Source organism: Lithobates pipiens, unplaced genomic scaffold (assembly GCF_037356315.1).
Source record: "Lithobates pipiens isolate NorthernLeopardFrog02 unplaced genomic scaffold, aLitPip1_a1.2 Scaffold_18, whole genome shotgun sequence".
Taxonomy (NCBI): domain Eukaryota; kingdom Metazoa; phylum Chordata; class Amphibia; order Anura; family Ranidae; genus Lithobates; species Lithobates pipiens.
The window spans coordinates 19,529,638-19,601,726 of record NW_027507758.1 but is presented as its reverse complement, the minus strand read 5'-3'; the positions used below and the strand labels follow the sequence as shown (position 1 = coordinate 19,601,726).

Sequence of the window (72,089 nt, the reverse complement as noted above, 5' to 3'; positions counted from 1 at the left end):
GAATCAAGCACATGTGGGAGTGCAGACAGTAGCTGGCCAGCTTGGAGTGCAGCCTGTGTGTTATGCAATGGTGAGCTCCCTTTACATCTGTAAACAAGGATGGGGGCTGGGGGGGTTGTCAGTTGAGCGAGGTCAGTTCCGATGGATACACCAGGAACAACAGCAGCTCCGGGGTCACAGACCACTGCGGTTTTCATGGAGATGAAGGTCTTCCGCTTTGCCATCTGTTTAGTACATATCGGCACTTGTCAACAAGATGTGTTGCTGACAAGTCAAAGATGACTGAGAAACAGTGGTGACCTGTCCCTAGGGGGCACACGGGTGTCACCTCAGATCCCCCCCTGGCAGTCACACTAGATAAATAAAAACGTTTTTTTTTATTGGTCCTTTAAAAATATTGGTCCTTAAAAAAATAATAGAAAAAGGTCCTTTAGGTGCACTGTGTCGGGCGCCGGGCACAGTGCAGTATGGGAAGCGCGACATCTATGCAATCACGAGATTGCAGACAAGACGCTTAATTTGCAGGCTTTTAACCTGCCTTGTGGCGCAATCGATTGCACCGGAATACCTCCGCCCGGCGCCCGTAGTATCACTACAGCCGGGTTCTTTGATCGGGATTGGCACCGCCCTATGACATGGGCAGTGCTTTCCCTCCCAGTTACGACGTCACTTTCCCTGTGCCAGTGATAAAACTGAAGTGACGTCGGCAGCTCCGTGGAATGCAGCAAAGTAAGCCCCACTGAATGGAAACGTGGTTACATTACTCTGATTGTCACTAACAACCCCGAGCAGTACATGGGTGGTCCCATCATTTTCAAAGAGGACGCACAAACTGCGATAACAGATTATCATTCCCATGGCACCCTTGCTGGAGGCTCTGACATGAGGACGTCATAAACCGGGGGGGGGGTACAATTAAATATAACCACGTAATGAAGACTGTATACTAAGGTATTGGCAGATAATATAAACAAGGAAAAGTGGTGTTTAAGTTGATATATTATAGCAATATCTATACTGTGTATAATGACATGCAAAAAATGTATCACATATGCTGGTCAGTACAGAGTTTGCTTTTTTCACATAGAACTGAAAGAAATGCTGCTCTGAAATTGGATGAATCAACTGATCTTCCCAGCTGCAAATTACAAATCAGCTCCATATACCATGATCTGCGAGGCTGCGTCATATACAATGATCTGCAAGGCTGCGCCATATACCATGATCTGTGAGGCTGCGCCATATACCATGATCTGTGAGGTTGCGTCATATACCATGATCTGTGAGGTTGCGTCATATACCATGATCTGTGAGTCTGCGCCATATACCATGATCTGTGAGGCTGCGCCATATACCATGATCTGTGAGGTTGCGTCATATACCATGATCTGTGAGGTTGCGTCATATACCATGATCTGTGAGTCTGCGCCATATACCATGATCTGTGAGGTTGCGTCATATACCATGATCTGTGAGGTTGCGTCATATACCATGATCTGTGAGTCTGCGCCATATACCATGATCTGTGAGGCTGCGCCATATACCATGATCTGTGAGGTTGCGTCATATACCATGATCTGTGAGGTTTCGTCATATACCATGATCTGTGAGGTTGCGTCATATACCGTGATCTGTGAGGTTGCGTCATATACCATGATCTGTGAGGTTGCGTCATATACCATGATCTGTGAGTCTGCGCCATATACCATGATCTGTGAGGCTGCGCCATATACCATGATCTGTGACGTTGCGTCATATACCATGATCTGTGAGGTTGCGTCATATACCATGATCTGTGAGGTTGCGTCATATACCGTGATCTGTGAGGTTGCCTCATATACCATGATCTGAGATGCTGCACCATATACCGTGATCTGAGATGCTGCGTCATATACCATGATCTGTGAGGCTGCGCCATATACCGTGATCTGTGAGTCTGCGCCATATACCATGATCTGTGAGGCTGCGTCATATACAGTGATCTGTGAGGCTGCGCCATATACCGTGATCTGAGATGCTGCACCATATACCGTGATCTGAGATGCTGCGTCATATACCGTGATCTGTGAGGCTGCGCCATATACCGTGATCTGTGAGTCTGCGCCATATACCATGATCTGTGAGGCTGCGTCATATACAGTGATCTGTGAGGCTGCGCCATATACCATGATCTGAGATGCTGCGTCATATAGTGTGATCTGTGAGGCTGCGCCATATACCATGATCTGTGAGGTTGCGTCATATACCATGATCTGTGAGGCTGCGCCATATACCGTGATCTGTGAGTCTGCGCCATATACCATGATCTGTGAGGCTGCTCCATATACCGTGATCTGAGATGCTGCGTCATATATCATGATCTGTGAGGCTGCGCCATATACCGTGATCTGTGAGTCTGCGCCATATACCATGATCTGTGAGGCTGCGTCATATACCGTGATCTGTGAGGCTGCGCCATATACCATGATCTGTGAGGTTGCGTCATATACCATGATCTGTGAGGTTGCGTCATATACCATGATCTGTGAGTCTGCGCCATATACCATGATCTGTGAGGCTGCGCCATATACCATGATCTGTGAGGTTGCGTCATATACCATGATCTGTGAGGCTGCGCCATATACCATGATCTGAGATGCTGCGTCATATACCGTGATCTGTGAGGCTGCGCCATATACCATGATCTGAGATGCTGCGTCATATACCATAATCTGTGAGGCTGCGCCATATACCGTGATCTGAGATGCTGCGTCATATACCGTGATCTGTGAGGCTGTGCCATATACCATGATCTGTGAGGCTGCGCCATATACCATGATCTGAGATGCTGCACCATATACCGTGATCTGTGAGGCTGCGCCATATACCATGATCTGTGAGGCTGCACCATATACCGTGATCTGCGAGGCTGCACCATATACCATGATCTGAGATGCTGCACCATATACCGTGATCTGTGAGGCTGCGCCATATACCATGATCTGTGAGGTTGCGTCATATACCATGATCTGTGAGGTTGCGTCATATACCATGATCTGTGAGGTTGCGTCATATACCATGATCTGTGAGGTTGCGTCATATACCATGATCTGTGAGGTTGCGTCATATACCGTGATCTGTGAGGTTGCGTCATATACCATGATCTGAGATGCTGCACCATATACCGTGATCTGAGATGCTGCGTCATATACCATGATCTGTGAGGCTGCGCCATATACCGTGATCTGTGAGTCTGCGCCATATACCATGATCTGTGAGGCTGCTCCATATACCGTGATCTGAGATGCTGCACCATATACCGTGATCTGAGATGCTGCGTCATATACCATGATCTGTGAGTCTGCGCCATATACCATGATCTGTGAGGCTGCGCCATATACCATGATCTAAGATGCTGCGTCATATACCGTGAGCTGTGAGGCTGCGCCATATACCATGATCTGTGAGGTTGCGTCATATACCATGATCTGTGAGTCTGTGCCATATACCATGATCTGTGAGGCTGCGCCATATACCATGATCTGTGAGGTTGCGTCATATACCATGATCTGTGAGGCTGCGCCATATACCATGATCTGAGATGCTGCGTCATATACCGTGATCTGTGAGGCTGCTCCATATACCATGATCTGAGATGCTGCGTCATATACCGTGATCTGAGATGCTGCGTCATATACCATGATCTGTGAGGCTGCGCCATATACCGTGATCTGAGATGCTGCGTCATATACCGTGATCTGTGAGGCTGTGCCATATACCATGATCTGTGAGGCTGCGCCATATACCATGATCTGAGATGCTGCACCATATACCGTGATCTGCGAGGCTGCACCATATACCATGATCTGTGAGGCTGCACCATATACCGTGATCTGCGAGGCTGCACCATATACCATGATCTGAGATGCTGCACCATATACCGTGATCTGTGAGGCTGCACTATATACCGTGATCTGCGAGGCTGCACCATATACCATGATCTGTGAGGCTGCACCATATACCATGATCTGCGAGGCTGCGCCATATACCGTGATCTGCGAGGCTGCACCATATACCATGATCTGCGAGGCTGTGCCATATACCATGATCTGAGATGCTGTGCCATATACCGTGATCTGTGAGGCTGCACCATATACCGTGATCTGCGAGGCTGCACCATATACCATGATCTGCGAGGCTGCGCCATATGCCATGATCTGTGAGGCTGCGCCATATACCATGATCTGAGATGCTGTGCCATATACCGTGATCTGCGAGGCTGCACCATATACCATGATCTGCGAGGCTGCACCATATACCATGATCTGAGATGCTGTGCCATATACCATGATCTGTGAGGCTGCGCCATATACCATGATCTGCGAGGCTGCACCATATACCATGATCTGTGAGGTTGCGTCATATACCATGATCTGCGAGGCTGCGCCATATACCATGATCTGCGAGGCTGCACCATATACCATGATCTGTGAGGCTGCGCCATATACCATGATCTGCGAGGCTGCACCATATACCATGATCTGTGAGGTTGCGTCATATACCATGATCTGTGAGGCTGCGCCATATACCATGATCTGCGAGGCTGCACCATATACCATGATCTGCGAGGCTGCACCATATACCGTGATCTGCGAGGCTGCGCCATATACCGTGATCTGCGAGGCTGCGCCATATACCATGATCTGTGAAGCTGCACCATATACCGTGATCTGCGAGGCTGCACCATATACCGTGATCTGCGAGACTGCGCCACATACCATGATCTGCGAGGCTGCGTCATATACCATGATCTGCGAGGCTGTGCCATATACCATGATCTGCGAGGCTGTGCCATATACCATGATCTGCGAGGCCGCGCCATATACCGTGATCTGCAAGGCTGCGTCATATACTGTGATCTGCAAGGCTGCGTCATATACCATGATCTGTTAGGTTGCGCCATATACCATGATCTGCGAGGCTGCACCATATACCATGATCTGCGAGGCTGCGTCATATACCATGATCTGCGAGGTTGCTTCATATACCATGATTTGCGAGGCTGCGCCATATACCATGATCTGGGAGGTTGCGTCATATACCATGATCTGCGAGGCTGCGTCATATACCATGATCTGCGAGGCTGCGTCATATACCATGATCTGCGAGGCTGCGCCATATACCATGATCTGCGAGGCTGCGTCATATACCGTGATCTGTGAGGCTGCGCCATATACCGTGATCTGTGAGGCTGCGCCATATACCATGATCTGTGAGGTTGCGCCATATACCATGATCTGCGAGGCTGCGCCATATACCATGATCTGCGAGGCTGCGTCATATACCGTGATCTGTGAGGCTGCGCCATATACCGTGATCTGTGAGGCTGCGCCATATACCATGATCTGTGAGGTTGCGCCATATACCATGATCTGCGAGGCTGCGCCATATACCATGATCTGCGAGGCTGCGTCATATACCGTGATCTGTGAGGCTGCGTCATATACCATGATCTGTGAGGTTGCGCCATATACCATGATCTGTGAGGTTGCGCCATATACCATGATCTGAGATGCTGCGCCATATACCATGATCTGCGAGGCTGCGTCATATACCATGATCTGCGAGGCTGCGTCATATACCATGATCTGCGAGGCTGCGTCATATACCATGATCTGCGAGGCTGCGTCATATACCATGATCTGTGATGCTGAGCTATTTACTCTGGTTTGTGATGCTGGGGCTATATACTCTGTCCTGTGATGCTGAGCTGTATACTTCTGGCACTATAGGTGGAAGCAAGTGGAATACAGGGGAAGGAGTGGGTGAATTCTAAAAGGGGTGGGTCTTACGAAAAGTAGGAGGGACCAAAAACAAGGGTGGGGTCTGGCGCCCCCCCATCCTAAAAACTTCACCATTCGCCACTGATGAGCAACCCCGATCTACCCGTACACAGGCCAGACAAGACTTTTCTCTGTTTGGTAGAGCCTCTGTCAGGTTTTCATTGTTGTCTCTGTTACAGCTTTATTTCTTATTAGAACTCTAGAACTGATCATGTTATCATAGTAAAGGTGTATCCAAGCCGATTAATACAGTGTCTCGGAAAAAGTATTCATACCCCTTGAAATTTTCCACATGTTGTCATGTTACAACCAAAAACCTAAATGTATTTTATTGGGATTTTATGTGATAGACCAACACAAAGTGGCACATAATTGTGAAGTGGAAGGAAAATGATAAATGGTTTTTAATTTTTTTTACAAATAAATATGTGGAAAGTATGGGGGGCACTTGTATGGCGCCCCCCGGAGTCAATACTTTATAGAAGCCCCTTTCTCTGCAATTACAGCTGCAAGTCTTTTTGGGGATGTCTCTACCAGCTTCGCACATCTAGAGAGGGACATTTCTTCCCATTCTTCTTTACAAAATATCTATATATAGCTCTGTCAGATTGGATGGAGAGCGTCTGTGAACAGCAATTTTCAAGTCTTGCCACAGATTCTCAATGGGATTTAGGTCTGGACTGTGACTGGGCCATTCTAACACATGAATATGCTTTGATGTAAACCATTCCATTGTAGCTCTGGCTGGATGTTTCGGGTCGTTGTCCTGCTGGAAGGTGAACCTCCGCCCCGGTCTCAAGTCTTTTGCAGACTCTAACAGGTTTTCTTCTAAGATTGTCCTGTATTTGTCTCCATCCATCTTCCCATCAACTCTGACCAGCTTCCCTGTCCCTGCTGAAGAAAAGCATCCCCACCACATGACGCTGCCACCACCATGTTTCACGGTGGGGATGGTGTGTTCAGGGTGATGTGCAGTGATATGCCACGTACACATGACCGGACTTTCCGGACTCAGTCCATTGGACAATCTGATCGTGCGTGGGCTAATCCGATCGTTTAAAAAAAAATAAAAAATCCAACGGACCTAGAAATAGAACATGTTTCAAATCTGTCTGACGGACTCAACTCCTATTGGGAAAACCGTTCGTCTGTATGCAGGTCCGACGAACCGAACACGACGCAAGGGAAGCGATTGGCTACTGGCTATTGAACTTCCTTTTTTAGTCCCGTCGTATGTGTTGTACGTCACCACGTTCAAAACGAACGGACTTTCGAACTGATTTAGTCCGTTCGTGTGTGGCCAAGCCCGTTCGCTCGGAAAGTCCGTCTGTGACTTTTGAAGACAATTGGTTCCACTAGATTTTAGTTAGGGGTATCGGAGTAAAGGGGGGCTGAATACAAATGCCCCCCTCCCCCACACTTTTCACATATTTATTTGTAAAAAAAAATGTTGAAAACCATTTATCATTTTCCTTCCACTTCACAATTATGTGGCACTTTGTGTTGGTCTATCACATAAAATCCCAATAAAATACATTTACATTTTTGGTTGTAACGTGACAAAATGTGGAAAATTTCAAGGGGTATGAATACTTTTTCAAGGCTCTGTATCTACACTCACCGGACACTTTATTAGGTCCCCCTTGCTAGTCTCGGGTTGGACCCCCTTTTGCCTTCATTCTTGGTGGAATAGATACAACAAGGTGTTGGAAACGTTCCTCAGAGATTTTGCTCCATAGTGACATGATGGCATCACCCAGTTGCTGCAGATTTATCGATTGCACATCCATGGTGCCGACCTCCCGTTCCACCACATCCCAAAGGTGCTCTATTGGATGAGATGTGGTGAGTGTGGAGGCCATTGGAGGACAGGGACCTCATTGTCCAGTGGTGAGATGATTGGAGCTTTGTGACATGGTGCATTATCCTGCTGGAAGGAGCCATCAGAAGATGGGGGCACTGTAGTCATAAAGGGATGGACATGGTCAGCAACAATACTCAGGTAGGCCGTGGGGGTTAAACCATGCTCAATTGGTACTCTAGCTTTCTAGCTCTTTTTGATAAATTGAATTAACAAAAATTTGAAAAAATAAAATAAAATAAGGTTTGTACTTAATCAAAAAAAAAAAAAAGAAGGAAGAGCATCAGTGTACAAACTTAATTGCATTTTTTTTTCCAATGTTTTTTTATTAAATTTATCAAAAAGAGTATCAAAGTGAAGAAACTTTATTTTATTTTATTTTTTTCCAATATTTTTTATTAAATTTGATGCTCTTTTTGATACATTGAATAAAAAATCTAATTCAATAAAAAATATTGGGAAAAAAATTAAATAAAGTTTGCACTTATATTTATATCCAATATTGGAAAAAAAAAAAATGCAAAGGTCATCGGTGTACAAACTTAAATTTAATTTAAAAAGATTGGGAAAAAAAAAATGCAATTAAATTTGTACACCGTTGACCTTATATTTATATCTAATATTGGAAAAAAAATGCAATTATCAAAAAGAGCATCAAAGTACAAACTTTTTTTGATAATTGCATTTTTTTCCAATATTAGATATAAATATAAGGTCAACGGTGTACAAACTTAAAGCGGTAGTCCGCCGGGAGTCCGCAGTTTTTTTTTTTTTTTTTTAAAAGCCAGCAGCTACAAATACTGCAGCCGCTGACTTTTAAAATAGTGACACTTACCCGCCCAGCGCGCCCGCGATGTCGGCACCCGAAGCAGATCTCTCGATCGTCTCTCGGGTGCTGCCGCCGCCATCTTGGGTATGGGAATCAGGAAGTGGAGCCTTTCGGCTTCATTTCCCGGTTCCCTACTGCGCATGTGCAAGTCGCGCTGCGCAATAAGGATGGTCCCCGCTGTCTCTGGGATCCATGTGTTTCCCAGCAGACAGCGGGGGACCTTCGGAAAGGGGCGTAGATTCTGCGGAAAGGGGCGTACCTTCTGCAGAATCCACGCCGGAAGTGGGTGCAGATACCTGTACTGTACAGGTACCTGCACCCCCCTCCCCCCTGAAAGGTGCCAATTGTGGCGCCGGAGGGGGGGGAGGATTCCAATGAGCGGAAGGTCCATTTTAGGGTGGACCTCCGCTTTAATTGCATTTTTTTCCAATGTTTTTTATTAAATTTATCAAAAAGAGTATCAAAGTGCAAACTTTATTTTATTTTATTTATTTTTTTCCCAATATTTTTTATTAAATTAGATTTTTTATTCAATTTATCAAAGAGCATCAAATAAAAAAAAAAAAAATATTGGAAAGAAATAATAAAATAGAGCATCAAAGTACAAACTTTATTTTATTTTTTCGAACATTTTTTTTTTATGCTCTTTTTGATAAATTGAATAAAAAAAAAAAAAAAATCTAATTTAATAAAAAATATTGGGAAAAAAAATAAAATAAAGTTTGCACTTTGATGCTCTTTTTGACTATATCTAATATTGGAAAAATATGCAATTATCAAAAAGAGCATCAAAGTGCAAACTTTATTTTATTTTTTTTCCCCAATATTATTTTATTAAAATTAGATTTTTTATTCAATCTATCAAAAAGAGCATCAAATTTAATTTAAAAAAATATTGGAAAAAAATAATAAAATAAAGTTTGTACTTTGCGCTTTGATAAATTTAATAAAAAAAATTGGAAAAAAATTCAATTAAGTTTGTACACCAATGACCTTATATTTATATCCAATATTGGAAAAAAAATGCAATTATCAAAAAAGGAGCATCAAAGTGCAAACTTTATTTTATTTTTTTCCCCCAATATTTTTTATTCAATTTATCAAAAAGAGCATCAAATTTAATAGAAAAAAAAATAATAAAATAAAGTTTGGACTTTGCTCTTTGATACATTTAATAAAAAATGTATCGCAAAAAAAAAAAAATAAAGTTTGCACTTTGATACTCTTTTTGATACATTTAATAAAAAAAAAAAAATATTGGGAAAAAAATAAAAGTACCGTATATACTCGAGTATAAGCCGAGATTTTCAGCCTCTTTTTTGAGGCTGAAAGTGCCCCCCTCGGCTTATACTCGAGTCATCGCTGTCTGCCTGCTCGATCAGCGTGTCGAGCAGACAGACAGCGGCCATTCTAGGATTCAAAGGCCGCGCCTCCGGCTCCGCCTTCGCCTGTGATAGGCGGAACACTGAATTTCCCAGCAGCCTGTGTTCCGCCTATCACGGACATCGTCTCATCCTCGTACTACGGACGAGGATGAGACGATGTCCGTGATAGGCGGAACACAGGCTGCTGGGAAATTGTGTTCCGCCTATCACAGACAGGGAGGCGCGGCATTTGAACAGGGGAATGGGCGCCGACGAAGAGCGGTGATCCTGGGACGGGACGGGACGGAGTCTCGGGACGGGACGGGACGGGACGGAGTCTCGGGACGGGACGGGACCGGACGGAGGCTCGGGACGGGACGGGACCGGACGGAGGCTCGGGACGGGACGGGACCGGACGGAGGCTCGGGACCGGACGGAGGCTCGGGACACAGGTAGGCTGGACACACAAGGCCACACACACACACAGGGATGGATGGATGGATGGACACACACACACACACAGGGATGGATGGATGGATGGACACACACACAGGGATGGATGGATGGATGGACACACACACACACAGGGATGGATGGACACACACACACAGGGATGGATGGATGGATGGACACACACACAGGGATGGACAGGCATATCTCACCCTCGGCTTATACACGAGTCAATAGGTTTCCCAGTTTTTTGGGGGTAAATTGGGGGCCTCGGCTTATACTCGGGTCAGCCTATACTCGAGTATATACGGTAGTTTGGTGCTATAATATCAGTTGAAGGGGCAAAAATGTAGCGCTGGTGATTAAAAACAGTGTACACTTTTTTAATCACCAGTGCTACATTTTTGTCCCTTTACATTGATGAATTTTGTCACATTCTTATGTAGCTGATTTTTCGTGCTATTTTTGCAGATTAGCGCAATAATTCCCTGCACTTTTACACATATAATATCAGTTGATGTAAAGGGTGGATGCCATTGTCCGTCTTCCGGTATGGATTATATAGAACGCTTTTCTTTCCCTATTAATACAATTTATTTATTTTGTTTAAAAAGGTTCTCGTTCAGATTTCCTTTTAATAAAAACAAGGCAAACAGGTCTTTTTGAATAATGGGTTTATGCTTTCTTTGAAAAATAAATATGTCTACATAATATTTAAATCTGGGAAGAAAGGAGGTGTTAATGACTGCTTTTCACAACAATAAACAAAAAAAAAAAAAAAAGGATAGCACCAATAAATAAAAATAAACACATAATAATTACAATAAAAAAAAAAAAAAAATTGTTAGGCAGAATTAGGTCTTTTTTGACTGTTTTTCTTTTTTGTCTTTATTTACAAAAAGGCTAAAACCTGTAGTGTTTTCTGCGTAATTCACAAATATACATATACTAAAAACTTGGCCGCCAGAGGCATTGTGGTATAGATATTGCAGTCGCTATGTGTTTAAGGGCATTGATTAGCTACAGACGCAGTGCTAAAAAAAATAAAAAAAAATAAAATAAATAAAAATGGTCGTCATGCAGCTTTAAACGCACGATCTCATCAGCAGAAGCACGCAATGAGAGGTCTGTGAACAAAGGATGGACTTTTAAAAAGGACAGAGGCCTTCTCCTTGCGTTGGAGACAGCGGCGCATCACCTTCTCAGGCCGTCAAATGACTTTTACGTCCATTATTGAAATGCAAAAAAAAAAAATGTAAAAAAATAAAATACTGCAATAAAATCAAATACTAGGAGGGGGGGGGGGTGAAGGTTTTTGGATGGTGAAGCTGACCAGAGGCTATTAGATCAGGCTGTAAAAGCTGAAGGATTCAGGAGCAAGTCAGGTCCATCTACATGCCAGGAGATGCTTCTAAAAAGAGCCAACGTGGCAAACGTGGTTTAAATAAGGACTAGATGGCAATAGAATGCCAACCCGCTCTCTGGACTTGTTTTTTTCATGCTAGCGCCTGCAATGCTTAATGCTGCACAAGACCATTTTTTTTTTTTTTTGCCTTTTAAATCAACCACCAGAAAAAAAGTACAGTGTCCTGTACTTCTGAAGTTCAAAGCTTTGGGTTCGGCTGGGAGAACACAGAAGAGGGCTATACACCAAAACGCGCCATTTATAAGCACTGTTAACTGTCACACTCCAGTGGAAAGACTAAGACGTCATCGTTACCTGGCTATAAAAAAAAAAAAAAAGAAAAAAAAAAAAGTATTTTTATTTTGGTTAAAAGCCTAACCCTTTCACTGCCAGCGAGGATGGCAACGTATTGTTCCACAGTGCGCCGCACAGCCTTTTTTTTTTTTTTTATCAGCCGCACTTCCTTTCCTCTACAGACTTTGATGTTGCACAAAAGGCCCGGGATTACCTTTGAAGATAACACCACCTACGTCCTCCAGGAGGTTTTTTCAGGTGCCCCCGGAGATTGTTCATGGCATCCCCCCCGAACCTCCCACCTACCATTGTGTGCTCAGTTACAAGTCTGCCGAGACAAGCTCACACGGGAAACAAGACAAAGCGATCAGGCATTCCACACTGTATCCAGCACTTTTGGGATCATTAAACAAGGGGGTGGGGTGGTGGTGGTGGGGTGGGGGGGGGATGTAGGCGGTTCCAGAACCGCAAAGCAAAGATTTACTTTTTACACAGGTGAGTCAACACAAATGACGGATTTGATGGATTTGCACGTGTGTTGGGAAGAGGTCTTCTTGGTACCTGCCTGCCACTGCCCCAACATTCAATAAATAGCTGATCCTTATCTTGGACACCACCCATCATGTGCATACAAATGGATCTTAAAAGAGGATTTATCCCGATCATAAATGTTTGGTGCACCCAATCCCATCCATCATCAAACATGGGCATACGGCCTGGGGACTAGATCTTCAAGAGGATTTCTCCTGATCATAAATGTTTGGTGCACCCAATGCCATCCATCATCAAAACATGGGCATATGGCCTGGGGACTAGATCTTCAAGAGGATTTCTCCTGATCATAAATGTTTGGTGCACCCAATGCCATCCATCATCAAACATGGGCATACGGCCTGGGGACTAGATCTTCAAGAGGATTTCTCCTGATCATAAATGTTTGGTGCACCCAATGCCATCCATCATTAAAACATGGGCATACGGCCTGGGGACTAGATCTTCAAGAGGATTTCTCCTGATCATAAATGTTTGGTGCACCCAATGCCATCCATCATTAAAACATGGGCATACGGCCTGGGGACTAGATCTTCAAGAGGATTTCTCCTGATCATAAATGTTTGGTGCACCCAATGCCATCCATCATCAAAACATGGGCATACGGCCTGGGGACTAGATCTTCAAGAGCATTTCTCCTGATCATAAATGTTTGGTGCACCCACCCATCATCACATATGTGCATACGGCCTGGGGAACACATCTCAAAAAGTGGATTACTCCTGACCATAAATCTGTGGTGCACTCAATCATACCCATCATCACACATGTGCATCCGGCTTATGGAATAAACCTCAAAGAGGATTACTCCTGATCATAAATTTTATGGGGCACCCAATCCCAACCATCAACGCACATGTTCACACAGCCTATGGAATGAATCTCAAAGAGGATTTCCCCTGACCATAAATCTGTGGGGCGCCCAATCCCAACCATCAACACACATGTGCATACGATTTAAGGCAATACATCTCAAAAGGGGGATTTCTCCTGACCATAAATCCAAGTTGCGTTAATAAATAGCCGATAATTAACCTGGACAATCCTAACCATCACCACACATGTGCACACAGCTTAGAGAATACATCTCAAAAAGGAGATTTCTCCTGATCATAAAATGCGTGGTGCACCAAATCCCAACCTTCATCACACATGTATGTAGAGTTTAGTAAATCCATCTCAGTTTTTCTTATTTTTTTTAGCAGAAAGGTAAATAATACATCTCATAGTTGATGTCTCCTGACCATAAATCTGTGATGTACCCAATCCCAAACTTCATCACACATGTGCACAGAGCTTAGGCAATACATCTCGGGGGATGCCTCCTGCCCATAAATATGTGGTGCACTCAATCCCACCCATGAACACACATGTGCTTAGGGAATACATGTCTTCTGGCTATAAATCCAGGTGCACCCAATCCCACATTGGCATGCAGTTTAGGGAATACATTTTTAAGGGATTTCTCCTGACCATAAACCTGGGTGAACCCAATCCCATCCATCATCACATTTGTACATAACTGAGAATACATCTCAAAGTGTGGGGGGGGGGGATTCCCCTGATCCTAAATCCAAGGTGTGCTCAATCCCAACCCATCATCGCACATGTGAACACAGCTTCAGGAAAACATGTCAAAGGAGTGTTTACCTTGACCATCAAGCAGGGGTGCACCCAATCCCCCCCAATCATCGTATGTGCACACAGTTGGGAACAACATCTCAAAAAGGGGATATCCCTTGACCATAATTCCGGGGCGCACCCAATCCCAACCCATCATTGCACATTTGACCATGCACAGAGTTTTAGGAATACATCTCAAAAGGGGATATCTCCTGGTCATAGTTCCAGGTACACCCATAAATCCAAGGTGCACCCAATCCCAACCCACCATTGCACATTTGACCATAGCTTCAAGGATACATGTCAAAGGAGGGTTTTCCTTGACACTAAAGCTGGGTTGCACCCATTCCCATCCATCATCATAGGTGCGCACAGCTACAGGAGAACATAAAAAGGGAATTTCTCCTGACCATGAGTCTGGGGGGGCACCCAATCCTACCACATGTACACAGTTTGAGGAACACATCTCAAAGGGGATTTCTCCTGACCATAAAATAAGGGTGCACCACACACATCCACGTGAGCGCCAACGTATTTCCCTTGACACTAAAGCTGGGTTGCACCCAATCCCATCCATCATCATAGGTGCGCACAGCTACAGGAGTACATAAAAAAGGGAATTTCTCCTGACCATGAGTCCGGGGGGGCACCCAATCCTACCAATCATCCCACATGTACACAGCTTGAGGAACACATCTCAAAAGGGGATTTCTCCTGACCATAAATTAAGGGTGCACCACACACATCCACGTGAGCGCCAACGTAAATCTACTTCTGTTTTGCAGTCTTAAAAGCCATTCTATCTTCTTGCATAACAGTATGATATTTATTACTGCCAGTCACAAAAAAGGTTTTATTTTTAATTTTTTGAGTTTTGCAGTCAAAATGGACTTTGGGGGGTGAAGTAGACCATACACAAGGCATCCACAGCAATAAAGCAACTTGTACTACCGGTATTAGATTATAAAAGCCCCTGTTAGCTGTAAGACAAAAAGGGAGACCTAAGGGGCCATAAAGCTTTATGGATACGTAAGGTGAAAGTGGCCTTTTTATTTATTTTTTTGGAGCGACACGTACCAAAAGTTGTCCCGCATCCCCCCCCCCCCCCCACCCCACCTCCACATCCGACAACAAAAACACGGGTACATTGAACCCGCTTCAAGTAGCGAGCAGGGTGACAAAAGAAATTAAAAAGACCACTACAGAAACCAGGTAAAAACATTGGACAATTCATGTATTTTTTTTCATAAATTATTTTAAATATATAACAAAAGAAATACTGTACCCTCACAAAAAAAAAAAAAAAAAAAAACTTTAATTAATTTACCAACAAAATGATATTAAATAAAAAGATATGGTGTAGTGAACTGCGTCTGCACCCATGTATACACATACACACACACTACAGGTTCGGGAGAGAGATGGAAAAAGGTGGCTCCTTATGATCTACAGTGTGAGGCGGAGCTACAGGGGTTGCGGTGGAGGCGGTGGGACCTGACCCTCGGACCGCGTATTGGGGGGGGGGGGGGGGGGGGTCGGTGGGGACATCAGTAGCTCTATAATGTGCTGTACATTCCAGAAAGGCACTTGTTGCACATGATTATTAATACGCTAACTTGGGAGTCTGTATTTGGCACTAGAGAGTGAGTGTGTGTGTGTGTGGGGGGGGTAAAGGAAGAAGCGGGTGCCGTTATATGACGGGTAATATTAGACTCTCTATAGAATCAAGTTTCTTGCTGGGGGGGGGGTTTCACATGTAATGAATGGCTTTGCAAGCAACAAGCCTGCAACATGATCACCTGGAAAGCTTTCCTGCCTTGAAACCTTGAAAGGGGTTAACACTGATCACCGCACGTAACCATCCACACAGTACTAGTAAATCTACCCCCCCCCCCCCCCCTCCACCAGCTTTATAGTTGAATGAGGATTTAGCGATCTAACACAGGTCTAGCAGCAAAAGGAGCCAAGTCGTCATTACCCCCCCCCCCCCCAACATGGGAGTTCACCCCTTTATTCATATTGGGTCATTGGCACTAAAGTCCTTTCAGCAGAACCTACGTCAGGGCCTCTCGGTGCAGGAGCCGGTTGTGTGGCTGCAAGGCACATGGAACCTTATAACGAGGTGGGGGGGTATGTGTGTGTGTGTCTGTATACATGAGTAACATAGACAAGGTTACAGTGAATACATTTTTTATAGACTCCAGTGACGCCACAAGATAATGCATCTCCAGGGGGGTGGGGGGGAAGGTGGGTTGGGTTGGGTTGGGGGGGTTTGCACTGTCATAATGGGTGCCTGGACCAGCTTGCTTCACATTCTCAGACATGCTGAGCCAGTTCTGTGACTTGGCGGTGGTGGTGGTGATGGTGGTAGAAGAAAGGGGATGGGGGGGGGGGGGGGGGGGTGTCGGGGAAGGGGGTGGGAAACTTTCACCCACTGGAAGGCAGCCTCACTCAACAATAAACAAGTCTCATTCATTAAAATAGCAAGCTGCACTCATTGAGCGAGTCTTACTCTAATTATAGGCGATTCCACTCATTATGAGTGAGTCTTCCTCACGGGGGTGAGTTAAAAAAAAAAAAAAAACTAACAAAAAAAAAAAAAAAAAAAAAATGTACAAGAGTTCACTGTTATAGATATATATATATATATGCCGATTGCTCCCTGGGAGAATACCAGTCTATCTAGCGATCATCCGGAACCGTTCCTCTCTCGCTCTCTTTCGCGTGACCTCCTTTTTTGGTCCAGACTCCGTTCCTTTTCGCTTTCTTTGAGTCCTTGGACTTTTTAGTGTTATTTTTGTTTTTTTGTTTTTTTAAGACCACAGAGATTTTATCTGGAACTGGCTCAGCACAAGCCTGACAATAATAGAGCCAACAGGTCACTTTATTAAAAAAAAAAAAAAAAAAAAAAAGTTTCTCTTTTCTCTTTTTTGGCTGACAGATAAAAACGAAAGCGTCCATCGGAAAATAAAAGTCACAGGAGTTTTCGTCTTTTTTTTTTTCTTCCTCAAAGCCTTTCCATTGTCGAATGAAAGTAGTTCACATACCCAAAAAAAACATAAAACACACACACACAGATGATGTTTTTTTTTTTTTTTTTAGAAAGTTCCTCCAGGGCGGGTACTGTGCATGATGGGCGATGCTACACAATGAAACTAATCCCAGGCCGGTCTCTGGCGCCACTCAGACTCCACTTCCCATAGTCCTCCTTTTCTTTTTCTTTTTCCTCTCGGGAGAAGGGCCTACAGCAAGTTTTTTCGTGAAGGATCGAATTTTTTTTTTTTTGCAGTTGCATGATTCCAGAATGCGTCAGCAGGGTTTTTCTTTGACCTTTGATCTGAACTTGTTTTTTTTTTTTTTGTTTTTTTGTTTTTTTTTTTTGTCTTGCAAGTACGGTTTAGCAGAGATATAGCGACAAAAGATTACAGTCCGGAACAATTAATATTATTAGAGTTTAGTGTCAGCGGAGCAGCTGTACCTCGCTACATCAATGTAGTTGGCCACCACAGTCCAGTAAATTACTACTCTGTTAAGAAAAGTCCAATATATATATATATATTTATATATCTATATTTACTTATAATAATAATAATAATATATTTATAAGAATCCGGAAAAAAAAAAAAAAAAAGACCCCGCTGTTCTGGCTCTTAACGTGTAGCAGCATCAAATGTGTTAAGGAGAGTAGAAAATGGGATTTTTAACTGAATTACAACAGTTATTCTGCCCTCCGTGGGACTTGGAATGCATGAGAAAGTGCTGTGCTGATTTCGATCCTTCATTTTTCTTCCATTTTTTCGTCTCTTCCGTGGAGACTCTTTACAGATCTCACCGTCGTGGCTTTTCACATCTGAACATGGGGAGGGAAGAAAAAAACAAATTTTTTTTTTTTTTTTTAGGAAAGGACATATCTAGGAGTGCTAGAAAACTGATACACAAATAAAAGCATCAAAAAAAAAAAAAAAAAAAAAAAAAAAACTTTCAAGTTATCCCAGTGGTTTTTAGACAAAAAGCCAAAATTCTGTTAAAGAAGGAGTATCACCAGAAAAGTGAAAATCGTGGTTGGATCCTCCCAGGGGACCAGGTGCAGATAGTACTCAGTCCTGTTCAGATCCATTCTGAATTTGAGAAATAAAAAGCACTTTTTTTTTTTTTTACTGCATGTGCTAGGTGTAGCGCCTCCCCAGGCTGTAGCCCAATTTATAGACATTCTTATGAGCTTAAAGAGGAAGTAAACCCTGATGGGTTTACTTCCTCTTCCATTCCCTGCAAAGGCAAAGCATAATGGACTACTATGCATCGCATAGTAGCCCATTATGTGTCACTTACCTGACACAGGAGCCAACGATGTCACCGCTGTCCCCTGTAGTCCGGCGCATCCATCTTTTCGGTGGGGTCTCGCAGCTCCGTCGCTGTCATTCGGCGGAGCCGCGATGACGTCACTCCCACGCATGCGCACGGGAGCCGACACGCGCGGCAGCTCCATTGTTGGAAATGCCGCGCTCAGTGCGCCTGCGCGCCGCTGTCTACGGTGCATGCGCCGTAGACAGCGGTGCCCGTCTTCGGGCAAATATCTCCTAAACCGTATAGGTTTAGGAGATATTTCTTGGACCTACAGGTAAGCCTTAATCTAGGCTTACCTGTAGGTCAAAGTGGTTTGTAAGGGTTTACAACCACTTTAAGAGCTATAGCGTGACAACCGTAGCCACCTCTCCTCCTTTATTCTCATGCCCTTAGCCCACACAGCACCAGCCTGCACTTTTATGTGAGTGCCCCCTTTTTTTTTGTTGCAGTAGTTGGCCAGTCAGGTCAGTTTCTGCCAACTCCAGAAGAGCCCGCTTGCCGGTTGGTATCTCCTCCTCTGCCATCTTCCAACCCTATGCATCACTTCCTTTTACACTGGGAGGACAGACAACAAAGCCCAGACTTGCCCACCAGCTATTCTGGGGGGGGGGGGGGGGGAGAGAGACTAGAGTAGTAGCTGGCAGGTTGTGCCGTACCGGAACCATCAGGCGTTGGCAGCTGGAGAAAATTGCAGTGAAAGAGAGGAGGACACATTGTCAACCACAATAGTTCGGCAACCACAGCACAGATCTGAATGGGTCCCTGAGGGGGTTTAACTAGGATTTTAAACTTCTGGTGAGACTTCTTCTTTAAGCCCATCCCTGCATCCCAAATAAAAACTATGCTGGATTCTTCTAAAGCAGCACATTAACCAGATCACCTAAATGTAGGCTTGTAAAGAATTGCTATAAAATAATGAACATTTTAGAAGAAAGGGAGGATAGAGAAGGAAATAAAATAAAAAGAATTCACTGCTGGCACAAGCTAACAAAAGTCTTCATATTAACTAGATCCTATAGCATGCAAACTTGTGATTGCACACCCTGATGTTACAGATATGGCAACGCGTCTATGGGTGACGATGCAAGGAAAGAATAAGGTAGGGGATGCACCTTCATCTTTAGCCATCAGTACCAGGCTGCAGTGCAAAAAAAATAAAAATATTTTTTTTCTTCATTTTGTGGGAACAGTTGGGGTGTGATCAGCAGGACAAACATTAAAGGCTCAGTTTTACACATTTTTTGTTTTAGGAGCATATTCCATCACTTTGAAGTCAAACTGTACGTGAATGCATCTGCTAGGACAGGGGTCTCCAAATTGCGGCCCTCTGCTTGCTTTTATGCGGCCCTCCGGCGCAATTTCATCCACTGATAACGATGGGACATAATTAACCCCACTCACACCAATGAAGGGACACGATTCCTCCCACTCACACCAATGAAGGGACACGATTCCTCCCAATTACACCAAAGATGGGGCACTATTCCCCCAACGTTACCAAGGATGGGACCCAATTTCTCCCAATAACACCAATAATGGGGCCCAATGACACCAATGATGGGACTCAATTCCTCCCAATGACACCAACGATGGAGAACAATTTCATCCAATGACAAAAAACAAAAAAAAATGGGGTCCAATGACACCAATGATAGGGGACAATTCCCCCAATAAAAAAAAAAAAACTTGTGGCACTATTCCCCCCAATGATACCAACAATGGGGCAACATTTCTCCCAATGGACACCAATGATGGGGAATAATTTCTTCCAATGACACCAATAATGGGTAATAATCTTATCCAATGACACCAATGATGGGGAATAATTTCTTCCAATGACACCAATGATGGGGAATAATTTCTTCCAATGACACCAATAATGGGGAATAATTTCTTCCAATGACACCAATGATGGGGAATAATTTCTTCCAATGACACCAATGATGGGGAATAATTTCTTCCAATGACACCAATGATGGGGAATAATTTCTTCCAATGACACCAATAATGGGGAATAATTTCTTCCAATGACACCAATAATGGGGAATAATTTCTTCCAATGACACCAATAATGGGGAATAATTTCTTCCAATGACACCAATGATGGGGAATAATTTCTTTCAATGACACCAATGATGGGGAATAATTTCTTCCAATGACACCAACGATGGGGAATAATTTCTTCCAATGACACCAATAATTTCTTCCAATGACACCAATAATAGGGAATAATTTCTTCCAATGACACCAATAATGGGGAATAATTTCTTCCAATGACATCAATAATGAGGCCAGACACTAATGATGGGGAACAATTCTTCCAAGTGTTTCCAACAACGGGGCACAATTCCTCCCACTGACACTAATGAAGGGGCACAATTTCCCCCAGTGACACAAATGGCGGGGCACAATTACTCCCACTGAGACAAACAATGGGGCATTATTTTTTTTCCAATCATTTCTGGACCTTTTCAACTCCCAATGGCCACAGTCCGGCTCCTCTAAAATCTGAACGACAGTAAACCGGCCCTTTGGTTAGAAAGTTTGGAGACCCTTGTGCTAGGAGATGGAAGAATATGGGAGGAAGAAGCAGGTGTTATTTGGGGTAACTTACTTTGCTGCACAGAGGTGGCACAGTGCATGTTAGTGAGCGAGGTCAGCGGAAAGAGGGGCCCCATATGGCTGGACTGCTCTAGGCTTCTTGTCTCTCCTAGTGGAAGACAACATACTGCTCTAATTGGGTTCTCTTGTGGAAGCTCCATTTAACAGATAAATGCAAGTTGGGTTTAAGTTGGGTTCTCTTCACTTGAGTCAATATAGAGAGAGTGTGTAGGACCTTAACACATAATTGTTCACACTTCATGGATGGATGAAGAATCTCCTCCATAGAATATATAACAGACTAAGTCTCTACAGGATTTTCTCCACCATCGTACACATTTGAAACAAATCAAAACTGCTCTAATTTCTTCACATTAAACGCTATGGGTAATTAAAAGGGATCTGTTCCAGAAGAACATGTGACCAGTTGGGTACATGTAGCCCGTATTCATGTACCCTAATGCCTGGCTCAGCCTTTGAACTTCATACTCCGGGGTCACAAGACACCTGGGGGGTGATGTCCCATATTAGTCCAAATCCAGACCTTCTAAGCCTCCACTGATAATGGGCGGACAAATACGGTTACTGAATTGTCGTTAATGTGCATGTTTAGACTCCAACTACGGAGCACACAGAAGATGAAGGACAGAATTTTTCGGAGAGGGACAGAGATAAGAAACAGAGCACTATCCTTCAAGAAGACAGTTTTCAAGCAGCATTCAGCAGTAATAAGCAGCTTCTATCTTTGCATTGCATTTGTTTCCATGTGCGATGTAAAAAAACCAACCTGCAAGTCCTTTCGTTTAACTCAAGCTGCCTCGTTTTGCAACGTGAGTCTGTGTTTTTACAGGAACATTTACAGGTCTGGGGGTCTTGGACAAACAAGTGTTTTCTCCTCTCTGTGTCTGTGCAAGGCTCACAAGGACTGCAAAAAGCAAAAGGGAAAAAAAAAAAGAAGTTCTAAGCTACAGCGCAACAGCAAAAGAGAAAATGTCAACATGCATTACTCTTAAACACATTACAAAGAATCCCTTCCATCACTGAAAAAATGCCCACCCTCCTCCACCCTCCCTCCCCAGAGGAACCACCGACCTGGCCTGCTTTTATAGCTCCTATCCTGGCACATTGTGAAAGTGGATATAAAGGCAGAGCAGGTCACATCACGTGGAAGGTGGTCCCCCAGAGAGAAGAAGAGCGGGTCACTGTAATACTCAGTAACCCAATCTCTATGAACAGCTCTTTTAGTGACTGACCTCCATGTTTTGTAGCCCATTAACACACAAGGTGGCTTGTTTGCACCCCACCCCACCTCTTTGCTCCTCAACCAATATTCAGCCACCTTCCTGTGTTCTCGTTGGAAGACACTGAGACATGCAGAAGAAAGCAGAAATTGCGTAGCATTAGAAAGCTGCATTTGGAAGGAGGAGATGGAATTAATACTTTCATTAATGATCATAATAAGCATGCAACTTTGTATTTTTTTGTGCTGTATGTATATATATATGCAACTAAATGTGAAGACACACATTCTGTAAGAGTTAATCAGTGTTAATCAGAGACTGGCAAGAGAACAGGAATTAAAAACCCAACTATAATCAAGCCTTCCAAATGCAGCATTTTAGGATTAGAGAAGAAAAGTAAGTAGAGCAAAGTGTCACTGGAAAATGTGCTAGACCTCCATCTTTTGTTAATAGGAAAACCAACAATGTGAAACATTCTGAAGAGTAGAAAATGGCTGCGCCCATGTTTTTTTTGTGTAGGCGGTCATTATGCTCAAGGTTTCTAGCCCTTGTCAGGTTTTTTTTTTATTTTTTTCCCAAATTTTAAAAAAAGGTATAAAAACAGGAAAATATTAAAAGAAAAAAAAAAAAAAAAAGTCACAGTCCAATGGGCTACATCAGTTGTAGTTTGCATTTCAGAAAACGCTTTTCCAGGGATGACGTCAGCCATTTTGAATTCTCTCCAAACCTTATGGCATGTGTATGTCAAGTGACTGCAGTCTCGCTTAGGACCCAAGGTGAAGCAAGATACATTTACAGAGGGTTTCCCCAACACCAGAGCACAGAAGATCGATTACAATGGCAACAAATTATAATAATAAAAAATAAATAAAAAAAATGAATTTAGCATTGATCGTATGCAAAATGATACATGCATATCAAAACGTTGCCATCTGGGCAAACCTAGTTATCTAGGTGTTAGGCCGATACAGAAAGAGTTTCTTCCTGATAAAGATAAAAGGTAAGTAGCTGGAGTGTTAGGTGGCATCACTTTGGCTCATAGAGAGACTACTCGTTGAGATGGCCTAGTAGGAATGGGAAAGGATGGAGAAGCCACTGTGACTGCATAGATGGCATCTTGCAGATCCAAGCTCCATGTTGAATTGTAGAGCAGCCTGTGTACCCATGCTTGGAAATCCGATTAGGGGAAAAAAAATAAGAAAAAAGTAGAGCAACTTCAAACAGTTGTCGATAGTTCTTGGCCACGGTTGCAATGTCTATCACAGTCAAAAAAGTAAGAAAAAATGGGCAGCCCATTTATAAGCCTAGCAATCTTGCATGTCACAATGACCAATGTGCCAATACAATTGCAACCAAGCAATGGACAGAATGAAAAAGGAAGATACCATCACCACCAGTGCCATGCTCACATGACAAGCTGACCTAATGTAATCATGAGATCTAAGGAGACGGAGAGAGACCCCAGTGGAAAGTCATCTAACTATGGAAAGGCTTGTTGCTCTTCCAGAATCTGGAAATGGGGGGGGGATGGGGTTGGCAGCCGCAATAGTTGGAGCGCCGCCGCTCCCATACCTGAGCTGCTAGAGCTGTTCTTATACCTCGTATAGGCCACAAACAGGAACAAGGTAAGAAGTCTACCAATCAGTTGCTGGGATCTTTCATATCTGAGCAGTAATAGCTAGAATACCAAGTCTCATGATGACATTAAGACAACGCAATAAACATCCCCCCCCCCCCGCAACTCCAGTGCTTGATTACCCATCACCACAAAGACCTTCAATTATCCAACCCGATTTTTATTTACCCCAATCCGCAAGACAGACGAGCAGATTAATGGGATTAATTGGTGGAATGATATGAAACAATGCCTTTTTTTTTTTAGGTGCTTTGTATTTTAGTGAGCACACGATACAAACGTACAAGCGGTGCGATTTGTACCGGATTTTCTTGCGCTTTCGTTTAAGGCCCTTCCCTCGTTTTGCTTTTCTGGAAGAAAAAAAAATAAACAAAGAGCGAGAGGCAGAGAGAAAGGGCAAAAAACGAGAGAAACTAGAGCAGCATGAAGTCAGGTATGGGATGCGTAGGGTGCCTGGTAGCAGCGTTAATATGTTGGATTAGGTTTTCAGGATGAGAACACTCACAGCAGAGATACATTTTGACTAAGGCCTATTCAATGTGGCACTGTCAACTGGATGACAACCATCAAGCTACATTTTTAGGGAACAGTCAAGGAATTAGATATGAATGACCAGTGAGATAGTAATAACTGCAAACAGATTATGCTGCATGTTGTTTTTGGATTACTTGGGTTCCTCTGACCTCCTATAGCTTCCCAGTAACTGAAAAAGACTATATATTCCTGCTGTTTTCTTAGTGTATTCACTCATTCATGACTACCGAATTACATATCCTACAATATTGGTAGAATGTTTACTCAGCCTTTCCCAACCAGGGCTCTGTAGAACCTTAGGGTTCCTCGTGAGGTTGCTATCTAACCAACACTGACCAAACAGCAAACCTGCTACAGGACAGCCAACTTATGTATCATATAATATTGATAGAATGTTTGCATAGCCTTTCCCAACCAGGGTTCTGTAGAACCTTAGGGTTCCTTGTGGGGTTGCTATCTAACCAACACTCACCAAGCAACAAAACTGCTTTTTGGTCAGTATATCCACCCATACAGGACAGTCAACTTCTGGACCATATAATATTGGTAGAACGTTTACCCAGTCTTTCCCAACCAGGGTTCTGTTGAACCCTAGGTTTCCTCCTGAGGTTGCTATCTAACCCACACTGACCAGACAGCAAACCTCCTGTAGGACAGCCAACTTATGTATCCTATAATAATGGTAGAGTGCTACCAGCTTTTCCCCAAACAGGGTTCTGTAGGACCCTAGGGTTCCTCCTGAGGTTACTATCTAACCAACACTGACCAAACAACAAACCTGCCGTTTGGTTAGTCTATCCACCCATAAAAGCCAACATATGTATTCTATTATATTGGTAGACTGTTTACCCAGCTTTTGTCAACCAGGGTTCTATAGAACCCTAAGGTTCCTCCTGAGGTTGCTAGAGGTTCTGTGAGCAATAGTAAATTAATCTCTCACCTACAAATGATTGCCAATGTAAGGGGTCAACTATCAACTCACATATACTGCAGGGGCACTTCTACATTGATCACCGGTGCAAGTTTATTTTTATTTTTTTCCCCCCCACTGATCACTAAATGTAAATGGGCATTTCTCCACTGACTTTCAAGGTAAAGGGACACCTTTTCCATGGCCAACTAGTAAAAGAGGACATTTTTTACAGCCCGTTTCATTTATGGCAATTATTATACATTTATTTTATATTGTATAGAGCAAGCAAATGTAAACTATCTGGCCCTGGGTATCAAATAGTCTAGTTATGCCAAATTCTATCCCCTTTTATTGAGAACTTTCAATGGCTTACTGATCATGCTATTTTACCAAGAAATCTAACAGGGGTTTCCCGAGACAATATATTTATTTCAAAGGTTTCTCCAGGGTAAAAAGGTTGAGAAAGGCTGTTACTTGCATAATCACAAGTATTATTTGACTAAAATGCAGAGATAGTTTACAGGAGATTGCCTCTTGAAGAACAAGAACATTTTATCTGTAACCTCCAATTACGGTGAATACATGACTGCTGCAGAATCAGCTATTCAGAGATCCTGGCGGTCGTCCTGGGGCAGATACATACAGGCCTTTGTACTCTTGCCTGGATAATACCTGCATGATGTGCCGGAATGCAGCACCTATGACTGGGCCCACATATACAAACAGGAAAGCTGAAGATAGCGGCAGCGTGACCGCTCCTATCTACTGCCGTCTCCCCACAGATGTTGTCACGGAGTGTGAAAAGTATGGTACTTAGCCAGCTCCTGTCCAGATCATCTTTATTAAATGTGCAAAGTAGATGGGTTTTGCTGGTGGGAGCAAAGTCAGAAGCAATGTCACTGCAGTTATCTCCCCCCCCCCCTTCCTAATTATGAAGCTGCATGAAGAACAGAGGTGACCTTTCCCACACACACGTGGCTGGATATTAATAGTAAGCCTAATAGGAAAAACATCGCTCTTTCTAGAGCGGGGCATTGTGGGACATGCCCTCGAGTAGTGTTTCCATGCCTTGCTCAGACCCTTCCAGCAGGTGACTCTGAGGTTTGGAGTGAACTTAAAGCAGAAAGGCTCAGTTCCACTACGCGATTATTGCATCTCGGGGTTTATATATAAATCTGAGGACAGAAGAACACGTCACAATGAGCATTCACATTAAAATACCATCGAAAGCCCAGGGTCTCAGACCCCATTGGACCCAGCAGTGCTACTTTCAAAATATATTTACATTTCTATAAAATTCTGACTACAATAGACACAAAGGTGGCTTATGGCATGGGAATACGTCTTTGTCAGCTACTTACAGATGTTCTATATCTCCCGATTGCCCAACATCACAATTGGGCTGACAATACCCAGTTACAAACCACAGACTACAGTAAGGGATGCTAGACAAAATCGCATTAAAGAGTCCAAGATAATTTCAATTTTAGGTCCTAATACAAATCTGTGTGGTCACCGTTTTTTTTTTTTTCCTTCCTGAATCAACCAAGTTTTTATCCTGGGCCAAGTCCTGATAAAGAGGGACTTGTTTGGCCGTGTTTTAGGACCATCCATGTAGATAAAGTCAGCAACCAGGTGAGGATGAGTAAAAACATCCCTTTTTTCATCCAAGGACTACACATGTTCCAAACAGAGCAAACACCAAAGCGTTTCAGCCTATCAAGGCCTTACTCATAGTTGAACGTAAATAAGGCCTTGACAGGCTGAAATACGTTAGTGTTGGCTTTGTTTGGAACATGTGTACTCCTTGAACGAAATAAAAACAGACATTTTTTTCATCCTAACCTAGTTGCCGACTTTACCTACATGGAAGGACTCTTGTGTTGCAGGGTGGAGACCGCATGTCAGGCACGGTGAGTGGAAACGGAGAGCTCTTGCCAGCCCTAATTGCAGGATTGGGTTGCAGTGCCATTATCTTGCATGTGTGTGTTTTATGACCAGTTTACCAAAAATTAAAAATTTATCTAGGACTCTTTTGTCCGATTGGTCTGGCAACCACTTTTCTATAGTTTAAACTACTACTGGGTCCTCCTTTGGGAAGCCTTGCCGTCTGAGAAAGGTGAGCTTGATGACATTTTCCTTTGTTTGACTGCACAAGCAAGTTCTCTGCGCCTCCTAAACATGTCTCTTTTTGGAGTACCCAGCCACACACAGGTTAATACCTCAAATCCTGGAGCTTCGTGCTACCAGCATGATGCTGCAAGAGCATTTGGAAGAAACCTTTAGCTGCACTGATGCCAGGCGGCAAGTTCCAACAGGGCCTACGAAGCCGCCCTTGCTGTATCCCCCTTGGGCTTTTATCCACCCACCTCTCACTAAACTCCGTCTGAAAAGAACAAAGTGCTGGAGACTAGAACTGGGGCCCATCAAGCTGGGTGTTCTGAAGAGGACCTGAACCTTGCATACTATGATGAAAAATACGCCATTAAAACCACATAAAAAAAATAAATAAATCCAGGAGTAATTACAGGAAAGAAAGCATAACATTATTAGAGGTGTATAGAGATTGTACAGTGATTGGTTTTCCTCTAGAATAGAGAACATGCGTAGAACCAAGAACCATGCTCCATTCACCAAAGGTTAGAATCACCCAAAACCCATCACGATAGTAGACATTGGGTATGCCGGTTGGGATGATACGATCCCCCACAGACCCCACCTCTACTATACAAGCAGAGTTTGAGAAGCAGAGAACATGAAGATGTGGACGGTATACTGAGGCATAATGCTAAAGTGTATTGTGAGCTGAGGCGCTCCAGTCACAATACGCTCACCTCCCCTGCGCCATACTCTAAAAATATCATCATGAATATCTCATCTCCATATCAATGACCGACCAAGCGGTACAGCGGTCGGTCTATTCATGGACATTGTCCAGCTTGGCCCATTAACCCAGCTAGAGGAGCAAAAAAAAAAAAAAAAACTTCCAGCCTAAGAAGGGTCAATGACAGGGGAATGACTTCAATAAATACATGTGACCAGAGATGCAAGTAAAAAGTCACTTACTTTTCCTGTTGGCCTTTAATTTCATTCTTTGGTCTGGTAGGAAAAACAAGAAAAACAATAATTATTTGTTGGAAAGCTGGCCATCAGCAGACGGCAGGCGGTACATGGTTGGTGGGGGGGTTTCACGTAACATGAGGTCTCTTCCTTACCTGCAGTCACACAGGCTGTGCTGCTGGAAACTCTTTTCCAAATAGTGTGCACCGAAGCGAGAATGAACTCTCAAGATCTGCAAAAGAAAGAAGGAACAGTTGTCACGTCTCTCCGCTCACCACCTTGGCTGGAGACCTACAGAATGGAAAATCCTGTTCTCAGCATGCAACTTTCTTAAAGGCTTAGTCAACCTTTGGCAAAAAAAACAACAAAAAAAATAAAATAAATAAATTGTGGATTTATTTTTTCAATTGAACCTGCAAAGCAATTCAACTACATTGCAACCCATTCAGAGTACCTACCCATGCATCTCACTACAGCCCAAATATGAGTGTAAGATATAATATGGTGTAAAAGGTGAAGTTAGACTTTAGCCAGAGTTTCTCAATCAGGGTTCCATGGAAATGTTAGGGTTCCACCAGAGCAGCCTCTCTCAACCCTTTCAACACAGAACAACACTTGAAATCATTTTCCAGTCTCAAGGAACTCCCGATAACAACTATTATATCTACAACTCATAATACATTAGTGTGATGGTCAGTGGGAAGAATGCTCCTTACAGATAGCAATTTCTTCCTTTCAGATAATTTCCCACTGGCACCATTGATCTTTTTAGCTAAGTGCTCAAGGAACCCGCTAGCAAACTCTGAAGGAACCCTAGGGTTCCATGGAACCCTTGTTGAGAAAACACTGTTCCAGGAGGTTGCTAGGGGTTCCTTTAGCAATTTCTTCCTTTCCGATACGTTCCCGCTGACACCACTGATCTTTCTAGCCATCTTTAAAAAGGGGGCTATTATTCCCAATGGCCACAAGTGTAAGGAGCATTCTTCCTACTAATGCAGGGTTTATCAACAGGTTTCTGGGTGTTCCTTGAGCAGTGAGCAATTTCTGCCTCTCGGATACGTTCCCACCAACACCAAGGATATTTTTAGGGGACAAGGAGGGGTATATGTGCAAAGAAGGGGATTGGGTTGGGAGTTTTTGCTATGAGTAGGTGGGGGATTGGGTTGGGAATTTTTCCTAGGAGAAGGTAGGGACATTTGGGTTAAGAGGAGACGGCTGGGGAGGAGAAACAGAAATTGGGAGGCTCAGTCTAAAATGCCCGGGCCTATTTTTTTATTCCCGTCCAGGCCTGGCGGACATGGTCTAGACCAGTCTTGTCAATATTCCTATCGTACACCTTCCCGTTTCCGATTGGTGGATTGTGAACGTATATATTCTGTTTTGCCACTGTGGCACTTTATCACATGCCTGATGAAGGGGTCCTGCGTGGCTCCGAAAGTTGCACTTGTCTTTGTGATGTGATCTATCTGCAATTAAAAAAAAAAACTTTGGACAACAACCGAAGATTCCTGGTGTGCTGGCGAATACGTACATTGTCTAGACCAAGGTTTCTCAACCAGGGTGCCTCCAGAGGTTGTAGGGGTTCCTGGAACAATGAGCAATTTCTGCCTCTCAGATAAGTTCCCTCTGACACCATTGATCTCTTTAGCCATCTGTAAGGAGGGGGATTTCTTCCCAATGACCAGAAGCGTGAGGGGCATTCTTCCCACTGACCATCACATTAATGTATCATGAGTTGTACATGTATTTATTATCAGTAGGGGGTTCCTTGAGACAGCAGAGTTATTTTATGGGTTGCTCTATGCTGAAAAGGTTGAGAAAGGTTGCTTTACACATTCAGAGTACCTATGTGTGCGTTTTACTACACTAAAAATGTATTAATGTTGTTCAGAAGAAACATGGGGCTCTAGGAAAGGTAATCTTTGCTTCCCAGATAAAGGTGTTACAAAACATCTCCCTGGAGGTGGGTATAAAGGTTGTGAAGATCCTTTCGCATAATACCGTCATTGTGATGTTCTGCCATCCTATTGGCACACACTCCAGAGTCTCGTCACTGCAGCAGCCTGCACATCTCTTCAGTGGCACGCAGGATGGCTTGAAGATGTACTCCACCTCATCTGGGTACTCCTGGAGTACGTCCACCAAGATCTCCCGAACCTGGCACCTACTGCGGTTATATACGTCCAAGAAGGAAACCACTGTACAAAAACAGAATTATAATCTGCGTTAGAGATAAAAAAACAAAAACAAAGATATGAAGTCACCTGACTGGCCACAAGCAAGATTGCCACTTAAAGCGGAACTAAAACACATCGATAATAAAAATAAAAAATAAAGTTACATTCTTGGCATGCCTGGAATGCCAACTATCACATTTGCTTCTGCGCTTAACCAAACTGTCAAACCATCAAATGGCTGGTGTCATAACCGATTACATATGCAGCACCATTGCAGTTGCAAAACAGACGCCAAGATGGCAGCTTCCTTTGCATTAATAAATAAAAGAATAGAAGTGTTTAGTTCCGCTTTAAAGCGGAACTAAGGCTCCATTCACACTTCTTGCGCCGACTTTGGCGCAACTTTAGATGGGTGCAACTTGGATACGACTTTGACCAGTGATAATGGACAGCTGTTGCATCGTATAACATTCAGGCACGACTTTCATGCAGCTTTTGAGGGTTAATATTGACGTCTATGGCCCTCAAGTTGCATGAAAAGTCAGACCAAAGTAGTGCGTGATCTACTTTGAAGATGCAGCATCTTTAAGTTGCACATATATGAATGGTTATCATTGGAAAAACATTGGGAATGACTGCTAGCAGTCTTCCTGCACATGCGCAGCTCAGGATATATTCTTGGCACAGTGCCTTGGTGCCGGGATGAATGAACATTATGCCATGCCAACCAAAAAACGTCTGAAGACCCAACACCCGGAAGAAGCCGGTGAAGGACCTCATTAAAATGTTGAACCGTTGCTGGAGAGAGGAGTATTTACAGGCTTTAGCATTGCTTTATGCAATGAACTTCACTTATTTGCTCCCTTCTGTTAAGTATAGCCTTGAAAGGGTTTTCTTATACAAAAAAAATACCAGGTGATCTAGTCAGAAATTTGGGGAGCTCTTAAAAGCAAAAAAGAACAAATTTTGGGCCACCAGGAACTATTTGCCCGAATGTAAAAAGAACATTTTGGCAGCTGTCCTCACCGGGAACTACCATCTTTACTGGCCTTCTTTCAGGTTTGCAGTCTTATGCCATCCCAGCCCAGCCAATCAAGATGGCTAAACTCCTGAGAATGCGTTCAGGAGTTATTCCATCTCTGCACAGAATCGTGTCAGGTTTGTACATTATAAAAAAAAATATCCTCAGGAGGAAAAGTCGGCCCCCGGGATAAATTAAACTAGCGGTCTTCCTTTATGGAATTACATACAGCTGTAAAAAAAATTAAAATAAAATAAAATAAAAAAACCACAACCAACGTGTTTCAGCCTTTAGGCCTTCGTCATGACAAGGCCTGATGGCCGAAACCCGTTGGCTGTTTTCATACAGCTTGAATTTATCCGGGGTCCCGACTTTTCAATCTGTGGATTATGCATTGCAGAGGCTTTGGAAGCCTTACAGCCTGAGCAGCATGTTAGAGCTGTGGATTGAAAAGGTAGAAGTGCTGTTTCCCCTAATAGAAATATGTTGCCAGCACACCAAGAGCTTTTTTTTTTTTTTTTTTTTTTTAAATAAAACTACCTTTATTGACACTTGTTTGGCATTTCACCTACAGAAGTGCAATGTTTCACAACCAGCAGAGGTCCCCTCATCAGGTGTGGATGTACATTGAGCTATTCATGTGCCGCTCAGTGTACAAACTTTGCCCGACCCTTGGTGCCTACAGAGCCTCTCGTGTCATGAAAAACATAGCTTGTGGACATTTTGTTTAAACCAGGTGTTTATTTTTGCTTTACCTTCCCGAAATCTCAAGCGGTCTTGACAACCCTGCCCAGTTTTCTCAGTGAAATAGAGAACACCTACGCCTATGTTATAGAGAATACGTTTAGGGGAGTGGTTCTCTGTGCCTGTCCTGGGGTGACAACGCTGCTGCATGATGGACACAGTACAGTAAGTGTTGTCACCCTAAGACAGGAAGTGTGTAATTGGCAGGTTTTCAGAAAAAAAAAAAAAAGCCTGGAAAAAAATAAAATAAATAAATGCTACCACCCGTATGTATTAACTGCCTTGGAAAGCACACAACCTTGGGCCTGGTGTGTCTCAGCAATGCCATTACAAGGCTGGTCCCGTTGGCGCGGTCAGAATACACGGTGAAACGCTGCGATCTGGATAAGCAGCAGCAGAAATTCTCAGTGTCTGTAGTCCTTATAGGAGAAGAATATATCCAGCTACATGTAGGGGAACTAATTAGAGATGCATTTCTCAGCAAGGAGGACAAAGGCTGCTAGTCAAGAAGTGATCGGCCACATGGTGTCTGGATTAGCAGAAAAAAATTCCCTCGCAGTTTCTGCGTCCCAGTGTGATTGTTCCATTGGCTGCTGGGATTAGACTTAAAGCCCCTAAAAATCCTACTAGATTCCCTGCCACTGACTAGTGCCTGTTGGAGGACCACATCCCAATTTCACAACCCCTGTAACCTTCTTTTCCAAAGTCCCCAAAGACTCAACACTTGTTGGGAAACGATTAGGTTTTTCTGCTGTGATCCTGTACTGAGAACTGGCTGTGATCTGCATCCCTCACGAGTCCTCATGTAAACCCCCCCCCCCCCCCCCCCATCCCTCCCTTCTGGCTCCACCGGCTCCCTCTGTAGTGGTCCAGCACTGGAGACCACCAGAGCAGCTGCTGAAATGGTGCCCCCCCCCCCCTCTAGGCACTGCTAAAAAGGCAACTGAGAAACTGGAGAGACCCCCCCCCCCCCCACACACATAAAACACGATCCTCACTGCACTTTACTAAACCTGGAAAGAGGAATAATCATTTTCCTGCAAATTACAGTATATTTGAATTGGAAACAGCTGCACTCCTATGGGGAACCGACGGACGTTATAAAGGAAATGACTGAGCACGCCGAGACCCCAACAAGCTTTTATGTCTCTCTTTTATAGTTCCTGGATTATTACTGCATTTTACACCGACAGGCACTGCACTGTTCTGTTTATATTACTGCATATTACACCGACAGGCACTGCACTCTTCTGTTTATATTACTGCATATTACACCGACAGGCACTGCACTCTTCTGTTTATATTACTGCATATTACATTGGCAGGCACTGCACCCTCCTACTCCCATCACTACATATTACATTGGCAGGCGCATCGCCCTCCTACTCCCATCACTACATATTACATTGGCAGGCGCTTCACCCTCCTACTCCCATCACTACATATATTGGCAGGCGCCTCGTCCTCCTACTCCCATCACTACATATATTGGCAGGCGCCTCGCCCTCCTACTCCCATCACTACATATATTGGCAGGCGCCTCGCCCTCCTACTCCCATCACTACATATATTGGCAGGCGCCTCGCCCTCCTACTCCCATCATTACATTGGCAGGCACCGCATTCTCCTGGTCCTATCACTGCATATTACATTGGCAGGCGCCTCACCCTCCTACACCCATCACTGCATATTACATTGGCAGGCGCCTCACCCTCCTGCTCCCATCATTACATTGGCAGGCAATGCACCCTCCTACTCCCATCACTACATATTACATTGGCAGGCGCCTCGCCCTCCTACTCCCATCACTACATATTACATTGGCAGGCGCCTCGCCCTCCTACTCCCATCACTACATATTACATTGGCAGGCGCATCGCCCTCCTACTCCCATCACTACATATTACATTGGCAGGCGCATCGCCCTCCTACTCCCATCACCACATATTACATTGGCAGGCGCTTCACCCTCCTACTCCCATCACTACATATATTGGCAGGCGCCTCGCCCTCCTACTCCCATCACTACATATATTGGCAGGCGCCTCGCCCTCCTACTCCCATCATTACATTGGCAGGCACCGCATTCTCCTGGTCCTATCACTGCATATTACATTGGCAGGCGCCTCACCCTCCTACACCCATCACTGCATATTACATTGGCAGGCGCCTCACCCTCCTGCTCCCATCATTACATTGGCAGGCAATGCACCCTCCTACTCCCATCACTACATATTACATTGGCGGCATGCATGCACTCTTCCATTTATATCACTGCATATTACATAGGCAGGCACCTCGCCCTTCTATTCATATCACTGCATAATACATTGGCAGGCACTGCAGTCTCCTGCTCATAGTCCTGCATATTACGCTAGCAGGCAATGCACTCTCCTGCTCGCATCACCACCAACCAGCGCATGCTACACTCGATGTACTTTGGAATTTGCACAAAAATAGAAATGTATTTGTAGTCAAACAACAACAACAGAACTTTTCTTTTGGGTACAATGAGCATTCGATTTTGGCGCTAGCCCAGGGTTGCTATCTTATCACTATTGGACACTCTTCCAGAAATTTTCAAAACAGCAGAAAAGTAAAAATACAAAAAACGGTTCCCCCGATGCCAAGGTTAGTGACGATGGGTGCAACGGGTCAGTTGGGGCAGATGGTGTGTAGGAGAGACGAGGAGAAGAGAGGAGTACACCATGAATGCAGCCATTAAAAAAGCAGCCCTGAGAAGGATATAACCACAACTGATAAAGAGAATTACATTATGGAAGATTATCCCCTAAACCAAAATATTTCAGCAAGATGGGATCTAGGGTTTATTCCCTAGATTGCAATGGAAGCTGAAACCCTGAAGGAAATGGACTGCTATTCTACAATATACAGATCACCACCATTAATGGTCAGTGGACACATGATGACCTTATTTCTACCAATAATGTCCCTGGCTGTTATTCTATGAACTTCAGCTCTTCATTAATGGTTGGTAGACATGTGGCGACTCTTGAATGTTTCTACCAATAACATTTCTAGCTGTTATTCTATGATCTTCAGATTAATGGTTGGTGGACACACGAAGACCCTATTGGAAGTGTTTACTAATGACGTTTTCAGCTGTTCTATAAATCTGCAGATCATCACCATTAAAGGTTGATAGACACACAATGACCATATTGGAAGTTTCTATCCATAACATCTACAGATCTGCAGAACATCACCATTAACGGTTGCTGGATACATGAAGACTGTATTGGAGGTGTCTACCGATCATGTCTATGGCTATTACTCTATTATCTTCAGATCTCCATTAATGGTCAGTGACCCTATTAGAGGTTTCCTCCAATAAAATCTCTGGCTATTATTCTAGCATTCGTAGATCACCATTAACGGTCAGTGAACATGATAACCCATTTTGAAGTTTCTACCAATTACATCTATGGCTGTTATTCTATGATCCGTAGATCACCATCAATGGTTGGTGGACACTCAATGACCCTATTGGAAAGGTCTACTAATAATGTCTCTGCTTGTTATTCTATAACCTACAGATCACCATTAATGGTTGCTGGGCACAAGATGACCCAATCACAAGTATCTACCAATCATGTCTCTGGCTGTTATTCTATGATCTTCAGATCATCACCATTAATGGTCAGTGAACACATGATGACCCTATTGGAAGATTCTACTAATAACATTTCCAGCTGTAATTCTATACTCTCCAGATCATCATTAATGGTCAGTGAACACATGGATGTTCCTACTGGAAGTTTCTACCAATGATGTCTCTGGCTGTTATTCTATGATCTGCAGATCAGATTCATCACCATTAATGGTTGGTAAGCACAAGATGACCCTATTGGGAGTTCCTACCAATAATGTCCCTGGCTGGTATTCTATTAAACTTCAGATCTCCATTAATGGTTGGTAGACACGTGGTGACTATTGAATGTTTCTACCAATAACATCTCTAGCTTTTATTCTATGATCTTCAGATAAAATGGCTGGTGGACACGGTGACCCCATTGGAAGTGTCTGTCAATCATGTCTCTGGCTGTTATTCTATAGTCTTCAGATCATAACCATTAATGGCCAGTGGACACAAGATGACCCTACTGGAAGTTTTGACCAACAACATCTCCGACTGTTATCCTATAATCTGCCGATCGATGATGGTCAGTGAACACATGATGACGTTATTGGAAGTTTCTACCTATAACGTCTCTAGCACAGCCATTCGGTGACGCAGTCAGATGATTCGTGACTATCCAACAATGCTTCCATGGAGTGACAGTGTTTCCCAGCGGCCCCCCTTCCTCCTGCTGCATGATCCCCACGTTTCGCCAGCTTAAAATAAACGGGCTGACTAATCTTAAACTACCGCAGGCGGGATAATAATAGGAAATAACAATGAGACATTTTATGCCAGCATAGCGAGACCGTACAGTGCATTCCCCCGGTTATTGCTCTGCCAACTGACTAGACCTGAGTGACAACAGATTACATACAGTCGGGCAAAATCAGCTGAACCCAACTGCTGCACTATTCTAGAGGAGGCAAGGACGCAGATATTAGGTGATGATCCCCCCCATGCAGGAGAGATGCTCTGTACAGCCTACAGCCCCTTCAACTCGTCCAGAGTTTCCACGGTTCGGGTTGCAGAATGTGACAAGTCTCTGGAACATGGGATCTGTATGCGGCTGCCCTTTAAGCTGCTGTCACAGCTATGCCACAACACCGGAGGGGGCGGCCGGTCATTGTATAATATTAGGACTTGTCACTGCCCAGGTGCTGCACGTAGGCCTGCATATCAGCAAACACTCAGAGATATGGAAGGCATGCACACGTGACCCCCCCCCCCCCCACTCTCTGCTGATCACAATGAATCGCCATATGGACTATAGAAGAACACGCAGCAGAAAACATTATAAAATGAGCGGGGGGCGACAGAACACAGGTCCCAGCAAAATCCAAAATACATGCAAAGCAAAAAAAAAAAAAAAAAAAAAAAAAACACACAAAAAAAAAAAAAAAAAAAAAAAATAATAACAACAATAAAATAAAAAACATCCTTACTTTGTGTGGATTTGTGCTCCTTTCCGTGTGTAGGGGCTGCCTGGGAAAGCTGCAGAAAGATAGAGAGGTCAGAAATGTGCAAAAAAGTAAAAAATAAAATAAAAAAAAAACTAAATTAAAAAATTGAGAAAAAAAAGGGGTGCACATTATAATAGCAAAAATGTAAATAAGAGGGGTGCAGATTTTAATCGGCAACATTGCAAATAGGGGCAACACATTTTATTGGCAACAATATAAATAAGAGGGGTGCACATTTTTAATGGCAACAATGTAAAATAAGAGGGGAACACATTTTTATTAACAATGTAAATCAGAGGGGTGTGCATTTTAATGGTAACAATGGAGAAAGGAGGGGTGCATTTTTTTTTTTTTCCTCCTTTTTTGCTATGGTTTTTAGTTAAAGAAAGTATGCCAAGACAGGTAGCAAATTATAAAGGTCACAAAATACAAGTCTTAAGGCAGTCCGCAATGGCCGCCAAACTAGACAACCATATCACCAAACACACATCAGATCAGTATGCTTACCACTGAGAACACTCAACAATGGCAACAGTGTAAATAAGAGGGGTGCTCATTTTTATGGCAACAATGTAAATAAGAGGGGCGCACATTATGGCAACAATGTAAAAAATAAAAATAAAAATTTAAAAAAATAAAAAGGGGGCGCACATTTTTATGACAATGTAAATAAGAGCGGCGCACATTTTAATGCCATAGTCTAGAATGCAGGAATCAACTACTGACCAGCCTCAAGGACATATATATATACACTCAAAGATTTACAGAAACACAATACGGGTCTTGGATTATTATAAATTTATCAGTTTACTTGTAATCAATTTAGGTTATGTTGTACCTACTATGTACTTGTATAACCTACACTACATCCCAGCTTCGGAGTACGCACAACATTGATTATAGGCCTGTAGTTTACCTTCCTCTCAACTTAGGGGCTCCGTTACCTGGCATAGTTATGCCCTCTCAGGAGCTGGAAGACAGCCTAGGCTATTCTTGTATTCTGACAGCTGTCAAAATTTCAGCCCAGTTAACAGGAAATCTGCCAAATTTGCATACTTGGTCTGCGCAAGTGGTTCAGAGTATTGAAGCCGGAGAGTTAGCATACCAGCCAGGTGGTGAGCATTTTCAGCAGAGTCGCTATATTGAATGAATTCAAAAATATTGAATGAAAGGCCCACTCCTCTGTGACTGCCCAGAAACAAAACGTGACCCAAAACACTTCTGCCCCAGATTATTCATTCCGCATAGACAGAATTCGTTTACAACATAGAAAAAAAAATCAAAGAGTATGAGGGACCACGCATACGGACGCAGAATTGAAACTGAAGCACCACAGCACTGCTAAGAGGGCCAGATACAACTTTATTCCATTGAAAGTCAGGGGTGCAACCCAATAAGCGACCAACGCGTTTCGGTTGTTGCTGCCAAACAAGCTGCTGAAAAGGCCTGCCTTTTAATGGAATTAAAGTTGTATTACAAGCCAGTGTGGTGTGAGAAAAGAAAAGAGAAAAAAGAAAAAAGGAAAATAAATAATAATATTATAAGAAAATAAAAAGAAAAAAGGAAAAGAGAAAAAAAAAAAAAAAAAAAAGAAGAAAAAGAACAAGAAAAAAAGAAATAGAAGAAAAGGAAAAAAGAAAAAGAAAAGTTGATGAGCCGTTACATGTGTTTTTTTGGTACTGGCAAGATCCAGTATATAAAGTATCTCATAAAATCTTTTCATGTGACAACACTGAAGAAATGACACTTGTCTACAATGTAAAGTAGTGAGTGTGCAGCTTGTATAACAGTGTAAATTTGCTGTCCCCTCAAAATAACTCAACACACAGCCATTAATGTCTAAACCGCTGGCAACAAAAGTGAGTACACCCCTAAGTGAAAACGTCCAACTTGGGCCCAATTAGCCATTTTTCCTCCCTGGTGTCATGTGACTCGTTAGTGTTACAAGGTCTCAGGTGTGAATGGGGAGCAGGTGTGTTAAATTGGGCGTTATCGCTCTCACTCTCTCATACTGGTCACTGGAAGTATAACATGGCACCTCATGACAAAGAAGTCTGAGAATCTGAAAAAAGAGAATTGTTACTCTACATAAAAAAGATGGTCTAGGTGAGGGGTAGGGAACCTCGGCCCTCCAGCTGTTTTAAAAACTAAATCCCATGAGACATTGCAAGACCCTGACAATCAGAAGCATGGCTCCTAGAGGCAGAGGCATGATGAGATTTGTAGTTTCAAAACAGGTAGAGGGCCGAGGTTGCCTACCCCTGGTCTAGGCTATAAGAAGATTGCCAAGACCCTGAAACTGAGCTGCAGCACGGTGGCCAAGACCATAAAAGTGGTTTAACAGGACAGGTTCCACTCAGAACAGGCCCGGCAATACAAGCTTGAGGTATAAAATCCACAACAGAACACAACACAACGCCTTTCTCAACCTTTTCAACCCAGAGGAACCCTTGAAATGACTTTCCATTCTATAGGGACCCCTTCTAAAAATTACTACATCTACAGCTCATGATACATTAGTGTGATGGTCAGTGGGAAGAATGTTCCTTATACTTGTGGCCATTGGGAAGAAATCCCCTCCTTATAGAGAACTAAAAAGATTAATGGTGTCAGTGGGAACTTATCTGAGACGCAGGAATTGCTCAAGGAACCCCTACAACCTCTGGGAGGAACCCTGGTTGAGAAACCCTGGTCTAGACAATGTCCACCCTCCAGCTGTTGAAGAACTTGGCATACGCTGGGACTTCCACTTGCAGTAGACCAGGTTGCTTAAACTTGACGAAGGTTGGGAGTATTTCTGTACCAAAATTAGAAGTGATGTGGGTGGGCTACATCCTGTTTTTTTTTTTTTTTTTTGCCGTCACCCCTTCCCACTTTACAGATGCCCTGCGTGGCATTCACAGCCCATGTGTCTGTTTTATTTGACTTTGTGCTTCTGTTGGTTTTCCTATGACCTTGTGATCCCATGTAGGTGCCAGACTGACAAGCTGTTCTATCCTTGCCAGCACTGCAAAATCCTTTATTAAACAGACACGGTGTGTACGTTCCTATAGTTATAAATTTACATGACCTTGGTGGTGGTTCCGGGACTGTATCGATTCACAATGAACCAATGCAATATCGGGGGGGGGGGGGGGTATAATCATCTGTGGACTAGAGAAGCTCTCAGAAATGACCACAGGAAACCACTGAGATTTATCTCCAGGACAAACCCATCTTTAACGATTTCCTTAATAGGAGTCAACAGCCAAATATTATTTCCTGAGCAGCCAAAGATATAGACAATAAAGCCTTCCTTCTCGGATACCGAGACAGGCATAAAACAATGAGATCGGTCCATGTTGTCTCTACAATAATTGCGAACAGCCGTCTCTTCTTCTCATTTTATATTCTCAAACTAAAAGACAAAACCATATATTGAATCACTGCAATATAACTGTAATGTTTTATGTTTTATATGGTCCCACAAAATCATTTAGAAGAAGGAAATTCACAATGTTAACTTTAGCGCCAGCATTTCCTCAAGGAAACCAGAAAAGAAAAAAAGAAAAAAAAGAGAAAAATAATAGGCATCAAATTTCTGTTGCATCGGAATGACTGTTAAAAATGAAAGAAATGGCAACAGAGAGAAGGCAATTTAAAAAAAATAAAAAATAAAAATAATAATACTATAACATAGTTCACTTCTATTGGCCTCTATAACAAGTTTCTCAGGCATAAGAACACTGACCACTGTAAAAACTGACGCTGAAGAGAATCAGTGCCAAATGTGGGATAATAAAGATAAAATAAACAGCAGTTGTTAGCTCTGGAAGACTATATTTCAGACATGTTAAAAATTCCATAGATGTAAAGTTGGCTACATTCACCTACTGATGTAGGACAGGAGTCTCCAAATATTCTAAACAAAGGGCCAGTTAATTGGTCTTCAGACTTTAGGGGGGCCGGACTGTGGCCATTGGAAGTAGAAAATGTCTCGGCATCAGTGGGAGTAAACAATGCCAAATCTTTGGCGTAAACGAGAGGAAGAAGTGAGCCCCGGCCACGGCGTCAACGAGAGAAAGAACTGAGCCCCGGCGTCAACGAGAGGAAGAACTGAGCCCCGGCGTCAACGAGAGGAAGAACTGAGCCCCGGCGTCAACGAGAGGAAGAACTGAGCCCCGGCGTCAACGAGAGGAAGAACTGAGCCCCGGCGTCAACGAGAGGAAGAACTGAGCCCCGGCGTCAACGAGAGGAAGAACTGAGCCCCGGCGTCAACGAGAGGAAGAACTGAGCCCCGGCGTCAACGAGAGGAAGAACTGAGCCCCGGCGTCAACGAGAGGAAGAACTGAGCCCCGGCGTCAACGAGAGGAAGAACTGAGCCCCGGCGTCAACGAGAGGAAGAACTGAGCCCCGGCGTCAACGAGAGGAAGAACTGAGCCCCGGCGTCAACGAGAGGAAGAACTGAGCCCCGGCGTCAACGAGAGGAAGAACTGAGCCCCAGCCACGGCGTCAACGAGAGGAGGAGCTGTGCCCCAGCCACAGTGAGGAGCTGTGCCCCATCGTTGGTTTCATGGTGAGGAACTGTGCCTCATGGTGAGGAACTGTGCAAGCAAAAGGCTGCATCTTGCCCCCCAAGCCACAGTTTGGAAACCAATGATGTAATGCAACCATTTTCAACCAGAATGTTTTAGGGGTTCCTTGAACTGAATGACTTCCCATCCTAGTTGCCTAGTTCCAGGGCCAAAGCAATTTGGCACGGCACCAATGACCTTTTTAGCTCTCTGAGGGTCACATTTTGACCATCAAAACTGGTGCATTTTGCACTTACTCCCAATAAATTATTTTAGCAGGGGTTCCTCAAGACCTAAAAATACTTTTAAATGGTTCCACTTGGGTAGAAAGGTTTAGAAACGCTTATGACCCGGCCATGGACGACTAAAAAAAACCGAACGTTCTGTTGATCAAAAGATTAAAATGCCGCCCACGATTGTGCCACCATTTGTTTTGTTTTTCTAAAAAAAAAAAAAAAAAAAAAAAAAAATCCAGCATTTCGATTGCGGCACGAAAATCGAGTGTCGCAGCTGGCACATTAATGATGCGAAAACTAAAAAAGACCTGACAAGTATTTTCATTACATCTTTGACTCGTCTAGGGCCTGCTGTTGAGTCTAGCAGCACATCAAACACCCAAGAATCTCCTGCAACACAGAATAGACATCCCATGGTGCAAGATCAATAAACCAGCCTGTCGACTGGTTTGAGTCGGGGGTTTGGTTTATACTTCTTTAACATTCAGGAAGAGTAGGAAAAGCTTTCCTTCGGCTAACGATAAGTAGGGTATAACACGGGAGCAGCCATTTGCAGTCTCTTGTAACATGGTAGTTATCTCAAACTCTCTCTTGTGACAGACATCTCTGATAAAGCAGTTTCTTTCAGGTTAGGAGATATGAACATGAATTTGCTCATTCTGTAGTTATAAGTAGAATAACTGGACTGGGCTGCAGTTACAGGTCAGGTACGGAGGTATCGAAACAGATCTGCACAGGTCTCTAGTTCAAAGATGAACTTGAGGCGGTTTCCTGTGTCTGCAAGCTCATATTTCTCTACTACATTCGGCATACAGAACAGAATGGTCGCCGATCCAGCCTAACCAACTTCCTCCAGTTTCCTCCCACACTCCAAAGACATGCTGGTAGGTTAATTGGCTCCTGTCTAAATTGGTCCTAATATGTGTGAATGTGACTTAGACGCCTTAAATTGTAAGCTCCTAGAGAGCAGGGACTGAGGTGAATTTACAAAAAAAAAAAAAAAAAAAATAAAAAAAAGTAAAATTGAGAATATAATAAAAAAAAAAAAAAATTTTTTTTTTAAATATATATATATATATATATATATATATATATATATATATATATATATATATATATATATATATATATATATATATAATATACATATACACACACACACACATACATACATACACACTATATATATATATATATATATATATATATATACACACACATACATACATACATACATACATACACACACAGAAGTATTGGGACACCTGTCCTTACACACACATGCGCTATAATGGAATCCCAGTCTTAGGCCATAGGGTTCAATATTGACTTGGCCCACCCTTTTCAGCCATGACAGCTTCAACCCTTCTGGGAAGGCTGTTTACAAGGTGTGTCTATGGGAATGTTTAACCATTCTTCCATAAGCGCATTTGTGAGGTCAAGCACTTATGTTGGATGAGAAGGCCTGGCTTGCGGTCTCCGCTCTAATTCTTCTATGTTCTATGGGGTTGAGGTCAGGACTCTCTGCCGGCCAGTCAAGTTCCTCCACCACAAACTCAATCCATGTCTTTATGGTCCTTGCTTTGTGCACTGGTCCAAATGCTTTGGTGGAGGGGGGGGATTATGGTGTGGGGTTGTTTTTCAGGGGTTGGGCTTGGCCCCTTAGTTCCAGTGAAGGGAACTCTTAAGGCGTGAGCATTACAAGACATTTTGGATAATTTAATGCTCCCGACTTTGTGGGAACAGTTTGGGGGACGGCCCCTTCCTGTTCCAACATGACTGCGCACCAATGTACAAAGCAAGGTCCATAAAAGACATGGATGAGCGAGTTTAGGGTGGAGGAACTTGACTGGTCCTGACCTCAACCCAATAGAAAACCTTTGGGATGAATTAGAACAGAGACTGCGAGCCAAGCTTTCTCGTCTACATAAGTGCCCGAACGCACAAATGGGCTTCTGGAAGAATGGTCAAACATTCCCATAGACACCCTCCTAAGTCTTGTGGACGGCCTTCCTAGAAGAGGTGAAGCTGTTATAGCTGCAAAGGGTGGGCCAACTCAATACTGAACCCTACGGAGACTGGGGTGCCATTAAAGTTTGTGTGTGTAAAAGGCAGGTGTCCCAATACTTTTGGTAATATAGTGTATATGTAAATTGATGGCGCTATACAAGTACCTATAAATAAAAAGGCAAATACCGGCAGTTGCATTAGTAGCTTTACACTATACAAGCAAATACATAATTGGACTAAATTGTTCTACTACATCTTCATTGAATTTGGCTTGAGGTTCTTCCCGTAACTCCATTTGGTCTCCACGTAGATACATAATAGCATCTGCGGGATGTGGAAATATGTACAAAACAGCAGTAGAAGCCATCGAGTATTTCTGTAATGTGCTAATTAGATCTGTTGCTTGATTAATCCATTGTTAAAAGAAATGTCCCGGAGTGACAGGTAATACACCCGGGAATAATTGGACCATGTCAGGAGAAGACACGCACCAGCTAACCATGCAGAAAGACAATTCCAGGGGGTGTATACATTTGGCCTCTGTTCCCTGTTCAGATCTGACATATCTGAAGGTCAGTCAGCAGCAAAAACAAACAGGTCGGCAGAGGCCTTGCATGTTAAATGTCTGCATGTGTGACACATTTCTGATGAGTTCAAAGTCTACACTTCAATAGCAGGAGCAATGCACACAGGCGGGTACATTGTGTAACACACTCCAAATTCACTGGAAGTCTCCGAAACTAGATTTCCGACAGGAAAATAAATAAAAGCTACCTTCTCCCCCGTTGTCCACCATGTGTCCTATACTCAGACAGAGATGGTATGGTGGTCCCTCAATTGGCTGTATTTTAGCATTTCCAAGGCCAAGTGGTTGTTAATGATTTATCGACCATATCACATTGATTAAAAAAGCAGCGCCCAGTAGGTCCGACTATGCATTTCAACAACACACCATAGAGAAATCCAATGGAATGTTTGGGAAATAGACATTCCAATAAATGTATACATTCAGAAAGCCAACAGGAGGCAAAAAACGTAGAAGACAAAATGTGCCAAACGCAGTAACCCATTGATTGCATCCTTAAAACAAAATGGCGACCGTTTGGACACAGACACCGACTCCCTGTTGCATTTATTGAATGAGATGGTTAAAAACATGGCTTCAGCTCCTGTTCTCCTCCTGTAGAGAACTCCCGGAAGTCTACTGGAGCCTGACAAGCCGATTCTGTCTGTCCTGCACCAGTCTATCCACATGGGAGGGGCATTCGAGCAGTACTACGTTTTATTGTTTTGGGCCACAGTATGCTTAAATTGCCATTCTCCAGTCCAACTACAGCAACCCAATATTCAGTTGGTATAAGTACACTGTTCTTAATATTCCAAGTCTTGAGGCCCCTTTGACAGTCCCTTGGCATAGTAAAACTCATATACATTTTGCTCACGAAACAGCATGAGTGATAGCCAACAAAATCCACAAAGGAAACGCATAAGCAGAAGCCAACATGCCTCCAACCTACAAGACCTTGGGGCCCATAGTACATACAAGTAGATTAAGAAAGATTTCGGAAGCCTAGTCCTGCAGTGGTTTTATCATAGATGACAAGTAGTTTAACGAGAGAGCAGGCAGCACAGCATGCTGAATATCTAGAAGAGCCATTCTCAACCAGGGTTCCATGGAACCCTAGGAATCCTCCAGGGGTTGCTAGGAGGTTCCTTGAGATGTGGCTGATGGACCTCCTATATGATGGTGCCTACACAGTTCTGGGGCCAATGCCACTGGGAGGAGCCAAAGGCATGTCAAGAATTATTATTTTTTTTTTTTTAACTGACCATCATTGTAAATGGAGCTTTCTTCCTACTGATCACCAATGTAAAAGGAAACGTATCCATATAATCTCCAATTGATTTTTTTGCAGGCATTCCCCAAGACCAGGAGTCTCCAAACTTTCTAAACAAAGGGCCAGTTTATTGTCCTTCAGGTTTTAGGGGGGCCAGGCTGTGGCCAGCGAGAGTGGAAATTGTCCTGACATCAGTAGGAGTGAAAATAACCACATTTGATATAAGATGGAAGAATAGTGCCCCCATCGTTGGCATCATTGGGAGCAAAAGTGTCCCATTGTTGGTGTCAGTGGAAGGAATGGTGCCCCATTGCTGATGTTAGTTGGCAGAATAATGTCTGGTATCAGTGGGAAAATAGTGCCCCAAGGGCCGGATAAAGGCAAGCAAAGGGCCGCAGTTTGGAGACCAATGCCCTAGACCTAAAAAGATCATTTCAAGGGCTCCTCCGGGGTAAAAAATGTTTGCGAAAGGCTGATCCTGAAAAGAACCAACATAACATTGGTAGATTTAGGGATTTAAAGTGTACACACACCAATGGACAATTTAATATGGGTATTCAAGAGCCAATCTGTCCAATCCAGGAGCCATTAGGGAGCATTGGCTACCTGGCTCCTGGGATTTGGCAAGCCCTGGCAAACAAGTCAAACCCACAGGATATCCTGCCCCGAAACAAAACTCCAAAACGGACTTTTCTTCTGAAAACACATACAGATTAAAAGAACGCATAGCAGTTGGGCATCAGTGGTCAATGAGGTTATTACCCCTATTCATTGCAAAGCCTTCCTCTAATTGTAGCCCTGAATAAAACCAAACATATGCGGAGCGAATGATATTATTTAATCCAGGCTGAACGCAATTCCACAGCCTCGAACAAGGACTCAAATTAGGCCAGTAAAATAAATAAATAAAAATCACGGTTTACAGATGGATCCAACCAGAAATCAAAAAAACGGATCCAAACAGACTTTTTTGGCTCCAAATGGCGCATCAGAAGAGGCTTCCTTGTGGAACCTTTGGAAATGTCTTGTTCTTTATACACACACCAAATTCTCAAGAGCCATGGATTAGAGGAGACCCTGAATGACACAGAAGGGTGATGAAATCACATCAAAAGCCTGGATTGAGCTAATCGTCTCCCCATGACATTAACTGAGTTCTCAGCAGAAGAGAAGAATTCAGTGTACAAAGAATGTCTACATAAGCTTCATGAAAACATTTTTTATTTATAAAAAAAAAAAAAAAAAAAAAAATCCAAAAAAAATCACATAGTTCCAAATAAAGTTAAAGCAACCATACGCCTAGGGGGGGGCGTTTGCAAACGGCGTTACTTTATTGGCTAACTTGAAAACGAGCCGACAACACATGTACAAAATATGCAACTCTAGTCTTGGCCTAATGAAGGTTAAAACAGCTGTTGTGTCTGCTGATAATGGAGACCTCCTCTCCGGGGCACTACGTGCAAGTGGCAGAACTCCGATTTGCCAATCAGAACGGTCTGAAGAAGGCGCTTCCAAGGACACAATGAAGACATGGATTATGGGTCCTGTGCGTACTTTCAGCGTGTACCAGTCAGCCAGGGAAAGAACAGTGAGCCCTCCGAGACCAGACAGTATAAAGCTGCTGCAGCGACTGAGCTTTTTTTTTGCTATGCGATGTGACCTTTTCCCTTGCAGTAAAAAGCCGAGTCCTGCTGACATTGCTTTGCCGGGAATTGTCAGAACCTGCAGCTCTGCACAGCAAGGCGTCTTCTCACCCATAAGCAATACACTGACCACTTGACCCTTCACTGACTGTTTCATCACAATTTTTCGGGCACATATCCAGAGGCATAAAAGAATGCATGTTTAAGGGACTTGCGTGCTAAATGGCAAAGGGAGCAAATTCCCATCTGCTGGAGTACAATACAATTCTCGCTCTTTACGAACAGCCCTCCAACTTATCACGGTGTTTAGTCTGAAGGATTGTCTGAATTTAAAGTTCATGGAAAAAAATGAAAGGCCTTAAATATCTTAACGCATTTTATGCATCAAAATAAAACCCTGTGTGCAGCAGCCGCCCTCCAGCACCCCCTAATACTCGCCTGAGCCCCATCTCTCTACAGCAGGGATATGCAATTAGCGGACCTCCAGCTGTTGCAAAACTACAAGTCCCATCATGCCTCTGCCTCTGGGTGTCATGCTTGTGGCTGTCAGAGTCTTGCTATGCCTCATAGGAATTGTAGTTCTGCAACAGCTGGAGGTCTGCTAATTGTATATCCCTGCTCTACAGCGATGTCCACGAGTGCCTTGGCCACTCCGAGACGGTTCTCCCGCTAAGTCACAGCAGCGGCGCCATTGGCTCCCGCTGCTGTCATAGTCAGTTAGCCAATCGGGGGAGAGAGGGGGCGGGGCTCCGTGACTGAATGGACCCACGGAGTGGTGACTCAGCTAGGGTGCCCCCATAGCAAGCCGCTTGCTGTGGGGGCACGCGTCAGGAGGGAGGGGCCAGGAGCACAGAAGAGGGTCCCCGAAAAAAAAAGGAGGATCTGGGCTGCTCTGAAAGCCCACTGCACTTATAAAAAAGTATAACATGTTTTTTTTTCCCTCTAAAAATAAACAGACTTTACAATCACTTTAATGTCCTCCTCAGATATTGCATGTTGAACCTTTATTACAACCCTTTTTCAACACAGCGGAACCCTTAAAGTTTAACTTCACTTTCTCAACATCGATTATTTTTAATCCTTGTGCTTCTAGGATTAGTAAATAGATACGTCATTTTTACTTATTTTCATTTTTTTTAATCTTTTTTTATTATTGCTACAGTTACTTCTGGGTTTCTTGCCTAGGCAAATGATGTCATACATGCCAAGAGTCTTCAGGAGAGGAGGAGGGGTTTTCTCAGCTAAGCACACCCTCCTGTGTGTATGCTTGAGCTACGGGCAGATGGATTCCAGGAAGTAAAACGCTATGTGAATCATGTGCCCTTAATCAAGATGGCCACGGTCAGAAATGCTAGGGAGTTGTGATTTCTCATCATTTTGGATGGATGGGGGGAGTTTGCTTTGAATATTAAAGATGAAATAGTGTTTTTGTGCTCAGACCCAGTGGAGATCCGCTTTAAAAGTAACTTTCTGGTATCAGGGAACCCCTGCTAAAAATGACTAGAGCTACAACTCATGGTCAGTGGGTAGATTGCTCCTTATACTTGTGGACATCGGAAAAAATTCCCCCCCACTACAGATAGCTTAAAAAATAAAAAAAAAATCAATGGTGTCAGAGGGAACTTTATCTGAGAGGCAGAAATTGTTTGAGGAACCCCCTAGAAACCTCTGGAGGAACTTTAGTTGAGAAATACTTCATTAGTGGGATGGTCAGTAGGAATGGGCTTGGGCGTGTTCAGATCGAAGCCGCCAGGAAGCCGGCACTGAACACCACGTATGTGCACCTGCCATTCGGGAGATGCCCCACTGCCTATGATTGGTGGTGTGCAGTGATGGCTTCCTGGCAGATTGGATCCGAACATGCCCAAGCCCATCACTAATGGTCAGTAGGAAGAATGCTCCGGACACTTTTGGCTATTGGGAAGAATTACCCCTTACAGATAGATAAAAATAAAATAAAATCAATGGTGTCAGTGGGAACTTATCGGAGGCAGAAATTGCTTGGAGGAACCTCTGGAGGAACCCTGGTTGAGAAATACTACATTAGTGTGATGGTCAGTGGGAAGAATGCTCCTTACACTTGTGGTCATTGGGAAGAATCACCCCCTTACAGATAGCTAAAAACATCAATGGCGTCAGAGGGAACTTATCTAAGAGGCAGAAACTGCTCAAGGAACCCCCAACAACCTCTGGAGGAACCCTGGTTGATAAACCCTGCTTTAATATGGCAAGTCTACCACCAAGAGGAGGAACCTCTCTTTCCCCCTCTTTCAATTAAGCCATTCAATTGGGGTTAAATTACAGTTACTGGAAATTCTTGCAGCTTCTTCCCATGACAAATTCTTCCATTCACCAACAACCTGTGATCCCCCGCAGAGGCGCCTTGTGCGCCACTTATCAGATTGTAAGATCTCAGTGGCAGATAAAAACACTGGGCACTGAGCTCAATCTCTGCTCTAGAGAATAGGAATAAACAGAGCAGAGGTCCTTAACCTGCAGGACAGCCAACAACCCCGTGAGGCACCAGGCAAAGGTTTCAGATCCGTCTCTGTTGGTCTTGGTAAATGTGCAATCAATCTGTAAAATCATTTACACGGGTATCCAAATTCTTCCTCGCTAGATCTCTATATACCAGTTTCTGCAAATGATGCTGCAGTATTAAAACAATCTGTTCATGAGTTATTGGCCAAGAATCTGCAGACAAAATGTGTGCCACATATTATTAAAGCTTGGAATATAGTATTAACATGTACGAAACCATATAGAATGGTCGGTATGGAGCTACTGCCTCATCTACCTCTACAGGTCTTCAGGTTTCTCAACAATGATTCTCTACATCAGCCACTCAACTAGGGTTCCTCCAGAGATTGCTTGGGGTTCCTTGAGCTGTGGCCGATTATCCTCTCATTTTGATGGTCCTGGGGCCAAAGCCACTTGGCAAAGTCAATGGTATGACACCAATGACCCTTTTTAGCTAGTCGTAAGGGTGAAATTCTGAACACCACGATAAGGGGTATGGGTGCGCTGACCACCAATATAAAGGGCACGGGTGCTCAATCGGTGGCCCTCCAGCTGTTGCGAAACACAAAAAGTCCCATCATGCCTCTGCCTTTGGGAGTCATGCTTGTAACTGTCAGCCTTGCAATGCCTCATGGGACCTGCAGTTCCCCAAGAGCTGGAGGGCCACAGCTTAAGCACCCATGATAACGGGTAGATTGACTTCCTATAAACTGGTATTATCAGGAGTTCCAAGACTTGAAATTTATTTAAAGGGTAAAAAGACTTTAAAAAATGCCGATCTAGATTCTAGTATAGGATACTTTACATGGGTGTAAAAAACATTATACAGGATTTATATAGCATAGTAATAATATGATAATAATAATGGTGCATTTTTACACCGATGTAAAGTATCCTATACTAGAACGGCATTTTTTTAAATCTTTTTAACCGTAAAATAATTTTCAGGTCTTGCAACACCTGATCATTTTAAATATATAAAAACTGATATTAAGTTATCTTTATAATATAAAAAAAAAAAGAGATAGATTTGTAAGATAAAAAAACTAAATAAATAATAATAATAATAATAATAATAATAATATGGATGTTCTAAATTCTAGTATAGGATACTTTACATGGGTGTAAAACGCACCATAAACCCTACAAATGAGAAACTTCACTTGCAGCAAACGCTGGCGTCGGGAAACCACTCTTCATCCCATAGACGTCATTCACTTCTACAGGAATACAGTAACCAATTTAAGCAGCTCTATACTCTACTTTACATTTGAATCCTGTCCAGGTTTTCCAGAAATACCAGCGAACAATGATTCTTTACAGCAATTGTACAGCTGTAACGTATAAAACCAGTTCTGGATTCTCACAACTGGCCAACATGCTCACCAACTTATAGCTATGACTCAAGAAACACAGAGATGCTACCTTTCCGGACGCCAAAGCAGACTTATCCATGGGGGTTGATTTACTAAAAAAAAAAAAAAAAAAAAAAAAAAAACCTGGAGGGTGCAAAATCCGACGCAGCTGTGCATGGTAGCCAGATTCCAGTCAAAGCTTACATTGAACAAGCTGATTTAGAAGCCGATTGGCTACCAAACACAGCTGCACCAGATTTTGCACCCTCCAAAATTTAGCAAATCAAAAATATAAAAAAAACAAAATATAAAATATAAAAACACAAAAACAAATGCCCAAGTGAAATCAACCCCACCGGATCTATAGTCCATTAAGCCATTTAAACTTCCTCTTTAGTTTTAGTAAATTAACCCCATTGTGTACAACCTTTTAAATGCAGAATAGACAGTGCGTCCTTTTAAACATATTGGGGGGAGATTTTTGCTAAAGCTGGCTTGATAGACTGTAGATACTATAGGGTTGATTGCACTTGGGTATTTTTTGTTTTGTTTTGTTTGTTTTTATTTTATATTTATTTTATTATATTTTGATTTGCTAAACTTTGGAGAGCAAAATCCGGTGCAGCTGTGCATAGAAACCAATCAGCTTCCAGGTTTTTAATTTTCAAAGCTGAACAAGCTGAAGATGGAAGCGGATTGGCCACCACGCACAGCTGCTCCAGGTTTTTCACTCTCCAAAATTTTAGCAAAATCAAAATATATAAAAAAATAAATATAAAACAAAAACAAAACAAAAAAATACTCAAGTGCAATCAACCCCATAGTATCTACAGTCTATCAAGCCAATTAAACTTCCGCTTATATATTCCCCCATTAATTAGCAGTAAAGTTTCACATTAAAACACCCCCCCCCCCCCCCCAACACATATTCTATAAACAAAAAAGGGGTTAAACCTGCACTACGGGGTCACTAGAAGTCACGCATGTGACACTTCGCTGACGTCTTCTGCAGGTAGAACAGCGAGTGTAAGCCAAAAGAAAAAGCCTGACCTTGCAGACTCTTATGAGAGGTCGTAGATTGTGGCCCCCCCCCAAATGGTGAAAGTGCCCCGATCCCCTCTACCACCTTGTTTTATATTTTTAAAAAAAGGTTCCCATTCCCCATGTCCTGGTCTTCAGGACTTGCTTTAGAACTTAACAGCTGCTTCCAGTCTCAATGTAAATCTTACATATGGTATTCGTCACATCAATCTAAAGCGAATTAATTTGGCAAACTTTGGACATTACAATATTAATAGACTACGAGGGGGGTCGATTGGCGTAAAACTGGAGAGCGCAAAACCTGGGGCATCTCTGCCTAGAAGCCAATCAGCTTCCAGGTTTTATCGTCGAGGCTTCATTCAAACAATCTGAAGTTAGAAGCCGATTGGCTACCATGCACCCGATTTCGCACTCTCTGGGTTTTCGGAAAATCAACCTCAATGGGAATGAACGCAGTTAAAGACGCCGTGTCCTTGGAATGGAATAGGCCTTTACAAAAAAAAAAAAAAAAAAAAAAAAAGAAGAGTATATGGAAGTGCTCAGTGCCTGGTCTCCTCCCCAATCACAGTGAGTCACAAGGCACAGCCTGGAGGGAGCGAAGGAGTTAAAGCCGTCTCCCTCCCCTCCTGTCTTGCCACAATCTCTCCTTCCTCATTAGCTGAGATTTGCAACTGTAAATGCTTGGAAAAACAATTAGGCGGACTTGTAAAAATAAAGCCTAGGAGCAGACAAGGACCCTCACTAAGAGAAAGCTGCAGATGGAACTCAAAGTGCAAGGGTTTGAAGCCATGATCTGTCAGGGGGGGGGGGGGGGAGAGAGAAAGTGCACAGAGTCTGCATTCAAGGGCATTTCCAACTCACACCGTGGGCTGAGGCCTACTTATTGCTGGCAATGTGTTCGGAGAGATGAAGGAGAAAAAAAAAAAAAAAAAAAGAGCTTGGCCCAGTCACATGAAAGAGATTTAAAGGCCTTTAGTCTGTCTCAAGAGTGGTTTACATTTGGAAAAAAGCGTACGTGCAGCCTGAGCCGCATCGCATACCCGCCCCGCTGATCTGTCGTCAGAATAAAAAAAAAAAAAAGGGGGCTAAGTAACCCTCAGAAGAAACTTGAGCGACAACCATTAACAGTCTGGTCACACGCTGCCCGCCGCTCACCCCTCCCGGCCTTGTATCTATGGCAATACAGCAGACCGGCTTTCCCGGCAAACGGCATTATATATATATATATAAAAAAAAAATAAAAAATTAAAAAATAAAAAGAATTTCCCTCCGGGGGGGGGGGGTCAATGTCCTTCTCCTCAGCTCTACCACCAAATTTCACGAATACAATACAATTCTTGACTGTAGGTGATTTAAATTTTTTTTTTGGAGGCAAGAAAAAAATAATAAAATAAAATGCCATAGCAAAATCCTCACACTGGGAGATCCGCTCAGGCACAGAAGCGCATTCATTCAAGAATCAAATATTCAGCGTTTTCGTGCCACCTATGCACTTTGCCGTAGTAGGATCCAGGGCAAAGGACGAGGTTTCTTTGCCCAGAAATCTAGCCGTGTTTAACAAGCCATTTCTAATTATTAATACCATCAATAAAAACTGGTATGTAAAGAGCCGTCACGCGTCAGGAATGACTCGGCGCTTGGAGGATTCTCAGCCTCTGAGCTCTTCAAAGCCACTGAAAGTTTGAGGAGAGTTTAGAAAGTGGATCTGTCCACACGGACAATCCGAAAAGAGGCAGAAAAAATAAATAAAAAATAAATCAGGATTGGTTAGAAGATTATGGATATGCGAGACCAGGGTTGGACAGGTCGTAGGAGCCAGGTAGCCAATGCTCCTCAAAAGTTACAGCTGGCACCTCATTTTTGGAGGTTCTCTCTGGTCTTTGTCAATGGGGCTGGCTCTGGGATGGGACAGACTGGCTCCTGAATTCTGTACTAATATGTCCACCCCAGTACTAAACACACGTGGTCCTTGTCTGTCAGTCTTGGGATTCAGTAGTCAGGGGCACTAGAGGAAAGCTCGAGAAGGCATCAACATGGGAATCGGAACCCAAAGCCGACCATTACTCCTATCTATTGGTATATACACCGGTTTCCCACAACTGCTTCTAGCTCTCTGACAAGACCATTGTGATGTAACTGGCCCACATCTGCACCGACCTGCCTCTGCCTTACCCACCAGACTTTAGCTACACGAACATGTCTACCAGAAATGTGCACGCAAATGTATACATCAGTCCCATTTGGCAAAACTTTTTGCAAAATTTACAACTCTCCTAAATTTGTTGCATGTAGATTTATTTGCTGTGAAGGAGCATTATGCAATTCATGAAATCCTGGCAATCAGGATCTAGGCATTGCCCAAGTCTGCACATATATAGGTGAGCTAAATACAAAGCCATTTGCAATATTCCAAAAGGTCCACATTGTCACAATGTCCACCAGCCGTTCTCAACCAGGTTCCCTCCAGAGGTTGCTGGAGGTTCTTTGAGCTGTGGTCGATTAAGCTCCCATTTGACAGTACCTGCATAGTCTCAGGGTCACTGCCAAAGCCAGCGGCATGGGACCAGAGATCTTTTTTGGCTGTAAGGGTGGCATTCTTGGCCACCACTGTAAGGGATGCAGGTTTCCTACTGACCACCGATTTAAGGGGGCATTTTTTTCCCCACTGATCCCTAATTAACCAGTTTTAGTAGAGGTTCCCTGAAACCTGCAAGTTATTTTAGGGATTCCCAAAGGTTGAGAAAGGTTGCTGACCACCAATGTGTGCGTGTGTGTGGGGGGGAGAATTTTTCTCCTTAACCTCTGATTAACTGGTTTTAATAGAGGTTCCCTGAGATCTGTAATTTTTTAGGGGTACAAAGGTTGCTGACCATCAAAGTAAGGGGGGCATTTTTCTCCATTTACCATTGATTAACCAATTTTAGCAGAGCTTCCCGAGACTTGAAACTTATTTTAGGGGTTCCCAAAGGTTGCTGACCACCAATGTAGGGAGGGGGGGCTTTTTTTCCTCTTGACTTCTAATTAACTGGTTTTAATAGAGTTTCCCTGAGATCTGTATTTTTTTAGGGGTTCCCACTTCCCCTAAGATTTAAAGGTTAAGAAAGGTTGCTGACCACCAACTTAAGCGGGGAATTTTTCCCCTTAACCCCTGATTATCTGTTTTTAATAGAGTATCCCTGAGATCTGTAATTTTTTTTTTTAGGGGTTCCCACTTCCCCTAGGATTTAAAGGTTAAGAAAGGTTGCTGACCAGCAATGTAAGGGGGGCATTTTTCCCCTTGACTTCTAATTAACTGGTTTTAATAGAGTTTCCCTGAGATCTGTAAAAAAAATTTTTTAAGGGTTTCTACTTTCACTGGTATACAAAAGGTTAAGAAAGGTTGCTGACCACCAATGTAAGGGGGGCATTTTTTTCCCTTGACTTCTAATTAACTGGTTTTAATAGTTTCCCTGAGATCTGTATTATTATTTTTATTTTTTAGGGGTTCCTCTGGGATACAAATGTTGCTGACCACCAATGGGCATTTTTCCCCTTTGACCTCTGATTAACTGGTCTTAATAGCGGTTCCCCAAGACCCGTAACTTTATTTTTTAGGGGATTTAGGAGGTGCAAAGGTTGAGAAAGGGTGCCATCCATCAACCTAACCCCATTTACATCTGATTAAACAATTTTTAAGCAGAGGGTCGCCCAGACCTGTAATTTTTTTTTTAGGGGTGCAAATGTTGAGAAAGGGTGCCATCCACCGATAAGGAAGGTGGCGTGGACTTTAGGAATGACGACCCTTGTGTAGTGTGGTTATTTATGGAAAATGTGATGTGCCCATGGAAAGGGGGGGGGGGGGTCGGTATGCAGAGCCAGTTTCAGGCTGGGAAATGAAGTAATCCATTAGTGTGTTCCTAGAGACCATGGGCTCTCCATTCAGAGTCCAGGAACACCTCCAATGACAACACAAAGGCAACAAAACTTCCGAGAAGACTTTTCACCTTCCATGGTGAATGGTCACCACATTGCACCCTTGTCCTCAAATCCAGGAGGAACCTTCCCCATTCCCCATCTCCCTGATCTTCTATCTGCACCCCCCTTCCCCCCCCCCCTGGAAATGTGAACACGCCCATGTTTCATTGGGTATAGGTTGGGCATTCTTCTATTGTGTGCAGGCAGGGGGCTCATTCAATACCATAGATCTTACCTGGGCAGTGTGGATAGAGAGCAGAAAAGGCAAGCCCCAGAGAACAGAGAGCAGAAAGTTCATGGTTCCCAGTAACATCCGCCCACACAGGACTGTAGATCCCCTGCTGAGGACCCCCCACTCCCACCAATGATAAAAGATCTTCCGAGCCAGGAAAAGCCGGGGGTCACTCCATGGATCCAAGGGGGGGAAAAAAAGCGTGCAACGATCGGATACAATGTAACAGATCCCAGAGGAGGCGGAGCCAAAAGACTTTCAATCCATGATTGCAACAATGTATCAAGAAGAAGAATAATCCCAGAGCGGGGCGGCCGGTCCTATAACGGGGCTCTCCTGCCGGTAAATCCAAGCCTGTCCCTGAGCCGGACCTGTGATCACACCGGCTGCTTCTCCTACAGTGTCAGCCAGCCTCCAGCCTGAGCCTAGACAATCTGTCACTCCCCTCTGCCGGGCCACGCCCAGGGGGAGGGACCACCACAAAAAAAAAATGACACTGACATCTGAGAACTATTGTAGTGAGCTCTGCCCTCTACAAGTGTCCCTCTCCTTCTGTATGTCCTATAGAGATGTGTGCAAGATTCCTTCTCTATCCCCTCCATACGAGTGTGCAAGATTCCTTCTCTATCCCCTCCATACGAGTGTGCAATATTCCTCTATATGTCCTCCATACGAGTGTGCAATATTCCTCTATATGTCCTCCATAGGAGTGTGCAATATTCCTTCTCTATCCCCTCCATACGAGTGTGCAAGATTCCTCTATATGTCCTCCATACGAGTGTGCAATATTCCTCTATATGTCCTCCATAGGAGTGTGCAATATTCCTCTATATGTCCTCCATAGGAGTGTGCAATATTCCTCTATATGTCCTCCATAGGAGTGTGCAATATTCCTTCTCTATCCCCTCCATACGAGTGTGCAAGATTCCTTCTCTATCCCCTCCATACGAGTGTGCAAGATTCCTTCTCTATCCCCTCCATACGAGTGTGCAATATTCCTCTATATGTCCTCCATACGAGTGTGCAATATTCCTCTATATGTCCTCCATACGAGTGTGCAATATTCCTCTATATGTCCTCCATACGAGTGTGCAATATTCCTCTATATGTCCTCCATACGAGTGTGCAATATTCCTCTATATGTCCTCCATAGGAGTGTGCAATATTCCTTCTCTATCCCCTCCATACGAGTGTGCAATATTCCTTCTCTATCCCCTCCATACGAGTGTGCAAGATTCCTCTATATGTCCTCCATACGAGTGTGCAATATTCCTCTATATGTCCTCCATAGGAGTGTGCAATATTCCTCTATATGTCCTCCATAGGAGTGTGCAATATTCCTCTATATGTCCTCCATAGGAGTGTGCAATATTCCTTCTCTATCCCCTCCATACGAGTGTGCAAGATTCCTTCTCTATCCCCTCCATACGAGTGTGCAAGATTCCTTCTCTATCCCCTCCATACGAGTGTGCAATATTCCTCTATATGTCCTCCATACGAGTGTGCAATATTCCTCTATATGTCCTCCATACGAGTGTGCAATATTCCTCTATATGTCCTCCATAGGAGTGTGCAATATTCCTCTATATGTCCTCCATAGGAGTGTGCAATATTCCTCTATATGTCCTCCATAGGAGTGTGCAATATTCCTCTATATGTCCTCCATAGGAGTGTGCAATATTCCTTCTCTATCCCCTCCATACGAGTGTGCAATATTCCTCTATATGTCCTCCATACGAGTGTGCAATATTCCTCTATATGTCCTCCATTGATGTGTGTAATATTCCTCTATATCTCCTCCATAGGAGTGTGCAATATTCCTCTATATGTCCTATATAGATGAGTGCAATATCCCTTCTATATGTCCTCCATAGGGGAGTGCAAGATTCCTTCTCTATCACCTCCATAGGAGTGTGCAATATTCCTCTATATATCCTCCATACGAGTGTGCAATATTCCTCTATATGTCCTCCATACGAGTGTGCAATATTCTTTCTCTATCTCCTCCATAGGAGTGTGCAATATTCCTCTATATCTCCTCCATAGGAGTGTGCAATATTCCTTCTATATGTCGTCCGTAGGAGTGTGCAATATTCCTCTATATCTCCTCCATAGGAGTGTGCAATATTCCTCTATATCTCCTCCATAGGTGTGTGCAATATTCTTTCTCTATCTCCTCCATAGGAGTGTGCAATATTCCTCTATATCTCCTCCATAGGAGTGTGCAATATTCTTTCTCTATCTCCTCCATAGGAGTGTGCAATATTCCTCTATATCTCCTCCATAGGAGTGTGCAATATTCTTTCTCTATCTCCTCCATAGGTGTGTGCAATATTCCTCTATATCTCCTCCATAGGAGTGTGCAATATTCCTCTATATCTCCTCCATAGGAGTGTGCAATATTCTTTCTCTATCTCCTCCGTAGGAGTGTGCAATATTCCTCTATATCTCCTCCATAGGAGTGTGCAATATTCCTTCTATATGTCGTCCGTAGGAGTGTGCAATATTCCTCTATATGTCCTATATAGACGTGTGCAATATTCATATACATCTTCTCTATAGAAGTGTGGAATATTCCTACTATTCTATATGTCCTCCATAGGAGTGTGCAATATTCCTCTATAGAAGAGTGCAATATTCCTTTATACCTCCTCTATAGGTGTGTGTGCAATCTTCCCATACATTCCATCTACAGGAGTGTGCAATATTCCTCTACAGGAGTGTGCAATACAAGGAGAGATTTCCTGTGCTCCATGTATATTGCTCCTCAGTGTGATGAAGGGATACAATATATCGGATCAGTATACCCCTCCACCAGTACATCAGCAAAACTGCAACTTTGTAACAATTTACAGTTGGCACTGGACAATTTTTTTTTGTCCTATTAGAGTGTAAGCTCTTTTGCATTGAATTGTATTGTAACTGTACTGTCCTCCTTTATAATGTAAAGCACTGCACACACTGTTGGCGTTATATAAATCCTGTATAATAATAACAATAATATTGTCAGTTCTCCTGAATATCATGTACTAGCTTCTCCCAGACTAGAGTGTCATCCTTCCTCCAGCCTGAGCCTAGACAATAAGTCACGCCCCTCTCCAAGGCCACGCCCAGCAGGAGGGGACAGAATTAACCTCTTGCTTACTGGGCACCTAAACCCCCCTCATGCCCAGACCAATTTTTTAGCTTTTAGCGCTGTCACTCTTTGAATGACAATTATGCGGTCATACAACACTGTACCCAAATTACATTTTGATCATTTTTTTCTCACAAATAGAGCTTTCTTTTGGTGGTATTTGATCACCTCTGTGGTTTGTTATTTTTTGTTAAAAAAATTTAAAAAGACCGAATTTTTTTTAAAAAAAGATACAAAACCGTTTTATATTTTGTTAATACATTTTGCAAACAGGTAATTTTTCTCCTTCATTGATGTACGCTGATGAGGCTACACTGATCGGCACCGATAGGCTGCATTGATGGGGCACTGATAAGGGGGCACTGATGGGCACTGATGATACTATACTGATGGGCACCGATAGGCTGCATTGATGAGCACTGATAAGGCTACACTGATGGGCACCGATAGGCGCATTGATGGGCACTGATAAGGGGGCACTGATGGGCACTGATAGGTGGCATTGGTGGGCACTCAGAGGTGGCACTGATGGTTGGCACTGATGAGCATCACTGAAGGGCATTGATAGGTGGCACTGAAGGGCACTAAAAGGTGGCACTGATAGCTGGCACTGATGGGTGGCAGTGATGGGCACTGATGGGTGGTAGTGATGGGCACTAATCGGCACTGGTAGGTGACACTGATAGACAGCACTGCTAGGTGGCACTGATGAGGCACTGATTGGCACCACTGGTGGGCATTGCTAGGTGGCACCCATGGGCATTAATAGATGGCACTGATTCTTGGCACTTTTATGTACTGGTGGGCACTGATTCATGGCACTGTGGGCACTGGCAGGCTGTACTGGTGGGCACAGATGAGGCAGCTTCGCCTTTTCTTCTTCGGGATCGATGTCCCTTCAATCAGATCGGCTTTTTTTTCTCCTTGCACTGTCAGCGTGAGAAGAAAAAAAAAACGATTACTGATCTTCTGTTTACATCATGTGATCAGCTGACATTGGGTGACAGCTGATCATGTGGTAAGGGGCCGGGATGGACCCCTTAGTCTGCTCTGTGATCACCTGAGTCTCATTGACTCTGTGATCATAGCGCGCACCGCGCATGTCCTGCAGGGGGTGCGCGGGAAGCGTGCAAAGGGGAGGATGTCTATTGACGGCCTCCCAGCAAAGTAGAGCCGCACTGTAGCCGTCATTCGGCTATATCATGGATCCGAAGGGGTTAAAAATGACACCGACATCTGATAGCTTCCATCACACTCAGCACAGTTATTGTAGTGAGCTCTGCCCCCCACAGGGGTCCCTCTGACTACATCTCCTCTATAGGTGTGTGCAATACAAGGAGAGTCTCCTGCGCACCATCTATACTGCAATACAGTGTGAGGAAAGGATATTGCATTATACCCCGCCTCCCAGATCATCAGAAAAATTGCTATAAAGTTACAAAGTTAGTCTGTTTAAAAAAAAAGACCATTCAGTTCAACCAATAGGAGGGGAAAAAAAAAATGAAACAAAAAAAAAAATTTGAAACAATATAAAGGTTATCACTGACTATCATGTGGTGCTTCTCATAGGTCACTAATGGTGTCCAGCAGAGAAGAGATTATTCGATGCACCACACAAGTGATGGTCAATTTTCTTGATATATGGGGTCCTCAAGTGTGGGCCCCTGACCCCAAAGAGCCACACATAAAATTATGGGTATGCTAAAAGAGAGGATCAGGTATATAAGAGATGGCCAGGTCGAGGTCATGATATAAGAGATGGCCAGAGACTGCGCACATGATATAAGAGATGGCCAGAGACTGCGGGCATGATACAAGAGATGATCAGAGACTGCAGACATGATACAAGAGATGATCAGAGACTGCGGACATGATACAAGAGATGGCCAGAGACTGCGGACATGATACAAAAGGTGATCAGAGACTGTGGACATGATACAAAAGGTGATCAGAGACTGTGGACATGATACAAGAGATGATCAGAGACTTCCTACATAAAACAAGAGATGGTCAGAGACTGTAGAGAGGATACAAAAGATGGTCAGAGACTGCGGGCATGATACAAGAGATGGTCAGAGACTGCGGGCATGATACAAGAGATGGTCAGAGACTGCGGGCATGATACAAGAGATGGTCAGAGACTGCGGGCATGATACAAGAGATGGTCAGAGACTGCCTACATGTAACAAGATGGTCAGAGACTGCGGGCATGATACAGGAGCTAGTCAGAGACTTCAGACATGGTACAAGAGATGGTCAGAGACTGTGAACATGCTTTTGGAGTTAGACTTCATAGACAGAAGACATCTTACATGAGGCTTTCTTGAAATCATTATTATAACAGAGCAATAAGGACACACTGACTATTTTCTACAGGGACCCCAAGAGCCTCACGAAATGTCCCAAAGGGCCACAGATTGGGACCAGGGTGCCATACACTAAACAATATCTTTATTATCCAAAAATAGTCCATACACATCCACTACCCAATGGCCCTGTAAAGAGATTTGGGGATTTGGAGGGGGCTGAGAGCAATAGAAGGGACTTTTCTTAGGAATTCATACTTAAATGTGCACCATTCTGAGCTTCACCAGTCCCTATACCCACCTAGTCTGAGCTTCACCAGTCCCTATACCCACCAGTCTGAGCTTCACCAGTCCCTATACCAACCAGTCTGAGCTTCACCAGAAAATTTATTGTATAGATTGTAAGCTCCTATGAGCAGGGCCCTCTTGTACTTTATTGATGCCGTATGGCACTTTGTATTGTAACTGAACTGTCTCCCTTTATAGTGTATATATATAAAGCATGTATAATATTATTAATAATTATAATAATAAAAATAATAATAATATTTTTTTTTAAATCCTAATAATTATAATAATAATAAGCATACATTATTATTATTATTATTATTATTATTATTATATATAATTATAATTTTATATATATATATATATATATATATATATATATATATATATATATATATATATATATATATAAAGGATTAAAATATCCAGTGCATGCAGAAAAATAATTAAAAGCTCCCCTTTATAATGAATAAAGAAATAAGTCCAACTAATGCAGGATAAATAATATTGCTGCATATAAAGGTGTATATACAGCCCAATACATTATTCTCTATATAGACTTTTCCCTGCCCAGGTGAGGAGTGGTGGCCTGTTACCTGTGCACTCTCTGGTCACACCCAGGAAGGGGACATTGCACTCTCTCAGACCTTCCCAGGCACTTTTCCTCACCTTATGTAAAGCAGATGTTGAAAGAATCAGCAGACAAGCAATGCCAGGAACTTGTTTCGGATCTCTGTGCAGTTAATAGCTCTGTGAGGGCACCTACTGGATAAAGTGGGATTATTCACCCTTAATTCCCAGAATCCGGCACTCCGGATAGGGCAGAGATGGCTCAGTTTAAATATTTTATAGAAGACATCAGGGGCGAGTGCAGATCATGAGGCCCTGTAGCAAAGTCCAGGAAACAGGAGTTATAGTAGCATTAATAATGATCATCGCAATACTTTAAATGAAGATGTGATTGTAGGCACTTGATTGCTATATATTTTGGGTCTCCAAACTGTGGCCTGAGGGCCGAATGTGGCCCTGTGCTTGCCTTTCTTTGGCCCTTGGGGCACTATTCCTCCCACTGACACCAACGATGGGGCAATTCCTCCCACTGACACCAATGATGGGGCACTATTCCTCCCACTAACACCAATAATGGGGTCTTATTCTTCCTATTAACACCAATGATGGGGCCCTATTCCTCCAACTGACACCAACGCCGGGGCCCTATTCCTCCAACTGACACCAACAATGGGGCCCTATCCATACCACTGACACCAATGCTGGGGCCCTATCCCTACCACTGACACCAACAATGGGACCTTATTCCTCCCCCACTAACACCAATGATGGGGCACTATTCCTCCCACTACCAATGATGGGGCACTATTCCTCCAACTGACATCAACAATGGGGTCTTATTCTTCCTACTAACACCAAAAATGGGGCCCCATTCCTCCAACTGACAACAACAATGGGGCCCCATTCCTCCCACTAACACCAATGATGGGGCCCCTTTCCTCCAACTGACACCAATGATGGGGCTCCTATTCCTACCACTGACACCAACGATGGGACCTTTTTTCTCCCCCACTTACACCAATGATGGGGCACTATTCCTCCCACAAATATCAATGATAGGATACTATTCCTCCCACTACTACCAATGATGGGGCACTATTCCTCCCACTAACACCAACAATGGGGTCTTATTCTCCCTACTAACACCAACAATGGGGCCCCATTCCTCCAACTGACACCAACGACGGGGCCCTATTCCTCCCACTGACACCAATGATGTAGCATGAAGACATTGTTTACGCCACTAATGCCAGGGTGTTTTCTATTCCCACTGGCTGCACACCTCCCAACTTTCTGAGATGGGAATGAGGGACACCTATTAGCAAAAGTATGTAGGTATAGGACACACCCCCAGCCACACCTCCCTTAACCACTTCCTGACCAGCGCACAACGATGTACGACGGCAGAATAGCACGGGCAGGCAAATTGGCGGACAGGTACATCCATTTGAATTTGCCGCCCTGCCATCGATGGCGCGCAGCTGGTGGCACACGCACATGCCAGTTGGGACCCCTGTGAGTCCAGTCACGGGTCCCGCAGACTCAATCGCTGTGGGGATAACCGCGATCGTCTCACAGGGAGGCTGAATGGGGAGATGCGGAAGTAAACAGCATCTCCCTGTTCTGCCTAGCAACAAGTGACACTGATCTCTGCTTCCTGCGATTGGAGCAGAGATCAGTATTCACTAACACACAGCCCAGCCCCCACAGTTATTAACACGCCCCTAGGACACACTTAACTCCTACACTGCCACCCCCTGGTTAACCCCTTCACTGCCAGTGTCATTTGCAGTTGTATAGCACTGATTGATGTATAAATGACAATGGTCCCAAAAATGTGTCAAAAATGTCCGATGTGTCCGCCATAATGTCGCAGTCACAATAAAAATCGCTGATCGCCGCCATTACTATTAAAAAAAATATTAATAAAAATGACATAAAACTATCCCCTATTTTGTAAACGCTATAAATTTTGCGCAAACCAATCAATAATCGCTAATTGCGATTTTTGTTACCAAAAATATGTAGAAGAATAAGTTTTGGCCTAAACTGAGGGAAAAAAAACATTTTTTTATATATTTTTGGGGGATATTTATTATAACAAAAAGTAAAAAATAATACGTTTTTTTCAAAATTGTCACTTTTTTTTGTTTATAGCGCAAAAAATAAAAACCACAGAGGTGATCAAATACCACCAAAAGAAATCTCTATTTGTGGGAAAAAAAGGACGTCAATTTTGTTTGAGAGCCACGTCGCACGACCGCGCAATTGTCAGTTAAAGCGACGCAGTGCCGAATCGCAAAAAGTGGACTGGTCTTAAGTCAGCAAAATGGTCCGGTCTGTAAGTGGTTAAAGGAGAATTGTACAAAAAAAATGATTGGTTAAACCCACAAGTGCTTTTTTTTTACCACTACTATTCCTTTATACTGGCTTTAACCGCTTCCCGCCCACCCTATAGCCGAATGATGGCCTTAGAGCGGGCAGCTTCCTTCGCCTGGCCGTCCCTGGACGGCCTGGTGTTTACTTCCGCAATGCGCACCGCCGCGGGCGCGCATCGCGGAAGTTCTGTGTTTGCCGTGTCCCCCGGGGACAGGCAAACACAGATCGCTGTAAACGGCCAATCACAGCGGCCGTTTACAGCGTGATCGGCGTGTCCAATGGGAGATGATCTCATATGTAAACATATGAGATCATCTCTCAGCGCCGCTCTCCCTCCTCACACAGACAGCGTGTGAGAGGGGAGAGAAGAACGGCTGCAGCAGCCGTCAGTGTACAAAAGAAAAAAAAAAAAAAGTGTAAAAAAAAAGTTTAAAAAAAAGTGCCATCCTCCCCCAGAGCCATCCTCCCCCAGTGCCATCCCCCCCCCCCCAGTGCCATGCCCCCCCAGTGCCATGCCCCCCCCAGTGCCATCCTGCCCCAGTGCCATCCGCCCCAGTGCCATCCGCCCCAGTGCCATCCTGCCCCAGTGCCATCCGCCCCAGTGCCATCCTGCCCCAGTGCCATCCGCCCCAGTGCCATCCACCCCAGTGCCATCCACCCCAGTGCAATCCACCCCACCCCAGTGCCACCTGCCCGCAGTGCTATCTGTCCCCAGTGCCACCTGTTGTCAGTGCCATTTGTCCCCAGTGCCATCTGTCATCAGTGCCACGTATAAGTGGCATCTGTCATCAGTGCCACGTGTTATTAGTGCCACATAGTGCCATCTGTCATCAGTGCCACGTATTGGTGCCATCTGTCATCAGTGCCACGTATCAGTGCCATTTGTCATCAGTGCCACCTGTCAGTGTCACGTGCCATCTGTTGTCAGTGTCACGTGTCATCAATGCCACTTATCAGTGCCATCTGTCATCAGTGTCACGCATCATTGGTGCCACGTATTAGTGCCATCTGTCACCAGTGGCACGTATTAGTGCCACGTATTAGTGCCACGTGTCATCAGTGCCACGTATTAGTGCCACGTGTCATCAGTGCCACGTATTAGTGCCACGTGTCATCAGTGCCACATATTAGTGTCATCTGTCATCAGTGCCACGTGTCATCAGTGCCACGTATAAGTGTCATCATTGCCACGTATCAGTGCCATCTGTCATCAGTGTCACGTGTCATTGTCCTGGTATTTCAAAAGTGTAATAAGTAGTCAACAAGTTAGATGTGTAATTTATGCTTCCAGAACACGTGATGGCGCTCCCTGCATGTTGGGCCTCTCTATGTGGCCAGGCTGTGAAAAAGTCCCACACATATAGTATTGTAATACTCAGGAGGAGTAGCAGAATTTTTTGGGGGGTGTCATTTGTGGTATACACATGCCACGTGAGAGAAATAACCTATTACAATGACAATTTTGTGGAGAAAAATAAAAAAAATGAAAAATCTTCATTTTGCAAAGAATTGTGGGAAAAAAATGACAACATCAAAAAGCTCACCATGCCTCTTACTAAATACCTTGGAATGTCTACTTTCCAAAAAGGGGTCATTTGGGGGGTATTTGTACTTTTCTGACTTGTTCGGGTCACAAGAAGCGAGATAGGCCACCAGTACATCAGATGTGATCAATTTTGTGCGATTCGCACCACAGCTTGTAGACTCTCTAACTTTCACAAAGACCAAATAATATCCACTAATTTGGGTTATTTTTACCAAAGATATGTAGCAGTATAAATTGTGGCCAAAATTTATGAAGAAAAATTAATAATTTGCATAATTCTGTCACAGAAACAAAGAAATATGCGTTTTTTTTCAAAATTTTCGGTCTTTTTTCATTTATAGCGCAAAAAATAAAAACCCCAGAGGTGATCAAATACCACCAAAAGAAAGCTCTATTTGTGGGAAAAAAAGGACACAAAATTCATTTGGGTACAGTGTTGCATGACTGAGTAATTGTCATTCAAAGTGTGAGAGCACCGAAAGCTGAAAATTGGTCTGGTCAGGAAGGGTGTTTAAGTGCCCAGTAAGCAAGTGGTTAAAAATACTTTAAATATCCCCAAAAAATATATAAAAAACCTTTTTTTTCCCCTCAGTTTAGGCCAATACGTATTCTTCTACATATTTTTGGTAAAAAAAAAGAAAAACGCAATTAGCGATTATTGATTGGTTTGTGCAAAAGTTATATCGTTTACAAAATAGGGGTTTTATAGCATTTTTATTATTTTTTTTTTTTTTTACTAGTAATGGCGGCGAGCAGTGATTTTTATTGTGACTGCGACATTATGGCGGACACATCGGACATTTTTGACACATTTTTGGGACCATTGTCATTTATACAGCAATCAGTGCTATTTAAATGCACTGATTCCTGTGTAAATGACACTGGCAGTGAAGGAGTTAACCACCAGGGGGCAGTGTAGCTGTTATGTATGATGTTATGCGTTTTTTTTATTGTAGGGGGGCGTTGCCTGGCATGTGACGTCACTGATCGTCCTTCCCTATAAAAGGGAACAAACGATCAGTGACAGCCACACAGGGAAGCATGGGGAGAGGTTTGTTTACACAGACCTCTCCTCGTTCTTCAGCTCTGTGACCCGATCGCTGGTCCCGCGGGCCATGGTCACGGAGCTCCCGACCCATGGCTGAGCACTTGAAGAATCACGTACAGGTACGTGATTGTGCCCAGTTGTGCCATTCTGCTGACGTATATCGGCATGAGGCGGTCCTTAAGCAGTTAAAGGGGGTGAGGAAAATGTCACAGGGGGTGCAGGGTCAGTGTCAGCGGAAACCTCTGCTTAATGAAATTACTTTGTATTTTCTTCACATGCATAAAGTTTTATTTGTGTTTAAAGTGTCCCAACTGTTAAAAATGTTATATATAGCCCTACAGAAGAAACAGCCATCACATGGGCTTTGCTGCTTAACTGCAGAAAGGAATTCTGCGCATACCGCTTCAATACCGGGCACTTTCACCCCCTTCCTGCCCAGGTCAATATTTAGCTTTCAGCGCTGTCACACTTTGAAGGACAATTGCGCGGTCATTCTACTCTCCACCCAAATCACATTTTTATAATTTTTTGTACACAGTTAGAGCTTTCTTTTGGTGGTGTTTAATCACTGCTGGGTTTTTATTTTTTGCTAAAAAAATAAAGTAAAAAAAAGACTGAACATTTGGAACAAACAAATACTTTTTCTTAGCTTCTGTTATTAAATCATGTACATTTTTCTCCTTCACTGATGTACACTGATGAGGCTACACTGATGGGCACTGATAGCTGGCACTGAAAAGCACCGACGACCTGGCACTCGTGAGGAGGCACTAATATGCAGCACTTATGGGCACTGATTAGGTGACACTGGAGGACACTGATGAGGTGGCACTGATGAGGAAGCACTAATATGCAGCACTGATGGGCACTTGTTAGGCAACACTGAAGGGCACTAATGAGGTGGCACTAATATGTAGCACTGATGGGCACTGATTAGGTGACACTGGAGGACACTGATGAGGTGGCACTAATGAGGTGGCACTAATATGTAGCACTGATGGGCACTGATTAGGCGACACTGAAGGGCACTGATGAGGTGGCACTGATGAGGGAGCACTAATTTGCAGCACCGATGGGCATTGATTAGGCGAAACTGAAGGGCACTGATGAGGTGGCACTAATAATATGCAGCACTAATGTGCACTGATTAGGCAATGCTGAAGGGCACTGATGAGGTGGCACTAATATGCAGCACTTATGGGCACTGATTAGGTTACACTGAAGGGCACTGATGAAGTGGCACTAATATGCAGCACTTATGGGCACTGATTAGGCGACACTGAAGGGCACTGATGAGGTGGCACTAATAATATGTAGCACTGATTAGGTGGCACTGATAAGGGGGCACTAATATACAAGACTGATGGGCATTGATTAGGCGACACTGAAGGGCACTGATAAGGTGGCACTGAAAGGCACTGATTAGGAGGCACTAATATGCAGCAATTATGGGCACTGATAGGTGGCATGGATAGGTGGCACTGATGGGCACTGATTGGTGGCACGGATGGGCACTGAAAGGTGGCACTGATTGGCATTACTGATGGACATTGACTGGCATCACTGCTGGGCACAGTTGGGGCAGCACTGATGATCAGTGCCCTGACCATCTGTGCAGATCTCCCCTGTGAGGAAATGCCACTGATCAGTTCTCCTCATCTCACACTCTGCCAGTGCGAGGAAAATGGCAATAACCGATAATTCCTTTGTTACTTGTAATCAGATGTGATTGGACACAGCTGATCACATGGGAAAAGAGCCTCGTCATCGGCTCTTTATCAACATCAGTGATGCGTCGTGTCCTAAGGACAGAGAGCACCACAGATCGCCATGTTGTGCGTCCCCGCCCCCGTCATATGATGTCATCCCAGAACAAGAGAGGCTCCGCCCACCTGTCATTTGTCAATATGGCGGGCGGAAGGCGGTTAAACCCTTCCGTTTACGGGTTGAAAAATATATCTCTGCTAAATACTGATGTACAGTAGTTGTTGCACAGAATGCAATTCTGTATTCCACCAACACCAAGAGACCCCTAAATAGTGGCCGCCCCCTCCACCTCCATCCTGAGGCTGCAATGGCTATAATTACTGGAAGACTTGGCTGAGCCTCCTTTATGTGATCCTGTCCAGGGACACAATTCGATCGATACAAATGTGCTTCTGTGTGAATGTGGTTAGTAGTTCTTCCTTTAGTAAGAGACACAAAGATCTACATCAGCTGGAAACGCAGAGATGATAATTTTTGGTTTTCGAAGAACCGCGTTGGTATTTTGTTGTTTTAGTTCTTAGAAAGTGTGATTTCTCATATTTCCCCCCTCCCCCCCACTTGTGTCAGTACTAACAATCTACGAACTGCTTGTCAGCTATTATTAGATGCAGTTCATGAAAGATCAGAGAGTGACAATAAGCAGGTCTCTCTACATCAGAGGATTTCCACTCACACACAGCTAGACCTCAGGCTGTACACAGAGACCTGCGTGCCCCCCACCGCCTGACCCCCACCGCTGGACCCCCACCGCCTGACCCCCACCGCCTGACCCTCACCGCCAGAGGACCCCCACCGCCAGACCACCATCGCCTGACCCCACCGCCTGACCACCACCACCGCCTGACCCCCACCGCCTGACCCCCACCGCCGGACCCCCACTGCCTGACCCCCACCACCTGACCCCCACCGCCTGACCCCCACTGCCTCACCCCTACCTCCTGACCTTCACCACCAGACCCCCACCGCCTGACCCTCACCACCGGACCCCCACCGCCGGACCCCCACTGCCTGACCCCCACCTCCTGACCCTCACCACCGGATCCCCACCGCCTGACCCCCACCGCCGGACCCCCACTGCCTGACCCCCACCTCCTGACCCTCACCACCGGATCCCCACCGCCTGACCCCCACTGCCGGACCCCCACCGCCTGACCCACACCGCCTGACCTTCACCACCGGAACCCCCACCGCCGGCCCCCCATCGCCTGACCCCACCGTCTGACCCCCACCGCCTGCCCCCCGCCACCGGACCCCCACCACTGGACCCCCACTGCCTGACCCCCACCTCCTGACCCTCACCACCGGACCCCCACCGCCTGACCCCCACCGCCTGACCCTCACCGCCGGACCCTTACCGCCGGACCCCCACCGCCTGACCCCCACCACCGGACCCCCATCGCCTGACCCCACCACCTGACATTTTCCGCCTGATCCCCACCGTCTGATCCCCACCACCGGACCCCCACCGCCTGACCCCGACCGTCTGACCCCCACCGCCTGATCCCCACCGCCAGACGCCCATCGCCTGACCCTACTGCCTGACTCAGACGACCTGACCCCTACCGCCTGATCCCCACCACCGGACTCCCACCGCCTCACCCCCACTGCCCAACCCCTACCGCCTGACCCCGACCGCCTGACCCCCACCGCCTGATCCCCACCACCTGATCCCCACCACCGGACCCTAACCGCCTGACCCCCCACCTCCAGACCCCCATCGCCTGACCCCCACCTCCTGACCCCAACCGCCTGACCCCAACCGCCTGACCCAGACCACCTGACCCCCACCACCTGATCCCCACCACCGGACCCCCACCGCTCACCCCCACCGCCTGACCCCTACCGCCTGACCCCCACTGGAGTCTGCCGGACAATCCACCCCTGTGTGGGCTCCGGTGGACTTTTTTCCCCCAAAAGTCCGTGGACTTAGAAAGTAGTTTTGACTCAAAAACTGTCCGGCGGACAATCCGGCCGTGAGTGTACTAGTCCACTGTACTTTTGGGGACTGTGACATCATAATGGGTGGGGACATCACCCGGCGATGTTCCTATGTAAGTTGCCGCACACTGCGTCCCTGTCATTGCAGCCAGAGA

At 44.1% G+C, this 72,089-nt stretch overlaps 1 protein-coding gene across 9 annotated transcripts; it reads right to left on the bottom strand.

Moving 5' to 3' along the window:
- Nucleotides 1-15,417: 15,417 nt before the first annotated feature.
- On the bottom strand, nt 15,418-57,375 carry VEGFA (vascular endothelial growth factor A). 9 transcript variants are annotated; one of them, XM_077485416.1, is made up of 9 exons: nt 56,960-57,375; nt 37,557-37,605; nt 30,531-30,727; nt 28,685-28,761; nt 28,536-28,568; nt 24,307-24,372; nt 21,933-22,070; nt 21,159-21,254; nt 15,418-18,050 (listed from the first exon to the last, which is right to left on the bottom strand). In XM_077485416.1, exons 1-8 carry the CDS (start codon nt 57,035-57,037, stop codon nt 21,188-21,190), a joined length of 705 nt encoding a protein of 234 aa, XP_077341542.1. In that variant the 5' UTR covers nt 57,038-57,375; the 3' UTR covers nt 15,418-18,050; nt 21,159-21,187. The 9 variants fall into 9 exon arrangements, 7 of the variants coding, with proteins under 7 accessions (XP_077341542.1, XP_077341543.1, XP_077341546.1 ...); XM_077485417.1 differs by having other exon boundaries at nt 24,325-24,372; XM_077485420.1 differs by lacking the exon at nt 24,307-24,372.
- Nucleotides 57,376-72,089: the final 14,714 nt, after the last annotated feature.

What these genes read in the sequence shown, in the direction of transcription:
- VEGFA (XM_077485416.1), bottom strand. Translation starts at nt 57,037, where the DNA reads ATGTTACTGGGAACCATGAACTTTCTGCTCTCTGTTCTCTGGGGCTTG. An exon ending in CACAGCCTGTGTGACTGCAG is followed by an intron (nt 28,569 to 28,684) that starts GTAAGGAAGAGA and finishes TTTTCCTACCAG; the next exon opens with ACCAAAGAATGAAATTAAAG. An exon ending in ATTAAAGGCCAACAGGAAAA is followed by an intron (nt 24,373 to 28,535) that starts GTAAGTGACTTT and finishes TTTTTCTTCCAG; the next exon opens with AAAAGCAAAACGAGGGAAGG.